General features: G+C 44.3%; 2 long non-coding RNA genes across 5 annotated transcripts in view; both read left to right on the top strand.

Moving 5' to 3' along the window:
• LOC134478889 (uncharacterized) overlaps positions 1-4,387 on the top strand; it is a 15,321-nt gene extending 10,934 nt beyond the window's left edge. The window contains exon 3 of the long non-coding RNA XR_015646166.1: positions 487-4,387. This is a non-coding gene — a long non-coding RNA (uncharacterized LOC134478889). The remainder of the gene's footprint in view (positions 1-486) is intronic.
• A 29,357-nt stretch (positions 4,388-33,744) lies between these two features.
• Positions 33,745-64,832, top strand: LOC148007071 (uncharacterized). 4 transcript variants are annotated; one of them, XR_015646164.1, is made up of 8 exons: positions 33,745-33,833; positions 35,754-35,876; positions 46,195-47,566; positions 47,939-48,012; positions 48,473-48,593; positions 59,493-59,700; positions 60,596-60,737; positions 63,487-64,832. It is a non-coding gene; the product is annotated as an uncharacterized LOC148007071 (long non-coding RNA). The 4 variants fall into 4 exon arrangements; XR_015646165.1 differs by having other exon boundaries at positions 46,195-47,188; positions 47,934-48,012; positions 63,487-64,532; XR_015646163.1 differs by having other exon boundaries at positions 46,195-47,486; positions 63,487-64,532.
• The last annotated feature ends 462 nt before the right edge of the window (positions 64,833-65,294 follow it).

Below are 65,294 nucleotides of genomic sequence, written 5' to 3'. Positions count from 1 at the left end.
GTACACTTAAGAGTTTTAAACTTTGTTTGAAAAAACTAAACAGTGTTCTAGGAAGAGTTTCTTTGGAGTAGACCGCCAAAGGCCAAATTTTATCTGATTGTTGGTGAGCACCTGTGGGTTTTTGTGTTCCTAATGTAGTATCCCTTAGGTTTGGGTCAGACAATGTATGCCTTATTATTTCCACTGTTTTTAACATCTCAAATGATGTCCAACGTCCTAGGTGCCAATCCACAAATGCCCACTCCTACATCTTCTCCCTCCTCCCTCCATTTTGCCACTATGATGCTGCTCCTAAACTCACCCAACTTTTCGAAACCCACCACTCCAGCCTCCTCCTATGTTCGAGCATCACATCTCCACAGGACCAAGGGCCTTCCATCCCATTGGTTTCAAATAATGCCATCCTCTGATATATATTGGTTGGTGGTCTATTTTCTGGAAGCTCTGGGTCATCAGCCAGCATATATTGTTCTTCCTCTATTGCAGGACCTCCTCTGTCACAGGACATCCACTGTTTAAGCACCACACTACCTCAGGAAGTCCACTGTCTGTGTGTCAACTCCACTGTAACAGGACCACAAGTGTCTCAGCACTTCAACTATCACAGCACTTCTACTGTTCAGGAGCTCAAGAGTCTCAGCATCTCAAGTGTCACAGGACCTCCTTTGTCCAAGAACTGGACTGTCCAAGCAACACTACTATTGCGGGACCTCCACTGTCACAGGACTTCCACTGTAGGAGCACTACAACTGTCTCAGGACACCCACTGTCCTATAAGCTCCACTATCTCAGGAATTCCACTGTCGTAGCACCACCCGTAGCAACTAAAGTGTTTCAGGACATCAACTGAAGCAAGATCTGCCATGATTCTGCAACTTCACTGCCACAGGATCTCTACAGTGACAGGAATACCCCTGTATCATCAATTCCAATTTTGCAGGACCTCCACTGTAGCAGAACCTTCAATTGTGCAGCAGCTCCCCTGTAGGGAGATTGACCTCCATGATCTCAGTGCATCGATTTTCAAAGGACCTTCACTGTCACAGAACCGGCGCTATTTCAGTGCCTCCACTGTCGCAGGACCTACCTATTCACAGGATCTGCACTGTTGCAACAACTGAAATTTCAATTTTTCAAAGTCATTGCTGTTTATATTTGAGGCTGAATGAAATGTGATGCTACTTTTGAAAGCATAAAAATTTGTTCTATAGCTCTTGTGATAAATGCCGTGTGTGCTTGGACCAGTAAACTATGGAAGACTTCATGAGCTCATACCACTCTCCACCTCACTTTGTGGAAGCTGGTGTTTTTAGAGTGTGATAAACTTCAGGTGAATGGATGCATTCAGCTGCACCACGCTCTAGAGTGGGCTACACAGCAGTCATATTGAGTCCTTGCTGGGAAGAGAAGAAATCCAGAGGAGGGAGAAGGCTTGGGTTGGGGGAAGTATCATAAAATACTTAGAAGATATAAGAAGGTAAGAATTATGGGGAACTGGAAAACAGAGCCAGAGGAAGAATGAGCACAGAGCAAACTGGGAAGGACAAAGTACAAAGGCACTTGGGTTTTGCCATCTGCGTGTTCTCTGGACAATCTCCCTTGGCCTCATTTCTGGGAGAAAACTCTTCCTCCACCCCCTTGTAATGTTTCATTCTTGAAGGAAAGCAGCAACACAACTTCATCAGTGAATTTCGCCATTGGAATTGGTTCATCCTTTAATGCCTCTGGGAAATCCCCAGCTGGGGAATGTCCTGCTCTCTGCTGAGAGACAGCAGGAAAGTAGGTTGTCCTCTGTTTTCTCGTTGCTACAGCTCTTCTAAGTGTGGCTGATTGTTGAGTGAAGACACAGGACACTTCTGGTGTGTATGTATGCTTTGTTCGCTGTGGGTGTTGTCGGTAGTGTCCTGAAAAGAAGAAGGGCATGCCCAATGGCTCTTTGCTTCCTCTTTGACTAGCCTTATGATCATAGGGAGACACTAGGCCATTGGAAGATGAGGAGAACAATGTGTCTATGTTGTGTTCACTTCTATTCCTATTTAGTCCTAGAGGGAAATCAGCAAGGGTAGAGAAGGGGACCATAACTGGACAAAGCTGCTGAGCCTGTGTTGTGCAGCAATTCCTGTGTATAACTTGATGTTACATTAAGCAATAGGATGCCATGTTCTGTTTATACCTTTTTGATGCAATGAATCTATAATATTTTACCTCAAACCTCAATATATTACGTTTCTTCCTCTTTTGGAGAATCTGGCATGAGAGGGATCACTTCTTCATAAGGATTTGTGAACCTCTTCCAGTTTTCATTGACCAGGGGTACATCATCACCTCTGTGACTGTCAGCCCATAGTTTGGATTTACTTTTATTTAGAGGCTAAGCTGCCTCTTCTGACACCCCACAGTGAGCAGGGTACACACCTGCTACAACCTGTCTTCAGAACTGTTGTATGACAACAGAGTCAAATACAACAGTGAAATATAAGCCTACTCCTAAGATCCATATGTTGGTATTTTTTTGCACCATCATAATGTTGTCCTAGGAAGAGATCTGGTGCACCAATAGGGTAAGCACCATGCTGCCAGTTCTGCCTTTGCCCAGGTTTGTCTTGAGTTGAAGGCCAAAGTCGATGCTTTTGACTTTTCCGTTCTTCTCTAACAAAATATAATCTGGTTTCAGGTCACTGTGAACTTATACAGTGCCCATAGCCATAGATAAAGCCTGCTAATATTTGCCTAAATATTTCCTTGGCTCCTTCCTCCTCTCGGTGGAAAGACTTTCAGATGTATTTGTAAAGCTTTAAAATTTCAACCAGTTTCACGATAAGTTATTAGAATTGTCTCAGACTCAATTGGAGAAGCAAGATGATGTTGGGGTGGATGAAAAACTTCATTATATTTGCAATGGTCATGTTTGGCTGGCACCATTGCTTCTTCTTTGCATGCACTTTGATAACCCCTGTAGCAGAACTTCCACTGTCCCAGCACCTGAACTATCCCAAGACCTCCACAGTCAAAGGACCAATATTGTGGTAGTCGACTGTGGTCAGGCAACTCCTCTGTCTCAGACCCTCCAAGTTGCAAGACCTTTACGGGCACTGGAAGTCACTGTCCCTAAACTTCCACTGTTGGAGTACCTCAACTATAACAAGGACCTCTACTATTGTACAATCCCCTTGTCATAGCACGTCTATTGTTACAAAGTATTCCACTGTCAAAGGACCTCCAGGGTCTCAGCCTCTCCACTGTTACAGGATCTCTACTGTCTTAGGACCACTGCTGTTGGAGGACCTCCTGTCTCTCAGCAACTTCAGTTTGTTGGAGCTCTCCTATCAGAGGACATTTACATTTGCTGTACTTCCAGTGTCACAGCTGTTATAAGAACCTCCGTTCTCACAGGACCTCCAGTGCGTCAGTACCTCCACTGTCCAAGGACTTTTATATTGTAGGACCTCTACTGTCCTACAGAATGTCCACTGTCGCTAGATTTCCACTGTCACAACACCGCAACCATTACAAGAACTGCAATTTTGGCATGACCTCCAGTGTTCCAGCCCCTCCAGTGTCATAGGACCTCCACTATCACAGGACGTCCACTGTCTCACCAAGGCCAATTTAAAGGACCTCTACTATAACAGGTTATCCACTCTAGCTGGACTTACACTGTTGCAGTACCTCAACTGTTGCAGGACCAACAAGGTTGCAGGACATAGACCCTCTCAGCAGCTAGAATTTGCAGGACCTCTACTGGCACACAAATTCCACAGTTGCTGGAGCTCCACTGTCACTGCAAATGCACTGTCTCATGATATTCACTGTTGCTGGACCAGTAGTGTGGCAGTACCTCCATTTTTGCCAAGCCCCTCCACTGACGCAAGACTTCCACTTTTGTAGCACCTTCACTGTCCAAGCAAACCAACTCCTGCAGGATCTCCATTGTCTCAGGGCATTCACTAATGCCAGCTCTCCAATGTTGTAGTACTTTTTAAAAATTCCTCTAAAAAAGGTTACTTTGTTATTTACAAAGTACAATTCAGGTGTTGAGAAAATAAATAAGGTCAGTTTCCCCCCTAGATACTAAGTAAATAAAATGTTTTTCTAGACACAATATATGTAAAAGCTTGTGAAAATGTTCATATAAAGCTATTTGTCGTGGCATGTGCATTTAATGCCAGCTCTAAGAATGCAGAAAGAGGCAGATTATGGTTAGTTTCCGGTCCCCTCGCCTGTGTAGTGAATTCCAGAACAGCCTCAAATGTATAGTGAGTCCCTGGGCTCCGTTTTGTTCTGATTGCTTGCTCGTGTTTGCATTTTTAGGCTAGTCAAAAATGTATATATAAGATCACCCTATTATACCAAGAGCAGTTATTAAATATAAGAATTATAGATGCATCCTTTGAAGCTCTTCATCTTAGAAGAATGAGGGAGAGAGAATGAATGAGTTGGCTTTGGTTTCAGTTTCAGATCGTTATGGCTCAGGTAAACCCAGAGCACAGAGTGAAGTTTTTATGAGCTTTATTTTTCTTGGATAATTTATGTATGCACATTTCAAACGTTATCCCCTTCCCATGCTCTCCCAACCCCCTGCCCCTGCTTCTATGTGGATGTCAGCCACCTGAGTCATGCAGAGTTTGACCACATGAGACTCACCCCAGGACCTAAATGCAGTGAGTTCAAGGACTCACATGCTATGCTGCGTGGGCTCCTCCTTATGCCACACCTTGAACCCATTGCACCCTGGGCCTCCATACCATAAGCCAGAGTGCAGATCCCTGGGCACAGTAGGACACACCTAGGCTAGTTTTCACTCCCATGGATGCTCTTGTGGCCTTATCAGAGCACTGTGACCACATCCCACATCTGAACAGCAAGCTAATCAACAGGATGCTCTGGGAGTCCATCAGTTTGCTTCCTCAGTGACCCCATAATAGAGGGGGAAGAAATCCAGGCTTTAGGGAGCTACCACAGCCATGATTGTTCTTTTGTCCCAGCCACTCCACCTTTGGCCAAGTTACAGCTCTGCCAGGCCCTGCCATGTTGTCTTCAAAATCTTTGTGTGTCAGTGATACTTGTATGAACTATGCTACACGTTGGCCTAGAGGCTGGGCTTTCCTCTTGCATTTCCAGCAAGACTACAGAGTTCCCGGGGGAGACTCTCATGGCTCTTCATGTTCTGACAGCACAGTCTGCAGATGTCTCTAAGGTATTGGACATCAGACCCCACTGAGGAGTGAGAGGCTTTCAGTGGCTTATAGACCCAGGGCCTGGGCATGATGGCCTTTATTGTGTGTTTGATAGCATGTATGCTCTGCTCCAAGTGTAGACAGACACTCCCCATGCCTGTAGTCTGTGCTTGGAGTGTGGGTACACACTCTCCATGCAAACAGCTGTCTACGCACACACAGATGCCATTTTCATGATTTACACCTGTTATCTTTGATGTTTCTTTTAAAAGACAATCATATAAAGTTACTGTGATTTTGTGCTGGCTTTCTTTACGCAGCCCACAGATGAATATTGGAAGGAGACTCTGGGATCTGCATGGGCTCCTCCTTATGACCACACCTTGACCCCATTGCACACTTTTTCTCAGAAGCATGGCAGAGCATGGCCTGTAATTGTCCTGTCCATTCCCTATGGATTGTGACCAGTCTGCAGTTCTGCACAGCCTGGCATCCAAAGTAACTTGGCATAGTTCCCCACAATGTCTCCACAGGCCCAGAGGAAGGACATAAATAGAATCTTTATGAGACCCAAGTGGCTTCTCAGGGTCAGCCAATGCTCTTGGCTCATTCTTATCTCTGAGGACACAGGGCACAGGTCCTGACCTCCATGCACCTGTATTTGTTGCACACACTAAGGATGACTTGTGCTGTCCTCTGCTGCTTCTGGGAGTCCTGAAAACCACAATCCTTGGGCCAAGGGGACTAGTGAGGGACAAGTGAGCACAAGGCCCCTGCCTGCTCCCTAAAGACCAGAAGCCCCAGCAGGGTTCTCACTGCTGTGTTCCCCAAGATAATGACAAGCACCTGTTACAACAGGCCATGCTCTGTTGGGAAAGGCAGACAGGCACATCCAAGGCTGTTCTGTGGCCATGCTGGGCCTCCCTGCTCTTCAGGGGCATACTCTGCCATGCCACTCAGCATATCCCAATCTGTGTCTGGAGTGCTTTGGTCTCACAGGAATGCTGTGGTGATGGAGACACTGACAAACTAAGTACCAAGACGCTGTCAAGTACCCATCCACACTTGACTCCTGCCAGGAATCAGCAGTATGGGCAACCACGTAAGCATGGAGACATGGATTACTTTCTTCCTTGGGACCACTTGTGAACCACAGGGTCAGGTGACAAGCTCTAGACCAGGAAAGGATCAGGAGGAGCAGAGTGACCACACCTGAACTTGAGGAATAGGGAACCCAGCAAGGAGAGTGACCACCCTTGGCTCACATAATTTAGGGACATATGTGGTGGGAAGAAACTAAGTTGAGGCAGCTGGGACACATCCCAAGATAGCAGGTGGTTGTGTGTCTGTGTGTGTCTGTGTGTGTGAGTGTGTGTGTGTGTGTGTGTGTGTGTGTGTGTGTGTGTACTTGACTGAAATGATGTGTGTGTGTGCCTGTGTATGTCTGTGGATGGGTCAATCCTGACACCAGACCTGACCGATGCCAGGCACCCACAGTTGGCACAGACCCCACTTTACAGTAGCGTTTTTGTTCCCAAAGGTTTTTTAATGGAAAGTAATATGTGCCTCGTACAGGGCTAGTTCACCAGATTTTGTACGAAAGATGAAATATGATCTTTATGGGTTCTTGCCTGAGCTAGCCTTGTAGACCCTCCTCTTCCCACTGTTCCCAGTCTGTTTCGTGTCACAATGTCCAGGGAATAGAACCCTGAGTTCTGCCAGCACCTCTGTGTGAGGCATTGCATCAGCTGACATCCTGAATGGTTGTCCCAATTCTACATGTTCTGGCCGAGGACAAGATGCACACAAGAAGGCCTAGATGAGGAGGTACTGCCCCTCCCAGACAGACAGACTTCATCTACTCTAACATGTTAGGAGGAGGTGCAGATATGACTCACAACAATACATCCACTATTGGGCTCAACTACCAAGAAGCTGTGAGGAGGACATTCAATTTGGAAATCTCAGGTAGGCAGTGTGTGTGGAGGAGTAAACAGGACTGGATGGAGACCTTACCCAGAATTTGATATCCAGCCCTGCATTCTGATTAGCATGAACTACACTCCTGTGAAGGTCTCTGGGTGGCTCTTGAAATTAGGTGGACGAAGAGGAGGAGGAGGAATGGGAGGAGGAGGAGGAAGAGGAAGAGGAATAGGAGGAAGAAGAGGAGGAGGAAGAAGAAGAGGAAGATGAAGAGGAGGAAAAAGGGGAAGAGGAGGAAAAAACAAGTAAGCAAGGACAAGACAGGCACATGGCCTGTACTCACTGCAGTGGCCCATCGTATCCTAGGTGTTTTCCTGCCCTAACTGTGAAGCAGGAACCAAACACCACTCCTCATGGGACTGTCTGAGATGAGGTCAGCTGTGGGTCTGAACTGTCAGCAAGGAGGACAGGAGCTGTCTGTGCCATACATCAAAGCATAGTGTCCCACATAAGTCCATATCACAAATGATGCCATCTCCTCCCCAGAGTGGCTCAACTAAGGGTTAGGAGTGCCTCATGAGTGCCAAGCTCTCCCCTACTCCTGCAGACCCATGAATGGTGCCTTCTCAGGGCCCATCTATCCTGAGCCCAGGGAGCAGCCAGAGGGCATATTCATGCGATTTCATACTCAGGTCAATCTGCTATCCTGTACCCCATGAGTCGGGACTGAACCTCAGTGCTCAAGACCACTTGTTTTTTTCTGGACAAGACTTCGAGAATGTAGTCACACACAGTGTTAGTGACACCTTGCATGCCCTTGACTGGCCTTCAGTGTAGCCCTGACTGACCGTTCCTGCCTGCACCCAGGGATTCAAATCAGCATTGGCCAGATCAGACTCTTTGCTACCTGGTCCTATAGCTCACCTCCACTGCAGTTCCATGTGTCCTGGCTGCTGCAGCTGCACCAGAAGCTACCAGATGCCTTCCCACAGAATCCTGTAGTCCCTGTGGGCTCATCCACAGACATCTCACACTCTCCCTGCTGGGAGTTAGGCTGGATGCCTGCTGTGTGGTAGCTGCCTTGGCTTGTGGAGCAGAGTCAGAAGCAGTGGAGGAGATGTTGTCTGCTGCTCTTATTGTCCTCAGTGCCCAGGGCTTCCCTGTGGTTTGGGTTCAGATCCAGCTCCAGTGAATCACTGATTAAATTCAGCCCATAGAAGCTGCGGACCCCATGAGGCACAGGGAGGACCATGACTGAGGGGGAACCAAGCAATCCAGGACCCTGTGGGGATCAGGGAAGCCAATAATCCCGGTCACCTCCCTGGCAGGCTGCAAGGCCAGGAGCTCTGTGCGCCCTGACAGAGGTAGATGGGACCCTGACTCCCACAAAACGCTCCTTCAGACCTATTACATCATCCTCTTTGAGAAGGTTGTCCTCATTAAGAGCATTCCACACAGCTTGCACTGCCATCAAACTCTATCTTCCAGGGGTGATCCCCCTCAGGAGTATTGACATGTGTTCTATGAATGGTTAATATTATTCTGATAATTCACTTCATAAACATTGCTCAGCATGGTATCTGTCTCCATAAGAAGTCATTCAGCAATTCTCCCACAACAGGGAGGCAAAATCATCATCATCACCATCATCATCATCATCATCATCATCATCACCATCCTCTTTCTCCTCCTCCTATTCTTCCTCCTCCTCTTCCAGATTTTTCTCCTCCTCCTCCTCCTCCTTCTCCTCCTCCTCCAGCTTTTTCTCCTCCTCCTCCTCCTCCTTCTGCTACTGCTAATGCTGTTGGTGCTATTGCTGTTACTCCTGTTGGTGCTGTAGCTTGTGCTGGTGTCTTTTCCTTGGCCATGTGTCTGAAATCACTTCCTTTTTATACTAAGGACATGACAATTTCAAGATGGCACTTTGAAAGAAAAAAATTATTCTAAGCAAAAATCTTATGAGGTAGAATACTTAGATTACCATTTGGAGCTTTGATTGCCTTATTATTTTATTACATCTTCTCTTCTACTTCTGTTAAGATTTTTGAAAGAAATCATTTAGAAATGTTACACACACACACACACACACACACACACACATATATATATATATATATATATATATATATATATATATATATATATCACTAGGTCTTAGGAACGAAAAAATCAGCATGCAAAAAACTATGCATGATTCTGACCATCAACAATAACCAGCAAACTAGGTTGTTGATACTTATTCAATGACAAACCTTGTTAATTAGTTTTGAGGCTTAAAGAAATGGGATGTTACATTTGAAAACATAAGACTCTGTTCTGAGGCACTTGTGATTGATGACCACATGTGAAAAGATCAGTAGCCCATGGAGGAGTCCATGAGCCCATAAATCTCTAGTCCTCACCCTGTGGGAGCTATTGGCTTAAGGGGGAGCTGAAGTCCATCTGAAGGGATGGGTCAACAAGAAAACTCTGTAGAGTGGGGAACTCATCAATCCTATTGTGTCCCTGCTGGGAAGAGGAGAAATCAAGAAGAGGGAGAAGGCTTGGTGTTGGGGAAACCTCATAAAGAACTTACAGAAGATACAAGGTAAGAATTGTGGGGAAAATGGAAACCAGAGACAGAGGAAGGACCAGCATAGAGCAAACTGAAAAGGACAAAGCACAAAGGTACCTGGGCTATGCCTGCTGCTTGTTCTCTGGACTCTCCCTGTGGCTCATTTCTGGGGGGAGATTCTGTTCTGCCCCAGGCGAGGTTTCTTTCTCCTTGGCAGCTTTATCAGAGCATTTGCTATATTCCTGGTCCACCCCTTAAAACCTCTGTGCCGGACCCTGCTGGGGATGGGCTTATCCTCTAATGGGGCTCTGTGGGAGAGTAGATTATCTTCTTTGATTCCCTTATTGCTACTCTTCTCACTGAAGATGCTTGTTGTTTGAATGCATGGGACACTCACGGCACATTTGTCATAGTGGTCCTGTGTAGGTGTCATCGGTAGTGGCCTGAGACAACCAGCCACAGTGGACCTTCTTCCTCCTTTTGTATGAACCTTCTGGCCATAGTGAGACACTTGACCATGGGAGGATGACACCCGCAAGGTGCCAAGGACTGGCAGGCATCCACTCCTCTTTTGTTCTAATCTAAAAGCAGCAGCAGGATCAAGGCTAGGGAATGGGGCTGCAATGGGACTCACCTGCTGTGCCTGGGCTTTTCAGCCATCACCCTGGAGAGCCTGCTGTTGTAGAAAGCAATAAGTTGCCATTTCCTCATTATATTTTCTTTTCATTAGAGAGTATTTTATTACAGAGGCTTGAAATCCCTCGCATTTCATTGCGGCCAAAATTTCAGGGTCTGGCCTGAGGGGAAGCAGTTCTTCATAACGACCTGTGAACCCCTTCCCGTGTTCTTTGAACCAGGCATGTTTCATCACCTCGCTGGCTGTTGGTCTATACATTGGATTTACTGTTAGAAATTGACTAAGTAGGTTCTACAGTTCTTCTGAAACCCCACAGGGGGCAGGATATACCCCTGCAACAAGTTGTTTTTGTAATTCTTGGATGATCATTGAATCAAACGGGAGCTTTCCCACTACCATATAGTACAAGACCACTCCTATTTTCCACATGTCATTCTTCATCCCGTCATACAGAAGTCCAAGGAAGAGTTCCGGGGAACCAAAAGAGTATGCACCGCACTGCTGTTTTAGCATTTGTCCAGGTTGTGTTTCAGTGCTAAGACCAAAGTCGATGACTTTGACCTTTTTGTTTTTATCAATCATTATATTGTCCAGTTTCAGGTCACGGTGAACAATCCCCTTTCCATGGCAGTAGCTCACTGCTGACAATATCTGTTCAAATATTTGCCGGGCCTCATCCTCCTCTATGTGCCCTGACTCTCTGATGTACTGGTAGAGTTCTTGGCCTTCTACCAGCTCCATTATGAGGTATATTCTCGTTTTATTTTCAATGACTTGTAAGAGAGAAACAATGTTGGGGTGGTTGATCTTTCTCATTATGTTTGCTTCTGTCATGGCTGGCCAGAACCACTGCTTGTCCTTTCGGAGAACTTTGACCGCCACTCGGGTTCCTGTGAGCCGGCGGTGGGCCAGGAGGACCTTCGCATGGCTTCCTTTTCCAATAGTCTTCAATACTTTATATTGGGAATGAAAGGTTCACTCCTCAGAGATACTGGGATCGGGGCTAGGAGGTGGTAACTCCTCCTCAGTCTCTGTAGGCATTTTATCAGTACTAATGCTACCTAAAAATAACAAACAAATGGAATCAAATAATGAAAAAGATGGAGCAATTCAGGAACTAAAATTACACATGCGGTCCCTAAAAGAAACAAAGGAAACAAAAAGAAAAAAATAAAAACAAGAAAAGACTAGACTAGAAAAATAGAGTAAAATTATGAAAAGGGGGAAAATATGAAGAATCATAAGTAAAAGCCACCCAAATAACCAACCCCAAAAGAGAAAGCCAAGAGCACACACATACTAAATGCAATGATGAAAATAAAAATCGTCATATTACAATAGGATTGGGCGGCCAAAGATGGTCAATACTGTGAATGGATGTTGTTTGAAGAAAAAGGTATGATGAAAGAAATGAGAGGAGAAAGAATTAGTGTAAGAGAAAACAAACAAATATAAAAAGCCAACACTTAAGGGGAAACTCCATTGAATTTCAGGACCTAGTGATCCACAAAAATCCATTAACTCTCCAGAGCAAAATATTGAAAATCAAAATTAACCAACCACAAGGAATAAGGCAGTTAAATACCAGTGAATAGTAAACCTAAAACCGAGGCCGAAAAGTCAAAGTGTCACAAAGGGCAAATTTGTATCAAGTCTAAGCCAATGATTGCTTGTACTCAATAAATAGAGAAACAGAAATAATGTAAAAGGATGAAACCGCAGGACATTGAAAATGGAGATAGAGTGAATCATCTGACTGCAGAAATGTATATAATCAAAGCAATAATATACCATGTGAGAACATAAAACCCACCACCAAACAGAATCCAGAAATCCATAATAAATAAATAAATAAATAAATAAATAAATAAATAAATAAATAAAGCATAACTAAAAATCAAAACCACAATAAGGAAATAGCCAGTGGTCTTGCGAATATATGGCCTAATTCTATCTCTTAAACAAATAGAAAAAAGAATCAATCCATAAATAAGCAGCCAGCCGTCTACATAGGCCTTTAATCTGATATTATGGGGTTGGCATGTCAAAATCCTGGGAGCCACTGCTCGGCCAACACAGGTACTTGGGCAGCTGTAGGCCAGTGAGAGAGCTTGTCTTGAAAATGAGGTTGATGACCTACCTCAGGAACAGGAGCCCGGGCTGACTTCTGGCCTCTACACTCTCTTGCATTGAGTTGCAGGTAAAACGGGATGGGGACGTGTGCACACACAACACACACACACACACACACACACACACAGGCACACAGGCACACAGGAACACACACAGGCACACACAGAAGCACACACAGGCACACACAGAAATACACAAAAGTGTACTTACACTCACACAGACAAACTCTTACAAACACCCAGATTCACACAAAACACAATCACATAGGAACAGGCACACACATACTTACACACAAGCAAACCTGGAAAAACGCACATCACAGACACACACACACACACACACACACAGGGACACACACACACACACACGAAGAGGTACACACATACAAACACATACACACAAACCTGTAAACTCACACTCCTTCATATACTGAAAAACACACAGGCGAAAGTGTACACACACTCACACACAAGCAAATCTGTCAACACACATCATCCTACACACACTGATACATACACATATGCACAGTACAGTAAAATCCGATACAACCACACACAGCTCACTAGATACAATCAAGTCGCAGAGGGCTCCACTCCACACCTCCTCTCAAAGCACTCAAAGAGGTCCAGGCCTGGCAACAGCTTAACGTCTGTTGGCTGGACCTCCTCACAGTCGCTCCTCATGAGGTCACAATAGGACCTGTCATGACATGGTTGGGAAGGGCTTCAAGGCTCTGGCTTCTGTGGGCTATGGAGAGATTTTAGGCTTTTAGAAATCAAAGCCTGTAAGATGTTTACTCTCCTTAGTTCTCTGTTTTGAATGTTTGCTGTGTCTCCTGCTTTAAAGTCCTCATGTCTATGCTCGCTGTGTCACTTTTTCTTTGAATTCTGAATGATTAGCCTCAAACTGATGGTACAGTGTTATAAAAATAAAAAACGACAAAGCTGTGTTTCTAAACAGACCCATCAAGAGGACACTGTTCCCATAAGCCCTCAGAAAGGCTCTAGGTTATCATCAAACACCTGAGACAAAGCTGCAGGGATAGGCAGAGCACTTGCCTCCCACGGGTGAGGACTTGAGTTTGAATCCCCAAAACCCCCATCAATGTTGGATGCATCCGCAAAGCCCACAAGCTCTGCATCCATGGAGTGGGGAGGGGTTGGGGCTTGAAGAAAGGTGGTCTGACATGCAGGCATGAGGACCTGTCCAGAGGATGGCCTCTGACAGGACATGGGGTAGTGGTATCCATGGACACCTAGGCACATAAGGGGGTATGGATATACATGCAGACACTTCCTCTCACACAGCGGTTGGCATGATGTATAGAAAACCAAGTCCATCCTGAGTGTAGGGCTCACTTCAAATATTAAGGTCCAATGATGGAACAGGCATGTATGAGGACAAGGAGCTCTGTGCAACCTGAGACCAGAAGGAACAGAGTGGCTGTGCTGACAGAGTTGAAATAAATTCTCAATCACAGTCTGTGACAGCCAGGTCACAGGACCCAGGCAGCTGTGTTATTTGTGAGCAGCCAGTGCAGCCAGAAGCTAACTATTGAGCACTGACTGGCCCAAGCCCAGAAAGGGTCTCTGTTTTTCAGAGTGCTGGGGGGCAGTGCAGTGTGTAGCCCTTTTCTTCTGAAGACTCTTCTGGGGTTTTGAATCCCCTGGAGAGGACCCTCATGACTGCAGACACTAAGCCTGGGAGGAAAGATCCTCGTCTGTAGTGTTCATTGAAAGGCCTGATTGCAGAAAAGGAAAGAAACAGCAAAATGTGCCACCTCTGCTCACTCTGGTTCAGCTTCTGCCTTTGCAGCTGAGCTCAGGTGCTCTGGAGTCCTCTCTAGCCTGAGTCAGTGATCTCAAGTTCAAGTCCCTACTTCCTGGTTTGTAGTATCAAACACAGCACAGTTTCAGGCAAGAAAAGCTGTGAACACCATCTAGACATTGTTGTCTACATTTGAGGGGGACTGTTGAGCACCAAAGGGAGCAAGGGTTACAAGGTCAGGTATTACAGGAATGGGCTAGGGTTGGAATCCAAGTTCCAATCTCCCTTTGCTCTGGGCAGAGGGTAGACCTGGCTATTGGTTCCTGCTGTGTACATGGTGAGAATCAAAGTGTCTTATGGGATCGCTGGCACAGACCTGCCCAAGCATGGCTTAGGGAGCCTCACACCAACTCAATATTTGATGTCTTCCCAGCTTTGTCTACCACCCTCAGCTGTGTGCCATTTTCCCTGCCTCGTGCAAGGGACTCTAAATATCTTCCTATAAAAGGCGATCAAGGAGGAGTTGCACAAGGACAGGTGGGGCTCTGTGGGAAGGTTCACATGGGCTAACACATTAGAGGACCACAGTCCCAGGACTGATACTGGGTGGACACTCTCCTCTGACATCCAACAGAGAGATCTTTGACAGAGATCAATACAAGGCTTCTCTGAATAGCTGTGCAGAGCACCTCAGATCACAGACTCAGGACTGACACACATAGAATGCTGTAGAGGAGCCGATTGTATTCAAGGGCTCATCTGCCTGGGTCCATGTGCCTCTAGATATGAGCCCAGGACTGGGCTGTAGCTGGTTATGGGCTCAGATAGGAGGGTGGGAGGGACTGGTCCTTGGCTACTGGGAGTAGAGCAATTTTTCTTTCCCTGCTCCTGCTTTTTTTTTTTTTTTTTTTTTTTTTTTTGCTTTTCTTTCCCTTGGCATAAGGAGGGACTGGAAGAAGTCTGTCTATGGGGAGTGAGGCTGGCTGGGAAACTGCTTGCTGTTGTACATTGTCATGCTGCTGGGGGCTTGGGGTTGTTGGCAGGATAACCTCTGCACCATTCCAGTCTGCTTCTCTCCACTTTATCCATGCATCCCTGTCCCTGGGCTGGGAGACCTCGATACATAAGTCCCACCTGTAGCTTCCAGTCCAGGGATGGAGTCCCTCAGTGAATGGATTCCAGATGGTTCTGTGGAAAGCAGCATCGAACAGGGTAGTTACTGAACATGTAGGTACATGCAGGAGGATACTGCACTGCACCCACCCACATTTCATTTAAAACCAATCCTCATGCTCAGGTACTAATTGGTTCTATTTACACCTTTCACCATTTTTGCTATTCACTGTACTGTGAAGGGTGAATTTTTATTGTTTCACTTCTGCAAAGAGACAGAGTTTAGCATTGGAGACTCCCTACGGCATGGCTGGAAGGGAGGCCTTAACACCCATGTGTCCTTCTAGGAAAAAGGTCTTTCATAGGATGCCTCCCTGAGTCCCAGGATGTATGGAGGGCTCTGTGCCCTATCCAGGGTTGACCTCAATATATTAACTGGAGCTGAGGCCTCTCTCATAGAACAGTACCACCCTCCTACAAGATGTCTACGATGGTTTGTATATGCTTAGCTCAGGGAGTGGCAATATTAGGAGGCGTGGTCTTGTTAAAGTAGGTGTGTCACATTGGTCATGGGCTTTAAGACCCTTTTCCTATCCACATGCAAGCCAATCTTCCCCAAGCAGCCTTCACATGAACATGTAGACATCTCACTTAGTCTGGCACCATGACTGCCTGGATGCTGCCATGCTCCCAGCTTGATGATACTGGACTGAGTCTCTGAACCTGAAATCCTGTGTTCATTAATGTTGTCCTCATAAGAACTGCATTGGTCATGGTGTGTCTCTTCTCAACAGTAAACCCCTAACTGAGACAATGTCGATGTTCCCTGCTTCAGCTTCCTGGCTATAGAAGCTTCACACATGAGTGGCATTCTCTTGGGATATGGGCCTAATAGGCTCTAGGCTGTCTGCTTGATCTGAGAGTGCTAGGATATCCTGCTCCTAAGGGCATTGTTACTGTTCCCATGCAATAGTGTGAATAGCATCAGCAGGCTCCTGCTTTGTTACCCCCCTGAACACAATGCTGCCTTCTCCAGGAGTGGATCCAACAGCTCTCAGAACCTCCTCAGGAACTATGTGTTTCCCAAGGATTACCTGCACTTGCTTACACACCCCTATCCTGTGTTCTGAAAACTTTTCAAAGCCCATTCATCTGAGACTGGTGAGTTCAGGACAGTAGTCCCAAGTGTCTTGTCCTACGCTGACAGTTCATTCTCATGAGGCATCACTTACCCTTGACAGAGGATTTTTCCAAGGGGCATTGGATGTGCAGGAGAATTGTGTGTGCTGACTCTTGTCAGATCTGCACTAGATGGCATCAAGGCCCCATTTGCTCTTGATTTTGGAACTCATGGTCCTGGCACTGTCTTGTTGGTATTTAGGTCCCTGTCAGTCCCTAATTGAATTTTAGCATGGGAACCCAGGGCAGTTGTCTACAAAGATATTCCTAGTATGGACCACATCTTCACCGTGCCAGACATAAAGCACAAAGAAACACCAGGCAGGCAGAGAACCCTCAGGGGCTGGAACTGGCATGTTCAAACACTCTGAATTGACCTTGGCCTTAGCACAGATTCAGAGAACAGCTTCTCTGTAGGAAGATCTCCTTCCTCCTCTCAGAGTTTAGGACATCTAGAGTTAGGCTAAGGTGCTGGCACAATGTGAGCAGGGGCAGCACTCTGGGCTTGTTCTGTGTCAAAGCCTCCCTGCCACCCCTGTGTCACAGTCACAGCAGCCCATCTCATGAGAATTCTAGGGGTGCTGATATCCTGGATGAATTATCCATGTTCTGCTGCTAGTTTCTTTGCTTCCACATGGACAACTGAGAGAAGGGATTGATTAAGTGTAGTTGAGGAAGCCCTGCAAATATCTACTTGGTGTTACCAAAGACAATGGGTTCTGACTGGCAAGATCTTTGAATTAGATTTTGAAAAATGCCACCTAGGAAAAGTTAGTAGGTACCCTCAGGAAGGTAACCGCAGGACATTGAAAATGGAGATAGAGGGTTGGGGATTTAGCTCAGCAGTAGAGCGCTTGCCTAGCGAGCGCAAGGCCCTGGGTTCGGTCCCCAGCTCCGAAAAAAAAAAAAAAGAAAATGGAGATAGAGTGAATAATCCGACTGTAGAAATGTATATAATCAAAGCAATAATATACCATGTGAAAACATAAAATCCACCAACAAAATGAATCCAGCAATGCATAATAAAGAAAGAAAGAAAAAAAGAAAGAAAGAAAGAAAAAAGGAAAGAAAGAAAGGAAGGAAGGAAGAAAGAAAGAAAGAAAGAGAGAAAGGAAGAAAGAAAGAAAGAAAGAAAGAAAGAAAGAAAGCATAAATAAAAATCAAAACCATAATAAGGAAACAGCCAGTGCCTTTGCCAATATGTGACCTAATTCTTTCTCTTGAAGTCATCCAAAAATCAATCAATCAAGAAATAGGCAGCCAGTCATCTACATAGGCCTTTAAACTGATATTATGGGGTTGGCATACCAAATGCCTGGGAGCAACTGTTCAGCCAGCCCAGATACTTGGGCAGCTGCAGGCCAGTGAGAGAGCCTGTCTTGAAAATAAGGTTGAGGACCTACCTCAGGAACAGCAGCCGGGGTGACTTCTGGCCTGCCTCTACATTCTCTTGCACTGAGGTGCAGGTAATATAGATACAAGGGGCAAAAGGAGATGGGCACGTGCACACACAGACACACACAGGCACACAGACACACACACACACAAACACACACACACACACACACACACACACACACACACACACACACACACACACACACACCACAGGCACACACAGAGGCACTCACCCAGAAATACGCAGAAGTGAACTTATACTCACACAAACTCTTACAAACACCCAGATTCACACAAAACACACATACTTACACACAAGCAAACGTGGAAAAACACACATCAGACACACACACACAGGGACACACACTCACGCACAAGAAGAAGTACACACATACGAACACATACACACATACAAACCTGTAAACTCACCCACTCCTACATATACTGACAAACACACAGGCAAAAGTGTACACACACTCACACACAGGCAAATCTGTCAACACACACTCTCTTACACACACTGATACATAAACATATACACAGTACAGTAAAATCCGATACAACCACACACAGCTCACTAGATACAACCAAGTCCCAGAGGGCTCCACTCCACACCTCCTCTCAAAGAACTCAAAGAATTCCAGGCCTGGCAACACCTTAATATCTGTTTGCTGGGCCGCCTCACAATCGCTCCTCATGACGTCACAGTAGGACCTGTCATGACATGTTGAGAAGGACTCTGAGACTGTGGCTTCTATGGGCTATGGAAAGAATTTAGGCTGTTAGAAATAAAACCCTGTAAGATGCTTAGCTGTCCATAGTTCTCTGTTTTGAATGTTTACTCTGCCTCCTGCTTTAATGTCGTCATGTCTACACTCAGGGTGTCACGTTTTCTTTGAATTCTGAAGGATCAGCCTCAAACTGATGGTATAGTTTTCTTATTTTAAAGACAAAGCTGTTTCTAAACTGACCCACCAAGAGGACACTGTTCTCATAAGTCCTCAGAAAGGCTCTAGGTTATCATCAAACACCTGAGACAAAGCTGCAGGACTAGGCAGAGACTTGAGTTTGAATCCCCAAAACGCCTATTGGATGCATCAGCAAAGCTCATAAGCTTTCTCTGTGGAGAAGTTAACATGGACCAACAGATTAGAGGGCCAGAGCCCCAACCCATGCTGGGTGGACACTCTCCTCTGACATCCAACACAGAGATTTTTGTACAGAGATCAAGAGAAGGCTTCTCTGAATAGCTGTGCAGAGCACCTCAGGCTCAGGGAATCTGGACTGACACCCATAGAATGCTGTAGAGGAGCTGTTTGTGATTCAAGGATTCATCTGCCTGGGTCCTGTGCCTCTAGAGATGATCCCAGGACTGGGCTGTGGCTGGTTATGGGCTCAGACAGGGAGGTGCCACGGGGTTTGTTCTTGGCTCCTGGGAGTAGAGCAGTTTTTCTTTCCCTGTCCCTGCTTTTTGAACTTTTCTTCCTTGGGAAAATGGAAGGACTGGAAGAAGTCTGTCTATGGAGAGTGAGGCTGGCTGGGAAACTGCTCGCTGTTCCCAATTGTCATCCTGCTGGGGGTTTGGAGTTGTTGGCAGGTTAACCTCTCCACCATTCCAATCTGCTTCTCTCCATTTAACCCATGCATCTCTGTCTCTGCGCTTCGTGACATGGTTGCACAAGTCCTACCTGTAGCTGCCACTCCAGGGCATAAATCCCTCAGTGAGTGAATTGCAGATGGTTCTGTCTAGAGAGAAATTGTACAGGGTAGTTGCTCAGTATGTAGGTACATGGAAGAGGATACTGCACTACATCCACACACATTTCATATAACATCAATCCACATACTCTGGTACTAATCGGTTCTATTTACACCTTTCGCGATTACTGCTATTCACTGTACTGTGAAGTGTGAATTTTTATTATGTTTTACTTCTGCAAAGGAAGAGACACTGGAGATTCCAAAGGCCTAGCTGAAAGGGAGGCCTTGACACACAGGTGTGCTCCTGGGGAAAAGCTCTTTCATAAAACGCCCCGTTGAATCCCATGATGTGTGAATTGCTCTATGCCCTATCTAGGGTTGACCTCAGCATATTAATGGGAGCTGAGACTTCTCTCTGATAAAACAGTTCCACCCTCCTTGAAGATGTCTGTGATGGTTTGTATAAGCTTAGCTCAGGGCTTGGCACTATTAGGAGGCATGTTCTTGTTAAGTAGGTGTGTCACATTGGTCATGGGCTTTAAGAACCTGTTCCTATCCACATGCAAGCCAATCTCCCCCAAGCAGCCTTCAGATAAAGATGTTGAACTCTCACTCTCTCTGGCACCATGCCTGCCTGATTGCTGCCATGCTCCCAGCTTGATGATACTGGACTGAGTCTGTGAACCTGCTATCCTGTGTTCATTAATGTTGTCCTCATAAGAGCTGCATTGGTTTTGTTATGTCTCTTTACAGCAGTAAACCCCTAACTGAGACAATGTCCATCTTCCCTTCCCCAGCTTCCAGACTTTAGAAGCTTCACACATATGCGGCATTCTCTTGGAACTATGAGGCTAAAAGGCTGTAGGCTGTCTGCTTGATCTGAGAGTGCTAGGATATCCTGCTCCTAAAGGAATTGTTACTGCTCCATTGCAATACTGTGAATAGCATCAGCAGGCTTCTGCTTTGTACTCCCTGAAACAATACTGTCTTCTCCAGGAGTGGATCCAACAGCTCTCAGAACATCCTCAGGAGCTATGTGTTTCCCAAGGATTACCTGCACTTGCTTACACACCCCTATTCTGAGTTCTGAAAACTTTTCAAAGCCCATTCATCTGAGACTGGTGAGTTCAGGACAGTAGTCCCAAGTGTCTTGTCCTACCCTGACAGTTCACTCTCATGAGGCATCACCTGCCCTTGACAGAGGATTTTCCCACGGGACGTTTGATGTACTGGGAATTGTGTGTACTGACTCCTGTCAGATCGGCACAAGATGGTATCAAGGGCCCATTTGCTCTTCTTTATGGAATTCACATTCCTGGCACTGTTGTTGGTATTTAGGTCCATGCCAGTCCATAGTTATATGTTAGCATGGAAACCCAGGGCAGCTACCTTCAAAGATATTCCTAGTATGGACCACATCTTCACCTTGCCAGACGTAAAGCACAGAAAAACACCAGGCAGGCAGAGAACCCTCAGGGGCTGGAACTGGCATGTTCAAACACTCTGGCTTGACCTTGGCCAGCACAGATTCAGAGGACAGCCTCTATGTAGGAAGATCTCCTTCCTCCTCTCAGAGTATAGGACATCTAGAGTCAGGCTAAGGTGCTGGCACCCATGTGAGCAGAGGCAGCAGCCTGGGCTTCTTCAATGTCAAAGCCTACCTGCCACCCCTGTATCACATGTCAGAGCAGTCCATCTCATGAGAATTCTAGGAGTGCTGATACCCTGGGCGACTATCCCATGTTCTGCTGCCAGTTTCTTTGCTTCCACATGGCCAACTGTGAGAAGGGATTGAGAAAGGGAAGGTGATGAAGCCCTGCTAATATCTACTTGGTGCCAGCAAAGAAAATGGGTTCTGACTGGCGAGATCTTTGAGTTAGATTTTCAAATAGGCCACCTCGGGACAGTTAGTTGGCACTTTCAGGAAGCTGCTCCAGGGTGGGAACAATGGGACTGGATCCCTGAGGCTGGTGTAGTTGGCCAGGGATTTTGGGACAGTAAAACTGAGTGGGAACTCTGGGCCAGGTGCAACAGTGCAGTGAACCTGTTGCAGGTTCAGTGGAGCAGGGACCCTGGGGGAGATGCAATGGGACAGGAGCCCTAGGGAGGGGAACTCATGGTAGTGGCCCTGTGGCATGTGCAACTGACAGGGACCCTGGGGCAGGTGCACTGTGATGTGCACCCAAGCTGGAATGTTCAGACAGGTGTATGTTTGCTTCATGCAGCTGCTGTCTGAAGTAGAGAACACTGGAAACTGCCCCAAAGGGGATTTTGGGAGCTCCTTCCAAGAATCCCTTAGCTCCTAACTGAGAGGCTGTACATTCCACAGAGGGGCCTTTATTGAGATGAGCAGATTCTAAGAGGGCTGCCTTGAATGAACAGCCAAAGAAAGCAGAAATGAACAACAAGGAATTGCACCAGCCACGTCCATGATGTTTTGCTCAGAAAAATAGGACTGGAAGAAACTGATTAAGTCAAATTACTTATCTATCTATCTATCTATCTATCTATCTATCTATCTATCTATCTATCTATCTATCTATCTATCTATCTATCCATCCATCCATCCACCCACCCACCCACACATCTATCTATCTATCTATCTATCTATCTATCTATCTATCTATCTATCTATCTATCTATCTATCTATCTATCTCTCTATTCACCCATCTATCCAACCATCCATCCATCCATCCATCCACCCACCCACCCACCCATCTATCCATCCATCCACCCACCCGTCCATCCATCTATCTATCTATCTATCTATCTATCTATCTATCTATCTATCTATCTATCTATCTATTCACCCATCTACCCATCCATCCATCCATCCATCCATCCATCCATCCATCCATCCATTTCCCTGAGACAAGTCTCTTTTATGTGTAAGAAGAAGGTCACAGCGGCGCTCCCTTGTGATGACAATGAGGATTGCAAGTAGTGAGATGGATTGTTTGTTTGTTTGTTTATTTCTTTGTTTGTTTATTGCATGAGCTGGGATAGAATGCCAGTTGTGGCCTGTCCCCATCAGCATCCACTGTGCTACAGACCCAGTCTCAGTGTGACACAGAAGATGACTAACTGGAAAGTTTGTCCTATCTCTAAGGGACACTGTATCGTACAATACTCTGTACTGCAGATCAGTCAATGCCTGTGTTTAGGAGACTTGCGGATAGAATGAATCTCTGTGAGTCTGGACTTAGACTCTGTGGAGGGCTCAGGTCACCGGACTGTCCTGAAGCTTCCCACTGTGATTTATTTCCCTCCTACAGAGCCAGACACCTGAGCAACTGCATTTCCTGGTTATCCCCTAATCCTCTTACACTGTGTAGAGTGTTCAAACTCAGGGAGGGCCTGGGAATCTGAGAGATACCACTGAGCCCCCTGGGCCTGGCTGACTCAACCTGAGGCTACTCTGTGTGTCTTCATTTTGCTCACCCTCCAGAGACCTCAAAAGGCAGCAGTGAGTTTGCTGAGAGGCAAGGAGCCTCCATATTGGCCCAAAAGCAACTGTCCTCTTTTACAGGTTCATCCACAGAGCATGTAATTTTGATTGATGCAACATCGGGAAGAATGAATGACATCATCTCCCAAGGGCAAGTGCTGTGCTAGTGGACACTGAGGAGCTGCAGGGATCAGACCCCTTTTCCAGCCACTCTTGTTCTTCCTTGTGATGGTTCCTGCAGATCTGAAAGATCCAGGCAGTACATGACATGGGTTTGAATATAATCTCATTGCACTTTATTCCCTGCTCTGAATCTAAGACCAGGTAATTCCTACGTTTGTTTGTTTGTTTGTTTGTTTGTTTATTTATTTATTTATTTATTTATTCATTTGATATATATGTGTGTGTGTGTGTGTGTGTGTGTGTGTGTGTGTGTGTGTGTCTGTATACATATATACAATGTCGCTGTCTTTAGAAATACCAGAGAGGGCATCAAATCTCATCAGAGATATTTGTGAGCCACAATGTGGTTGCTGGCATTTGAACTCAGGACTTCTGGAAGAGCAATCAGTTCTCTTAACACTGAGCAATCTTTCCAATTTCCAGTCTAACTTTCTTAATTCCAGTACTGTATTCTTTATTTAGGTTACATCCTGATCCCAGCCACTCTCCCTCCTCCTTTCCCAGTGCCACCTTACAAATCCTTCTCACCATAATGCTCTCCCTTCTCTTTGTAGAAGGGCAGACTCCCTAGGTACCACCCCGCCCTGGGGCATCTACTCCCAACAGTATGAGGCACCCCCTGTCCCACAGATTTACAATCAGGCTGCCCAGGTATGGGGAAGGGTTCCCATGGCAGGCAAGAGAGACTGAGACAGTCCTGGATCTACTTGTCAGATGACCCACATGGAGACCAACTGCAGATAGCTACACCTGGCCCTGGGGTTGGTTGCCCAGGCTCTAGCATACTCCATGTTCCAAGGTATCTGACTATAGGGGACTTCTTGTAGTGTTTTTAACCCCTGTAGTCTGCTCACCACTCTCCCCCACTCTTCCACAAGACTTCCCAAGCTCCATCTGAGGACTGGCTGTGGCTTTCAGCTGCTGAGTGAAGCCTCTCCAGAGACAGGTGTGCTACTTTTCTGTCTGCAATTAAATCAGAGTAACATAAGTACTGTAAGAGGTTGTCTCTGTCACATGAGATGGATCTCACTTTGGGGCAGTCATTGTTTGGTTGTTCCCTCAATATCTGCTATATCTTTATCCCTGCACACTTATTGGCAAAACAGATTTTGAGTTGAAGGTGTTGTGAGTGCATTGATGTCCTCTTCCTCTTCTAGAAGTTCTTTCTTGCTACAGGAGGTGGCCATTTCCATCTTCTGCTCCGGTAGGAATCTAAGCTAGAGTCACCCCCATAAACTCCCCCATCCTCTCACTTACCAGGCATCCAGCAAGTCACCAGAGATCCCTGGACACTCCTGCCCAGACAATTTGTAATCTCACTCCTAGCCTTCTTCCAAACCCCTCTCCCTAGACCTGATCAGCATTTCCATCTCCTTTCCTGCCTCTTCTCTTACCCTGTTCCATCATCCTTCTTAGACTATTTTGTTTCTCCTTATTATGAGATTCACACCTCCTCACTCAGGCCCTCCTTCTTCCTTCATGCCTATCAACCTGTTATCCTGCACTTTATGGTTAATGTCCACTTATAAATGACATACATTTTTCTGTGGTTCTGGGTTACCTCACTCAGGATAACATTCTCAAGTTCATCCATTTGCCTACAAAATTCATAATGTATTTATTCTTAATAGCTGACGAGTATTCCATTGTGTAGATATACAATATTTCCTGTATCCATTCTTCAGTAGGGGGACATACAGGTTGTTTTCAGTTCTTGGACATTACAGATAAAAACACTATTAACATAGATCATCAAGCGTCCTTGTGGGATGGTGGGTCACCATTTGATTATATGTCCCAGGGTTGTTTTGCTAAGTCCAGATGAAAACTGATCCCCAGTTTTCTGAGAAACTGCCAATATGATTTCGAAAATGGATGTACAAGTTTTCAATCCAAACAGCAATGGAGGAGTGTTCCCACTATTCCACATCCTCATCAGCATGTGCTGGATGTCACTTTAGATTTTTATTTTATCCATACTGATGCACATAAGTTGGAATCCCAGGGTGCTTTTGATTTGGATATACCTGGTGACCAAGGATGGTGACCAGTTCTTTAAGTGGCTCTTGGCCCTTCAAAGTTCTGCTGATGAATTTATCTCTGCACCACATTATTAGGTTAGGATATTTGGTCTCTTGTAGTTTCACTTGTTATTTATGTAATTTTAATATTAGCCTTTTGTGCACTATAGGGTTGGTGAAGATCCTCTTCCAACCTGTATGCAGACATTTCTATTAAGTGTTTTGTTTTACTTACAGAAGCTTTTCAGTTGCATCAAGTTTCATTTATTAATTGTTGATCTCAATATCTGAGCACCATTGGTGTTCTGCTCAGGAAGTTGTCTCCTGTACCAATGTGCTCAAGCCTATTTCTCACTTTTTCTTGTATCAGATTTGATGTGTCAGGTTTTATTTTGAGGTCTTTGATCCACTTGGACATGTGTTTTGCAGGTTTATAGATAAGGCTCATTGCATTCTTCCCTATGCCTATATCCAATTAGACCAGCACAACCTGTTCAAGATTCTTTCTTATTTTTTGTCATATGATTTTGCCCACTTTATTGACAATAAGCTTCCATACTTGTGTGGGTTTATTTCAGGGTCTTGGATTTCATTTTATTGATCAGCCTGCCTGTTCCTATACCAATACTGTAGTTTTATTGCTATAGCTCTGTAGGACAGCAGTAAATGAGAGATGGTGATTCCTCCCGAAATTCTGTTCTTGTTCAGGAATGTTTTAGCTATCCTGGGTTTATTAAATCTTTCACTTGAAGTTGAGAATTTCACGTTAAGGTCTGTAAAGACTTGTTTTGGTATTTTAATGGGTATTGCATTCACTTTCTGATATCTTTCAATTGCTATTTTCAGAGATTTAAAATTTTTGTCATACAGATCTTTCACTTTCTTAGAGTTACACTAAGACATTTATATTATTTGTTGCTATTGTAAAGAGCAATGTTTCCCTAATTTATTTGTCAGCCCCTTCATTGTTTGTTTAAAAGAATGCTACTGATTTTTTTTAGTTAATGTTGTATCCACCCACTTTACTGAAGGTATTTATCAAATGTAGGAGTTCTGTGATAGAATTTTTGGGGGCTCTTGTACATACTATGGTATCATCACAAATGCCAATACGATATCTTCTTCCCTTCCAATGCATATCTCGTTTTTCACATTTAGTTGTCTTATTGCTCTAGCCTGAACTTCAAGAACTATATTGAAATGTTAGGGGGAGGGTGGCCAGCCATGCCCTGCCCCAGAGTTTATGGGAATTATTTTAAGTTTCTCTCTATTTAGTTTGACGTTGGCTAGTGGACTGCTGTATATTACTTTGTGTTCATGTATTCTTCTGTATCCTTCTCTCTCTGTAAGGTTCACATGATGGACTGCACGTTTTTCCAAAGGCCTTTTCAGAATCTACTGAGATGATCATGAGATTTTTTTAAATTAATCAATTTATTCATTTAATTTCAAATGATATCCCCCTTCCTTGTTGCCCCTCCGCAATCACCCATTCCATCCTCCCCATGCCCCTCAGCTTGGCGTCTATGAGGGAGCTCCTCCACTCTCTCCCCTACTCCCACCTGACCACTCTAACATCCCCCTATGCTGGCACATCAAACCTCCACAGGACCAGGGGCCTCCTCTCCCATTGATGTCAGTGAAAGCCATGTATCTGGAGCCATGGTTCCCTCCATGTGTATTCTTTAGTTTTTGCTTTGTTCTTCGGAGCTCTGGGTGTCCAGTAAACTGATAATGTTTTTCTTATGGGGCTGAATTCCCTCAGGTCCTTCAGTCCTTCACCTAGCTCTTCCAGTGGGGTCCCCAGGCACAGTCTGATTGTTGGCTGTATCTGCAGCTGTATGGGTCAAGTGCTGGTACAACCTCTCAGGGAATAGCAATAGCAGGCTTCTGTCAGTAAGCACATCTTGACATCAGTAACAGTGTCTCAGTTTGGTATCTGCTCGTGGGATGGAATCCTAGGTGGAGTAGTTTCTGTATGGCCTTTCCTTTAGTGTCTGTTCCATTTTTTATTGCTGTCTTTACTTTGGACTTGAACATATCTAGGTAAACATTTTGAGATGATTCTGTGGCCCCATCACTGATTTGGGGCTGTGTCTATCTAGTGGAGGTGTCTATACAGGTTGTAGGTCCCCCTTGTTGCATACTTCAGATAAAGTCAACCGTTTCCATCCTGGGGACTCTCACTTCCCTAACATCTGGGACTTTGTAGTGGCTACACCCTGTTCATCATTCCCCACTGCTACATACTTTTAATCAATTTCCTGAAACTCTAATTCTCTCATGTCTTTTCTATCACCTGATCCTGTCCTCCCCACAACTCTGCATATTTATTTATCTTCCCCTTCTCTCTTGCTCCCAGGTCCCTGCCTTTCTCTACCTCCTGTGATTATTTTGTTCCCTGTACTATGTGGGAATGAACATCCACACTTTGGTCTTCCTTCTTCTTAAGCTCCATATGGTTTGTGAGCTTTATTGTGGCATATTGAGCTTTTGGGGGTAATAACAACTTATCAGTTTGTACACAGCTTGTGTGTTCTTTTGTGTCTGGGTTACCTCTCTCAAGTTGATAGATTCTAGATCTATTCATTTCCCTGAAATTTTGTGAAGTCATTGTTTATAATAACTTGGTATACTCTAATGTGCAAATGCATCTCAATTTCTATATCCATTCTTCCATTGAGGTACATGTGGCTTAGTTACAACGTGTGGATATTATAAATAAGATTTATATAAACATAAGGGAGCATGGGGCCTTGTTATATGTTGGAGCATCTTTGAGGATTTATGTCTAGTAGTGTTATAGCTAGTTGTTCATGTAGAACTATTTTTAATTTTCCGAGGAAGCACTGCATTGATTTCTAAAGTGATTTTACCAGCTTGCAGTTCTACCAGCAGTAGAGGAGTGTTGCTCTTTCTCCACATCTTTGCCAGCATCTCCTGTCGCCTGTGGTTTTGATCTTAGTCATTGCTGTGCTGTGGATTGTGAGGGTCATTTTGACTTACACATCCCTGATGAGGAAGGATGTTGAACACTTCTTTAAGTGCCTCTCATCCTTTCAAGGCTCCTTAGTTGAGAATTCTTTGTTTAGCTCTGTACACCATTTGAAAAATATTGTTTTTGGATTTTTGGAGACTAACTTCTGAATTTTTGTCTATTTTTTATATTAGCTCTCTATCAAATGTAGGATCAATAGAGACCTTTTTCCAATCTCGGGATTGCCATTTTCTCCTGATGACTAAGACCTTTGCCTTACAGATACTTTTCAATTTTATGAGGTCCCATTTGTCGAATGGTGATTTTAGAACATAAGCCATTGGCATTCTAATCAAGAAATTTCCCCTGTGCCAATGTGTTTGAGTCTCTTCCCCATGGTATATTCAGCGTATCTGGTTTTGTATGGAGGTTCTTCATCAACTTGGAATTGAACATTGTACAAGGAGTGGAGAATAGGTAAATTTGCACTCTTTTCATGCTCACCGACAGTTCAACCAACACCTTTGGTTGAAAATGCTGTTTTGTCATGCTGGATGGATTTGGCTTCTTTGTCACAGATTAATTGCCCATCTGTGTGTAGGGTTATTTTCTGGGTTGTACATTGTATTACCTTGATCTACCTTCCTGTCCCTGTATAAATAACTGCGTTTTTTAAAATTATTTCTCTGTAGTACAGGTTGAAGTCAGGCATGCTGATTCTCCCAGATTTCTTTTATGGTTGAGAATATTTTCCCTATCCTGTGATTTTGTCATTCTAGATGAATTTGAGAATTGCTCTAATTCTATGATGAATTGAGTTGGAATTTTGATGGGGATTGCATTGAATCTATAGACTGCCTTTGGTAAGATGGCCATTTTACTATGTTTATCCTGCTGATCCAAGAGCATGGGAGATCTTTCCATCTTCTGCGGTCTTCTCCAATTTCTTTCATCAGAGACTTGTCCCTGTTGTACAGATCTTTCACTTGCTTGGTTAGAGTCACGCTGACGTATTTTATAGTATATCTGTCTAATGTGAAGGGTGCTGTTTCCCTAATTTTTCTCAGCTCATTATTTCTTTGAGTAGGGGAATACTGCTGATTTGGTAGAGTGAATTTTCTATCCAGCTACTTTGCTTAAGTTGTTTATCAGCTGGAGGAGTTCTGGTACAGTTTTTTCTGGTCACATGTTTATACTATCATTTCATCCACAAATAGTGATATCTTAACTTCCTCCTTCCCAATTTCTATCCCTTTGCTCTCTTTTTGTTATCTAATTGCTCTGTCTATAAATTCTCATAATATATTGTATAGATAGGGGCAGAGTGGGCAGGCTTGCCTTGTTCCTGATTTTATTGGGATTGCTTCAAGTTTCTCTACATTTTGTTTGGTATTGTCTGTTGGTTGTATATGGTTACATATTTACGTAAGTATAAATGTGTATGAACAAATATATATAAACATATATATATATATATATATATATATATATATATTCAGTTTATATGTCCTCTGCCCTTGTAACACTGAATTACAGTAATCAGGGTTGTTCTGGTTCTCAATATTATATGGGGGAAAGTTTGTGGAAATGGTGTACTTTTAAACTACCCCCATAGTTAAGCTTGTTTACATGGCCAAAACATTTAAATTATGATGCTTAATGAAATTGAGCACCCTTGGTTTGTTATTTTCTTTCTTCCTTATAAGTGTGGGTATGTTGTACCACCATATACATCTGTGTATATAGGTGCGTGTGGAGGCTTGCCCTGATGTTGACAGAAATTATCCTCTAATTACTCTCCCTTGCTCAATGAAAGAGAGTCTCTCAATGGCTAAGCTGGCTCCCTGTTCTTCCTAGCATTTATGTAATCTTCAGTTGATCACTGCGCCATCAGTACTGCACATATTTATTTTTGAAAGTCACAGTCAAGAGTTTATTTTGCCCCTTTTCTGCATGAAATTCTTTATTGGTTTATTATTCTTTTGATATATTTTAAGTTGTACTCATACCTTTTTGGCCAGGTTGCTTATAGGGTTATGCCACAAATCCTGCCCTTTTCTTTGAACTGACATTTAGTTGATGAGCAAAGATTGGATTTTAAAGTTCTGCTCAGACCGTAGAGTAGGTATAGTTTGTTTCAGCCAGAATACATAAAATAAATGAAATAATGTGCAAAAATGAACAGCTCTCACTGAAACATTAAAATTTAGATGAAAATTTAGTTAGGCTAGTTAGTTGTATTTTTATGCATAATCTTTTGTGTTCTCCTCTTGTCCAGCCAAGATGCACACTTATCTGGCAGTTCTGGAGATCATGAAAACCTGATGTTTAAAGAGCGTCCACACAACTTCTCAAAAAGTCATGATATGTCTGACAAAGTGGAAGCTTCTCGTAAAGAAACAGAGCTTGAGAATGAATTGAACACTAAGTGAGAAGAGAGAGGTCACCTGTACTCAAGCAGGTCTGACCTTGGCAGTCGATTTGTGGGGTGGGCCTGAAGAGGAAGGAACAAATGTCCTTCTAAGTGATGTTTAATTTCTTTTTCTGAAATGGTTGCAATTGAGAGATGTTCCACATCCAAGAAATTTTGTCTTACTTTACCAAGAAAAATCCTGCCTAGTTCTTAGAGATCTGACAAAGGTGAAGTTACCCGTTCTTGTTAGCATTGGCACTCTTGGACCCAGAAGGCAGAATGAAGGGCTTTAAAGATGACAGGGTGTTTCCTCTACCCTACCTTTTCCATTGTCATTCCAAGGGCAGTAGGCCTAGACATTATCTTTCTGTTCTTTCTAAAACCTCCATTTTCCTACCAGACAGTGATCGCCGAAAATTTCAGAGCACTACTGTGTCTCTGGAATGCTGATTCTCCCAGGATTTCTTTTATTGTTGAGAATATTTTCCCTATCCTGTGTTTTTTGTCATTCTAGATGAATTTGAGAATTGCTCTTTTCTGCAGGAGACAGGCCTCTCAGCCTAGGGCATTCCTGTGTCATTGGGCACCCTGTATGCAGGAGACAGGTCTCTTAGGGCAGGTTTAATGTTGCGTGTATGTTCTTTAATTTGCATGATTTGGCTGCAAGGAGTTGTTAATGTAAGGCGCACAACACATCATTCGTCTAAAATGTGAGCCTCCTGATCCAATGTAAATGTTTGAGACTGAATATCTAATTCATAATTTAATTTCCAAAATTCTAGAGAAAGGCTTCAGATTTGATGCTAGGGATTTTATTTTTATCAATTCAAATCACCAGAACACTAATCATTGGTGGAAAGCAAAGGTGACAGTTCTGTTAGAGTTAACTAATACTTCAGTGGTTCCAAAGGCTGTAGAGCTCTCACAGCATTACACAGCATTCTTGCAAGCAGGAGCAAAGACGTCCGAGACGAATGGGAGCTCATGTGTGGCGGTCAAACACAGCTATCTCAGAAGTTGTAAATTTAGTAAAGAGATTTATAAACTCTGTCAGGAAAGGAAGAAGCGTGTTGCTGTGCCCCCTGTGACTTAAGTGCTATAAGAAAACTTGTGTCAGTTGAGTCTGCATCTCTTTCTCAGCGTAACAGATTTATTTAATTTTAATTCCTGAATTTTGCATCCTCACTCCTCAGTTGAGCTATGGGAGAAAGGCCTGTTTGCTTATTTTGTGTGAAAGGTGACTTTATGATTTCAACACATTTTCTTTTTCAGAATCTCTAATATGGTTTCAGAAGAACTTTCTGTTCCATAGAAATCTGTGCATCAGGGAAATAATCACAATTTTAAATAAAACGGAAGCATTTGAAACCCAAAAATTATTTTTAATAAGAGCTGAACGATCAATTGTTGAAATACAACCATTAGTATTTTTTACGTTTATCAAGTTTCCTATTTGAAAGTGTGTCTTTTTTTTTCCTCTGTAAGAGAATAGAATGTCCCAGAGAGCTGATTAAGGATTTGCACACTTGTCTTGCCCAGGAAGTGCATTCTCCTTGTGTCTGCAGCACATAGGGAGCCTTTGATAGCATAAAAAGAAGCCTTTGATACCTCCCAAAGAAGAGCAGGTACCTGCTGTCCCTAGTGCATGGGAAGACAGATGCACTCAAGAACCTGCAAGCATCTGAAAACACTGCATGTGTGTTTGTGAGACCTGGAGTGAAGTAGACTTGGCCATCCCTGGACAGTGAGGTCAGATGTGAATAAGTGTTGCAAGAGCACATTGAATAGCGTACACTACTGTTGGGAAATGTTTTCCTAAGGCCTGGACTCCCCAAACTACTCACTGATAAGCCCATTGCCTTAAAGGTCTTCTGGTCATTCACGTTTCAAATGTAAGTGGCCACTCAGTACTGATGGAAGGAAGGTATGTTTCATTATCATGGCACAGGATACACTGATCCGTTCCAGCAGGCTGAAGGGTCAGTGGGATGTTGTGTCCTTTCACCCTCATGACTACTGTGCTTTAGCACGGGGAGCAGGACAGTGTCCAAATCTCAGGGTTTGGGTGAAATGTAATGATGGAGTTGGGAAGTTGCTGGTCAAAGGATGTAAAGTTCAGATGAACAGGGAATGACTTTGAGTACCGTTACCTGTAGCCTATGACACTCAGCAGTGTCCTATAAATAATGCAAAGGAACTTTAAGAAATGGGAAGCATGTTTGAGGGTTTAAAAAGCTTGTGGGGAACTTTTTTGGAAGAACAGAACTTATATGTTGGAATTAGTGTTTGTATTTCTATATTTTAATTTATTTTTTTAATTCTGTAGAGACATCCCTTAGAAACTAGATTTGGTGCTGACCCAGGACCATGTCTTCTTGTGCTCCCTGTCCTGTGTGGGATTTGTGGCTCAGGCCTACTGTGGCCCCTGGTCTCTGTACCACTTCATTTTCTGCCAAATCCTACATGAGTCTTCCTTTGCCCATTCCCAGGTAATAAAGTGATTTCAGAAACAGTTATACTCATGAATTTATTATACAATTAAGCAGAATAGGGTGGTTGATTGACTTGGCAGAAGAAATTTTCATCTCCTAAAGTGTCAAGTGATTTGTTTGTATAAGAATTTTTTTCAACCTGTTCACTCACAGCGCTGGGAGGTAAGTGCCAGTCTTGAGATTGCCTAAACGTTTTAAACAGTATGTAGATAGTACTGCCCCTACTCGCCCTGTGATCCCAGGCAGTCACATACAGAACAGGATGGGGGATCAGGAGACATCAGCAGACCACAGGTGTGGATAAATGTTAAAGTGTGAGAAATGAACACAGAACCTGCGGGGCCTGATGGAAGGACCCTATAAGACATGTCTGTGTGGTAGACTCTCCTGAGATGGTAGAGTGGAAGGGGAAGGGCCTCCTCCATTACAAGTCTCAGGGGGCAGGATCGCCAGTGGGCTGGGAAAGTGATGCCTCTAGGTGAGATTGGTATTCAATGCCACAGTAAATTGATTTGTATTTTACAAGCACTGTAAATGCGAAGGATATTGAAAGGTAGCCTGGAAAACTTCAGTGTATGGGCATAGACTCATGCGCGCGCATGAGTGGCCAATGAACGATACCCGGCCCTCCTCTCTCGGACTTAGCCACGCCCTTCATTAGTTCCTGAGGGGATTTTTCAGAACAGAGGTTATGGCAGTTTCACCATCCAATTCCAGTGAGTATGAGGGGAGCCCATGGAGTTTGAAACCACTCCTTTCTGCTCTCAGGGATGTGGGGAAAATAAGAGAATTTGGGTTGGCTTAGTAGCACTATTTTGTGAGTCTTAGCTTGAGTTCCCTCGGGATGGAGACCAACTGCTTCTTTTCCGAATCTTAGGGAAGTTGACATGTTTTCTCCCAACTGTCCTTATGGCTCCTTCCTCCATCTCCCGCTTGGGGCTTCTCTGGACTCTCATTTGCTGCATCAACAAATGAAGGTTCCCTGACTTGGCACCTCCTTATGCTGAACATCAGCAGACTCCATACTGAGCAGGACTTGGGAGTACAGCTGTTAATACCAATAATTATGTAACCGTACTCGTTGCCCTCTTAGAGAACACCGCAGAAAAATAGATTGATAAAAGTGAACAAAAATATAAACATCATATGTGGTAATGGCTCCCAAGCAGAGAATCTGAACCTTACAGCAGCCCCACCTAAGATTTATGAACAGGAAACCGGGAAGGGGAATGACATTTGAAGTGTAAGTAAAGAAATGTATCTAATAAAAAATTAAAAAAAAACTAAAACAGACAAATAAACAAAGAAGTCTATGCTGTGAACATAATCAGAAAGATGATCTGATCTGCCTCTTTTGTTTGTGTGTGTGTGTGTGTTTTACCTTGACTTCCGTAGTCAATGGAGTTCAGATAACTGTAGGAATGCATTTTATGGTTTAGAGGCACTGATAGGATCATTCCTTTACTTATGCTCCCCCTACTAGTTTTCTTACACATATCTCATCAAGATTTAAGCTGTTATGCATCCATAAATCTTAATGCTTACTAAATCATTTTAACTTTCCTATTCTTTTCATCTTCTTAATATTCCTGGTACCTAAATAATACAATCCTGTAAAAGGTGTTTCAAATTTAGCTGGTAGACTGATAAGCCTCTTAAAACACATGACTTAGGAAACAAGCTAACCTACATTATGGGTGATTGGTGCATGGAAAAACAGATTAATTCTAAATTAAATATATTAGACTATTTAAAATAGTTCTGCTTTAATATTTGTAATCATATCAAACTTTAAATATAGGATTATAAAGCCTGTGATTTGACTGTACTATACTGCATTCTCCATATAGATTTCTACATAAATTACTGAAAATTTCTTGGCAAAAACTTATTATGTGAGCACCTTTAAAACTAATACCACTGGGGCTTTTCCATTTAATGGGGATATGAACCGTATGTTTAAATACAGGTAAAAGTATGCTGGTTTAAATACAGGTAAAAGTAGATTTACACTTAGCAGCCAACTAAGTAACCTGGATGTAGTCACTTATATTCAATTGAGTAGTTGCTTGTAGAAGGGAGCGCAAACTGCAGATCAGGTATTTCAAGGAGCTCTCTTGGTATAAACTTAGCCCTAGCTAATTTGGCCATAGGGAATTCATGGTCCTTCTGATACTTGATCAGTCCAAGCCAAACTTCCTACACAAAAGGTCAGGATGCAGTTCCTCCTGTCTCTATGTCTTTTTTTATTAACTTGAGTATTTCTTATTTACCTTTCGATTGTTATTCCCTTTCCAGGTTTCCAAGCCAACATCCCCCCAAGCCCTCCCACTCCCCTTATCTATGGGTGTTCCCCTCCCCATCCTCCACCTTTACCACCCTCCCCACAACAATCACATTCACTGGGGGGTTTAGTCTTGGCAGGACCAAGGGCTTCCCTTTCCACTGGTGCTCTTACTAGGCTATTCATTTCTACCTATGAGGTTGGAGCCCAGGGTCAGTCCATTTATAGTCTTTGGGAAGTGGCTTAGTCCCTGGAAGCTCTGGTTCCTTGGCATTGTTGTTCATATGGGGTCTCGAGCCCTTTCGAGCTCTTTTAGTCCTTTCTCTGATCTTATCTGCCTCTTAAAATTCAGTTTTTATCAGGTGTGCTTCCTGGCCAAAGAAGTCAGATGAGTGCATGAGCAGCCCCTTTGAGGACAAGGCTTGGATTCCCAGGAGCAGACAAGGAACTCTGTGGGCATACTCCAAGGAAATTGGTGAGAACCACCGCCAGCATTTTGGATCTTTGCAAATTTGCCTAAGTGTACATTGAAAGAGGAAACCTCTATTCTGGCAACTAGTGCTACATTCCTTAAGGAGAGCACAGCTCTGCCTGCTTCAAGCTCAAGCTTAGCTATCGGGAAGCTTCCCCCTGGGACTGGACCTTGGCACCTAACTCAGGACCACTTTACCTCACCTTGAGAGATAGACTTCCATCCACCCCAAGATAGACGAGACTTCCATCCACCCCACGACAGAGCTGGGGTTAGAGCAGCCACTTCCAGGCTCTGGAGCACACCGAGAATGCACACTCTAGTGTTTGTGGACTGCAGGCAGAACTGAGCAGAGGTTTCTGTTGGCTTCCGTTTGGAGGACTGGGGTCCAAGAGTTGGCTCCAGTTCTCCTCCGTTTGTAGGTAGCTGGTTCCTCTTGGTGCCCTGTGGTCTCTCTCTGCACCCTTCAAGTGTCTGTGACTTTAGGGTCCCTTTCATAAAGACAGCAATGTCATTACAAGAGAGCCCACCTTTCAGGTTTCCTTGAATGGATCACGTGGAAGGCATTGTCTTTAAGTGTCACCTACTAAGTGCCAGGGACTTCATCCTTCACCATATTAATTGCTTTACAACTTGTCCAAGTGAAGGTAGTGAAGAGAGACTCATAGGGTCAGAGCATACCTGACAGAACTATCTCACCATGCCCCATTCTAATTGGACCAGACTTTGTAAATGTGTCCCAGGTCTTTCTGGCACTGCTGTCCATCATTGTTCTCACAGTATAGCTCTGTCATTTACGGGGGAAAACTGAACAAAAGGCATCTCATCAGAAAGGAAGAACAAGGCAGTAGACTTGTAGATGGAATCCTGTTATAAATGGCAGAGACCCTAAGGAATCTGCTAAAGTTTAGCACTGAACAGTGAGTTATACAAGACCAATGAATATAAGCTCTGTCAGCAGAAATAAAGCATTTCTATATCCTAGCAGTAAACAAAACAAAATAGGGGAAAATTTTTATGTCGTACACCAACTTTTATAAAAACCAAAAATATTTTGTAAATAATTTGGCCAAACACACACTAAACTTTTAACTATAGCTTCTATTTTTGTTTGAAATCTAGGAAGTAAGTAAATTTCATCAAAAAATTGCAGAATAATTCATAATCAACTGAATACATTTAGAAATCAACAGTATATAACTTGTAGGTTTTCATTACTCAGTATATAACTCAGAGGTTTTCAAACTCATATCGTAGGTTCTCTTTACCAATCAGAGTTTAGAAGTGCAGATAATGCTGTCTCCATGTAGTCACACATACTCTGTGAGAAGATTTAGAGAGTTAATTCTCTAACAGGAGGGTCCGCATCCCAATCTGGAGACAGAATTCCCTTCAAGAGGGTCTAAATCACCTGCAGGTATGAGTAGCCCCCTCAGAGGAAGGACTGAATCTCCTGCAGGCGAGAATGACAAAAATGAGAGGATCCATAGGAGGAGGGACTTAATTTCTTCTCTGATGGGACTGGAGCATCAGCAGGAATTTGACTCTGTAGTCTGTGAGATTATTTTCAGTATGATGTTCTGAGTTCCCTGAATCCACAGCTGGAGCACTGAGCCACCACCAGGAACACTGCACCTGGACCAGTTGTCAAAGGGAATTAAATACGAATTTCACTTCTTTGGCTTATAAAATCCCACCATGCTCTAGCTTCCTTCCAACATCCACCCTTCACTGACCACCATCTCAGCTTCTCAATAAATCCTTCCTCTCCTTGATTTTCAAAGACTACCTACGTCTTATGAGCACCTACACACACACACACACACACACACACACACACACACACACACACACACACGGCTTTGAAGGGATCAGATTTTTATTTTTAAGGCTGAAATGTTTCTATGACTTTCTCTGTAAACCCTCCTTCCCAGGTACTTTCCACGGCACCTTACTGACTGAAAGATAAAAGAGTCTCGAGTGTCAAGCTTGCATCCCTGGTAGTCCTCAGGTCTGGTGCTGATGGGCTCAGAGCCATGGGGTGTGTGTGGGTAGCCGGCCATGCCTTGCTGAGGCTGACTTGTCTTGGCTCTGCAGTATGTGAAGGAGTCTTCACAACCTGACTGTTGACTTTCTCCTTGCTGAGACTATTTCTACCATTTCTTGTTCTCTGTTCATTAATGGTGTTTCAGTGTGGGCAGGTAAATGCTGTTTTGAGGCAATTTTTTGGATCCTGGCTGCAGGTTAAAGAAAAAAAGGTAGTTGAATTGGAAACAGAAAATGCTGTTCTGTCCCTGAGATTGGCATAGGTAATCTCTGTCCTGTAGACTGATTGACTGATGAGACACATGTGAGTGTTTGCTTTGCATAGGCTACTGCAGTTGCAAAAGATTAAAAGAAAGGTAGCTTTCCTTTGATGGTTGGTCCCCATCAGTGTGGTGCACACTTAGTGAGTCATCCACTAGTGGAACAGAGATTAATCCTAAATTTTTCATCCTCGTGATCAGAAGTATTTAAGGAATAATCCATTAATGATACATCCAACAGTTGGGTCTGGACAACTTTGTTGTACTGTTTATGCATGATGAACTCATCCATATTAATTTTAATTAATCTATAGATATAGTAGTCACCTCCAACACCCAAAGACTTGGTCTAAATATGTGCAAACTCAGGTGATGAGATATGGTTTCTCAGACATCCCCACAGCACGCCACACTGCAGGGTGGATGCTGCACACTTCAGGTGCAGACGTTTCCAGTTTGGCTGGGTGTTCAGTATACCCTTCATCTTCTCACAGGCTCTTCTGACACTCTTCTTACACAACCTCCACTGACACTCCAGTTATTTATTTTCCTTGTATTTTTGTTTGAAGTGTAGTGCTCTTTTTACAGGGTCCCAATTCTTGAAGGCATTGGATCCCCTGCAGATAAACAGTCTGCCTTGTCTTAAATTGTTACGTGTGTGTGTGTGTGTGTGTGTGTGTGTGTGTGTGTGTACAGCCACATATTTCGTGATCCTACCCATAGCTGACCCACTCAGAACACATGCGGGAGGTGGGAACAAGAAATAAAAATAAAGGAGTAAAATGCTGGGTGCAAGGCAGTTGGGAGCAGAGCATCAGGAGGAAGAGTCCAGAGTAAAGGGAGGCAGGGTGTGAAAGTACAGCAGCAGCTTAAAGGGGCTGCCAGTTCTTAGGGTGTGGGGACCAGGTGTGTTAGGAGCACAGGGAGAAGTTGAATGTGATGAGCTTTCAAGTTTAACTACTGTCTGATCTCTGCAGTGCCATCCCTGGAAAAGTGATATAAGTAGTCCCTCATGCCCTAGTCAAATCACAGACACTTTCACTGTCAGATCCCAGTGTGTTGGGGACCCCTACCCTGGGAAGTCCTCAGGGGTGTAAGGAGCATGCACTGATTTCCTTTGTGGTGTACTCACCATGAGTGAGGAAATATTTGTCTGCACCTCTTCTGGAAGCAGAGATAGTAAACATGGGTGACACTCCTGATAGCCTGTCTGTATAAAGTTTTGGCTTCAGTGGTGTTAGCTCTCTGGCTAAAAGATCTAATCTAACAAGTCCTAAGATTTCACAGATGAGGGAATTATGAAAGCAGTTAACTGAAATACATACTCTGCTATTCTGAATTTGAAACAGGCTTCAACCTGACACTCTTCCTCCTTATCCTCCCCAGACTTCTTACTTTTGTCTACATACATTCCTAGTGGCGTCTCTGAGGACCCAATTCTGACTTGTGACTGGGCCTGGGTCATGCTCATGGGTTGGGGAAGTAACAGATGACTACACTGGGGCCCTTTTATCCATTTAGCAAATGAAGTTCCACAGGTCATGATTATAACTCAGGATACATAACCTATTGCAAGAGATCCTCAGCTGAAATCACAGAACTCAGGAGGGACTAAAGACCACTGACTTGCAACATGATGTTCATCTTTCTAAACCCCTCAACATTTCACCAAATAACCGGTAATCTAGAGTACCCCAGCACACACTGAGAAGTGTAGAGAGAAAGACTTTCATGTCTATGTTCCTCTGCACATGAGAAAGAAGTTTCAGGACAGTAAATAGGTTTTGAGGGTAAGTTTCTCTTTTATAAACACCATTCTCTCTCTCTCTCTCTCTCTCTCTCTCTCTCTCTCTCTCTCTCTCTCTCTCTCTCTCTCTCCCTCTCTCTCTCTCCAGTTAAAATTATTTATTTTTATTTCACATGCATTTGTGTTTTACCTGCATGTGCATCTGTGTGTGGCTGTCAGATATCTTAGGAGTTTTGCGTGTGGGGGCAATTCCAGTTAAAACCGTCAGAACAAAGAGGAAATGCAGCAGCAACAGTAGCAATCAGGTCCCTCTCCTTAGTACCCTGTGGATGTACCTGCCCTTGTGGCTACAGTCTTCTTTGTGAATGCATGCCATGCATGCACTGCACTACAGCTGTGATGCTGGTGTCCTATGGCTACCAGAGTACCTGCATCTTGCCTTGTCTACAGAATACTGGCATCCAGCCCTGTCTCCAGGCAAGCATGCTGAGGACGAAACATTAGCCACATGTAAACAACATGGGATTTGTAAGTACACAAAGATTATGATTTCCTATGAAATCTGCATTATAAAAGGAGGGTAGCATGAAGGAGAGAGATGCTATAGACTAGGACTCCAGTTACACAGTGGTTTCCATATGGATTTGTCAGACATGACTAGGAAGGGTGCTGGGAACCTGTGCAGACTTGGACAAACACAAATGCTTTTCTGTAATGGGATCCAAGAGGAAAACAGTATCAGATGAAAGTTCCTTACCCAAGGATGACCTCTCTTCAGTGAGAAGGCCAGAGTTATGTGTGGCTTCCATCTCAAGACCTCGGGTCGAATGTGTGAGTCAGGTGTCCTTGTGCCTGCTGTTCTCCAGTGCTTTTAACAAGAAGGCTCCCTCCTTCAAATTGGCAAGCTTGAGGGTGGCGAGGTCTGTCCCTGCTGTGGTTGGATTATGGTCATCCAACAAGGGTGTACATGAGTATATGTGCACTGTGTGTATTATGCAGTGACAACAAAACACGAAGAGGGTAAGATATTCTAGATCTTGAGTTGCACATGACTGTGAGCTGACTTGGAAGTGTTGAAAAACAAGTGAAGGTCCTCTGCAAAGGCAGCCAGTGCTCTGAAATCCTGAGCTTTCTCTCTAGTTCCTGCTCTGTAGGTTTCTCGTGTCCTGTTGATTACTGTCTTCTCTACTAGCCTGTTCCACAGGAATCAGTCTTATGATTGTGTAGCATCACAACACCAAACATACTTAAACCTCTGACTGGATGCCCTGACTGATTTTTCCACAGGATAAAAGTCGGCTACATTTGTGTTTGATTATTAACAGTGCCTCTGGAAATAAACTCAGATCATCAGCTATTCCTTTCACCTCTGAACCATCTCAAAAGCTCACACTATATATTCTGTTCTGTCCTCAGTGTACCATGTATTGCTATAATCACCAGCATTGTTAAAGCAAGCCAAAGGAGATTTATAAAATCTTCAGATTTTGAAATTTACATTCACACATAGCTTGTGCTACACATCATTAATCCCCCTTTCAGGAGAAAGAAGGTCTCTTTACTGTCCAAATCACACTTGTGTACAGGGTGAGTTTTAGGACAGCTTCAGTTTGTGGTAACACTCTGTCTCAAATTAAGCACACAACAGCAACAACCCAACCACACTCTCACAGAAACACATTCATGGAACACACACACACACACACACACTCACACACACACACACACACACACACACACACACACACACACACACACACACACACGAGCACTTTCCAGTTTCTACCCTTCCCATTCCTCAAGTGAGCATTCAGTGTAACTGTACTTTAATCTCACCTACCTCAGTCCTTCCAGTCTGTAGGCTTCTCTTAAACCCTCAGGAATTGGCAACTGACATCAGGCCGGTTTCTGCTTGCTGGTGGGGAAATTGGGTTGTGTTGCTTTGTTAATCTGTACTCCCTTAGCCAACTTCCCCAGGCCCTGAGAAGATTCCATTAACCTCCTTCAGAGTACTTCAGTGTTTTTAAGTCATACTCAACAAAGTAAGGAACCATTTGGTTTGATTGTAGCATTTAGGATTGTGTGTTGAGTAGGTACCAGAAGAATGTACACTGTTTTAGAAGTAGGTCTGCGAGTAAGGGCTAGGTGTAATTTTATCTGCTGAGTGAATGAGTGTTTGCTCCATATCGTTACCCATTTTGGCTTCTGTGGTATTTTTATTCCTATAGACTAAACGGTTTGAGTTTGTGTTGGCTTCTTCTGTGATTTCAGTATCCAGCACCTCTGGACTTATCCTATAAGTATTACCAGATTAACAGGGCTGTTGATTTTCCATGGAGATGCTTGTTTACATTTTTACTTAATCCAAATCTTATGTTCAAGTGGAGGGAGAGCAGCTTGCTGGCTTTGCAGCAACACACATTGACCCACGGTGAAGGGTCTCTCTGTTACTTATTCAAATTCCTGAATCACCATGACATTTTGCATGAGCTATCCTCCACTGTCTCGGGCTCCTTTCCCAGTTGCTGACTCTGTTTGGGAAAACTCAGGAGGTGTGCCCTTGCTGGAGAAAGAATGCCAGTGGGGCTGGGCTTTGAGGTTTTAGTGCTCTGCACCACTCCCTGTGCACTGTCTGCTTTGTACTTGTGATTCCAGATGTGAGTCCTCTGCTTCCTGCTCCTTCCACTGTGCCCTGTAGTCATGGAACTTAACCTATGGTAACAGGTGGTCTGTGAAATAGGATCACTAATCGCCTACATGTTTTATAGTTTGCTGTGCTCATGGCATTTCTGTCACAGAAATAAAAGGTAACTAATGCAGAATGGGATGTAATAGAGCAGACTCTTGCTGTGTGAAACCTGACCATGCCAGTTTGTGCTTGTTACTTTTTTTGGAAAATATGCAAGAATTCAGAACTTTGAACTAGAAGTGGCCCAGTGCTCTAAGAAGAGTTTAATGGGGTATACTGGCAGGAGCTTGGGAGTCAGGAGTGCCAAGACATATCCAGAATGTGGAAGCCCAGGACAAGGGGATTCAGAAGGCAACAATATTTGTAACTGGTCTGGGATAGTTTGTATGATGCTTTTACAAAAATGTGGCTTCCTTCAGCCCACATCCTAAAAACCTACCTGAGGCTAAATTAAAAAGTAATAAACAAATTTCTTCGATGAAAATTTGAAGAGAGCCCAGTATGGCCTCTGTTATACTGAGGTATAGGACTTCAATGAAAAAGAGCAAATGGGGCAAATAGAAATGCAAAATGTATAGTTTACAGAGAAAAGGACACTGGGAAGATTAATATTATAGCCAATGCCTAGGCCAGAAGAGAGCCTGCAATTACTTAGGACATTAGAACTTTAATAAGAGGCCATGTCTCCTCAGGTGAAGACATCACTCAATTAACCTCGTAATCTGTGGTAGAAAGTGACTTACTTAGTGTTTTCCTGCTATTAACAGACACCATGACCAATGCAATCTTGTAAGAAGAACACTGCTTTGGGTTTGGCTTACAAGTTCAGCAGTTTGGTTCATTATCATCAAGGTGGGAGCATGGCAGCATCTAGGCAGACATGGTACAGGAGGAGCTGGGTGTTCTACATCATCATCTGAAGGCTGCTACTAGAAAACTGATTTTCATGCAGCTAGGACAAGAAAGATAAGGGGCACATCTACAGTGATACACTTCCTCAATCAAGGCTACACCTATCCAATGAGGGCTCATCTGCAAATAGTCCCACTCCCTGGGCTGAGCATATTCAAATCAACACAGGAACATTAGGCATTTTCAGTTCCTGAAATCACCTGTGATCAGAAGCTGCTGCTACTGTAGGTCATGGGGCCCAGGGCTTTCCAGAAATCAGGCATTTCTCATGTACTCTCATCAGTCACTGGGAGTAAGGAAGCTCAGCAAAGGACTGCTGTGTGGGCTGAGACAGCTGAGAAAGTCTGCTTGGGGAGGTGTGTCAATCTTCATCTCCACATGGAGATGGCATGGGGGTTACCTGACCTTACCTGACCAGTTTCCATGTTTGGTACCCCTGGATCATATTCATTGTCAGGTAGGAAAGTGTTATTTGGCACCCAATGTCATGTTGTGCTTATCATGTACCCAAAGTTGATAGATGACTTAAGAATGTAGGCTTGAAAGGTATCCAGTTTCTAATCTGGGAAAGAGAACAGCAGGCCTGAGAGGAACAGGCCTCATGTGCAGAGGGATGTACCATCTGTACATGGTTGGGGGAAGCTCAGAGAAGGTTAGTCAAACCTGTCTATCCAGTAGAGGTTAGTTAACTGTGGAAACTATCACTAACAATAAAGGTAACTTTGAACTCTGAGGAAGAGAAGGTTTGTTGCCATTGTTTGTGGACCATGCTTCAGAGGTGATGAGACACAGAGAAGCTGTGTCTTGGGTTCATGCCAGGAAGCATGCTAGCTGAGCACTTCACATCTTAAGTTGTGTATGTCGTCAGGGCCCTTACACAAAGGTGATCTAGTGACAGTGTCTTGCTTTGTTTGTAGCAATCACATGAATTTAAATTTCCTACTTGTTCTTGTTCTTAAAAACTCACTGATTAGTTTTAGCTGAGACTCCTGGGAGACTTTTCTCTCACATGCTGTAAGTTTTAAAGATTTGGTGATTAACATAAATAACTATTCATAGGTCAACACAGGGCCCACACTGACCTCACCTTGCTATCTGGAACTGTTACTCCTGAGCCAAGGGTCTCAAGGGTCTCTGCCTCAGAAAGAAATGTGGAAAACTGATCTCATAATCTATTCACATTCCTTGTGTCATCCAGAATATCTGCTAGAATGAGAGGATCCTTCCCTGCTCAGGACAATGTAGATACTGCTTCCCCAGGAGGAAAGAAAGGGCCATGTCCTACCTCCGTGGGACAGTCCCTGATGTTCACTGTAATGTCACCCAACAGTCCCACCTTGAATCTGCTGTTCCACTTGAGCACGGAGACTCCCTTTTATTCTGGGAGATAAACAGGAATCTCCAGCTAGGAACAGTGGTCTAAACATGAGGTTAAGTGAAGGCAGTGAGAATGATGTATACACACTAAGGGTTTCTGATTGAATGATTCTGAACTTAATGTACTTCCTACTAGATTCATCTGTAAGTGACATGTAAGCTTTGTATTAAAATGTACCTTTAGGTCCAAGATTTCATGGTAGGACAATGCCCTACTTGCTTTTAAAGATATCCTAAAAACTGGATAGAAAAGAGAAAATACAGAACAGAAAATGTTCCTAGGTGTACAAGACTGGTTTACATGTGCAAGTCTCTGTGCTCAACGCGAAGAGCACACAATATGCCTTAGAAAGTAGATGATAAGCACTTCCTTCTCTCTCTCTCTCTCTCTCTCTCTCTCTCTCTCTCTCTCTCACTCTGTTTCTACCTCTCCCCCTCTCATGTGTGGTTGTGTCCGTTGTCTGTGTGTGTGTGTGTGTGTGTGTGTGTGCATGTGTGTGTGTTTCTGTGTCTGTGTGTCTGTCTGTCTGTCTGTCTCTCTCTCTCTCTCTGTATGTGTGGTGTGTGTGTGTGTGTGTGTGTGTGTGTGTGTGTGTGTGTGTGTGTATGTGTGTGTGAGAAACTGAAGGTGAACTCAGGGTCTGCATGACCCAGTTGGAACAAGGATCCCATGTTGATTGACTCCCACCTTGACAAGTATCATGTTGTTGGGATGACCAGCATGTGACTATTGGGACAAGATAGAAGTATTTACAAAGCCAACAGTTTTGACCAATTTATGTGAATTAGGGCAGATTTGAGAGTACACTTAAGAGTTTTAAACTTTGTTTGAAAAAACAAAAAACAGTGTTCTTGGAATAGTTTCTTTGGAGTAGAGCGCATAAGGCCAAATTTTATCTGATTGTTGGTGAGCATCTGTGGGTTTTTGTGTTCCTTATGTAGTATCCCTTAGGTTTGGGTCAGACAATGTAAACCTTATCATTTCCACTGTTTTTAACATCCCAAATGATGTCCCACGTCAGAGGTGCCAATCCACAAATGCCCACTCCTACATCTTCTCCCTCTTCCCTCCATTTTGCCACTATGATGCTGCTCCTCAACTCACCCAACTTTTCGAAACCCACCACTCCAGCCTCCTCCTACGTTCGAGCATCACATCTCCACAGGACCAAGGGCCTTCCATCCCATTGGTTTCAAATAATGCCATCCTCTGATATATATCGGTTGGTGGTCTATTTTCTGGAAGCTCTGGGTCATCAGCCAGCATATATTGTTCTTCCTCTATTGCAGGACCTCCTCTGTCACAGGACTTCCACTGTTTAAGCACCACCACTACCTCAGGAAGTCCACTGTCTGTGTGTCAACTCCACTGTTACAGGACCACAAGTGTCTCAGCACTTCAACTATCACAGCACTTCTACTGTTCAGGAGCTCAAGAGTCTCAGCATCTCAAGTGTCACAGGACCTCCTTTGTCCAAGAACTGGACTGTCCAAGCAACACTACTATTGCGGGACCTCCACTGTCACAGGACTTCCACTGTAGGAGCACTACAACTGTCTCAGGACACCCACTGTCCTATAACCTCCACTATCCCAGGAATTCCACTGTCGTAGCACCACCCGTAGCAACTAAAGTGTTTCAGGACATCAACTGAAGCAAGATCTCCCATGATTCTGCAACTTCACTGCCCCAGGATCTCTACAGTGACAGGAATACCCCTGTATCAGCAATTCCAATTTTGCAGGACCTCCACTGTAGCAGAACCTTCAATTGTGCAGCAGCTCCCCTGTAGGTAGATTGACCTCCACGATCTCAGTGCCTCCACTTTCAAAGGACCTTCACTGTCACAGAACTGGCGCTATTTCAGTGCCTCCACTGTCGCAGGACCAACTCTTCACAGGATCTGCACTGTTGCAGCAACTGTAATTTCAATTTTTCAAAGTCATTGCTGGTTTTTAGATTTCAGGCTGAATGAAATGAGATGTTACTTTTGAAAGCATAAGAATTTGTTCTATACCTCTTGTGATAAATGCCGTGTGTGCTAGGACCAGTAAAGTATGGAAGACTTCTTCAGCTCATACCACTCTCCACCTCACTTTGTGGAAGCTGGTGTTTTTAGAGTGTGATAAACTTCAGGTGAATGGATGCATTCAGCTGTACCACGCTCTAGAGTGGGCTACACAGCAGTCATATTGAGTCCTTGCTGGGAAGAGAAGAAATCCAGAAGAGGGAGAAGGCTTGGGTTGGGGGAAGAATCATAAAATACTTAGATGATATTAGAAGGTAAGAATTATGGGGAACTGGAAAACAGAGCCAGAGGAAGAATGAGCACAGAGCAAACTGGGAAGGACAAAGTACATAGGCACTTGGGTTTTGCCATCTGCGTGTTCTCTGGACAATCTGGGCCACATTTATGGGAGAAAACTTATCCCCCACCGCCTTGTAAGGTTACATTCTTGAAGGAAAGCAGCAACACAACTTCATCAGTGAATTGCCCCATTGGAATTGGTTCATCCTTTAATGCCTCTGGGAAATCCCCAGCTGGGGAATGTCCTGCTCTCTGCTGAGAGACAGCAGGAAAGTAGGTCGTCCTCTGTTTTCTCATTGCTACAGCTCTTCTAAGTATGGCTGATTGTTGAGTGAAGACACAGGATACTTCTGGTGTGTATGTATGCTTTGTTCACTGTGGGTGTTGTCGGGAGTGTTCTGAAAAGAAGGGCATGCCCAATGGCACTTCTGCTTCCTCTTTGACTAGCCTTATGATCATAGGGAGACACTAGGCCATTGGAAGATGAGGAGAGCAATGTGTCTAATTTGTGTTCTCTTCTATTCCTATTTAGTCCTAGAGGGAAATCAGCAAGGGTGTGAGGAATGCTGCTGTGCACTGACTGTGGTGTGAGGAATGCTGCTGTGCACTGATTGTGGTGTGAGGAATGCTGCTGTGCACTGACTGTGTGGTGTGAGGAATGCTGCTGTGCATTGACGATGCCTTTTTTCTTTTCTCCCTACACCTGCATCCTTCTGGTAGCTCAGGTTGGACAACTAGGTGCCCATGACCAACTCCTCATTGTGGATGGATTTAGTCTGGTTGGACTTTCTCAGGAAAGGTATGACTAATTGGTTACTTTAAAGCTGATTGGTTAGTCTTACTGTATTGAAGTGATATTTTGCTTTTTATTTTGAAATTTGAATTCAAAAAGAAGTGCTGTAAAAGCTCTTTGTGTTTACTCATCTTCCCCTATAATCCTAGTTGTTAGAGCACATGAATCTCATTTTTGTTCACTCATAAGAATGTATATTCTTTAGAGTATTTCCTTAAATAATTATATAAATATGTACACTTATACTTGGAGCTTGTAAAATGTTTAAATATCTTAATGTTAATGTTATAGAATAGAATATATTTACCTATTTTATATTTAATTATCATAAGTGATGTGGACAGGACATAATCTTCTGAAAGCCTAGTTTATTTCCCACATAGCAACCGGGTTGAGGAACCTAAGCACAAGTATTCTGAACATAGACTCTACTGTGACAGTGACCGCTGTTTCTTTTCTACCTAAGGCAGCTGAACTCATGACTAGTACCAGTTCCATGGTTACCCTGGAAGTTGCAAATCAAGACATCCTATCTCACTGCCTGTCCACCTTTCTTACCCAGCCATTGTCCTCCATGGTGCAGAGAGGTAAGAGCTAGTGACTCAAGCCAGGTTAGCCAACATATAGTAATCCTGTATTGAGATATGGCTCCTCCTAAAAGTTATCAAAATCTGGGGCTGGAAAGATGGTTCAGTATTTTACAATTGCTACCAGTGTTAGCTCACAATTGCCCCTAATTTCAGGGGATTTGAAACCTTCTTCTAAGTTCTTTGGGCCCCAGTCAAACATTCATGTGCACACATGCTGGGCAAACACTCATACACATAAATTATTTTTATAAAGAGAGGCCCTTAAAGTCCCATGTAGTAGCTCCTACCACAGCTCTTGCTCAGCTCTTCAAGGAAGAAGTTAGTTGAAACTGAGTGCATGATGCTGAGAAATACTTCTGGATCATGATTCAGATCAGATCTGATGGTACGGTTTCCTAGATATATTCACAGTCTGTTAAGTGCAGTATTGTGAACCCTCTTCTGACCCTAAATCAGCTTTGGAACCTGCACACCCTAGCCCTGACCTTTGTAGCTAGAGTATCAACAACAGTATCAGTATCTGACAGCCTAGAATCCTCTTTACTAAAGCGTAGAACAGGAAACAATCCTGGCTAGACCATGTGTTGGCATGTTAAAGCAGAACACCATTTACAAACTCAAAGAGGGAAGTGGGTAATGAATGAGTCCCAGGTGAGCAGACAGGAAGACTAAACTGTGAACAGGTGTGGATAACCACACCAGGGGACAGCACCATGTGATGCTGTCATTCTGATGGATAATAATATGTGTGTTATCAGGTGAGAGAAGAGTAGTTGGGTGCTTTTTAAAAAATTACTCTAAAAAAGGTTACTTTGTTATTTACAAATTACTATTCAGGTGTTGAGAAAAAAATAAGTTCAGTTTCCCCCATAGATAGTTACTAAGTAAATGAAATGTTTTTCTAGACACAATAGAAGCTTTTGAAAATGTTCATATAAAGCTATTTGTGGTGGCATGTACCTTTAATGCCAGCTCTAAGAATGCAGAAAGAGGCAGATTTCTGTGAGTTTCCGGTGCCCCTGTCTGTGTAGTGAATTCCAGGCCAGCCTCAAATATATAGTGAGACCATAGGCTATGGTTTCTTCTGATTGCTTGGTTGGTTTTGCATTTTTACGCTAGTCAAAGAATGTATAGAAAGATCACCCTATTGTACCAAGAGCAGTTATTAATTATAAGAATTTTAGATGCATACTTTGAAGCTCTTCAAGTCTTAGAACCAGTGAGAGGGAGAGAATGAATGAATTGGCTTTGGTTTCAGTTTCAGATCATTATGGCTCATTGGATCACTGTGCTCAGGTAAACCCAGAGCACAGAGTGAAGTTTTTATGAGTTTTATTTTTCTTGGATATTTTATGTATTCACATTTCAAACGTTATCCCCTTCCCATGCTTTCCCAAACCCCTGCCTCTGCTTCTATGTGGATGTTCCCGCTCCCACACACCCATTCCAATCTCAGTGCTCTGGAATAAGGATGCTTGCATGTAACCATTGCACTGAATAGGGGGACCCCAATGGAGGAGTTAGAGAAAGGACTGAAGGTGCTGGAGGGGTTTGCAACCCCACAGGAAGAACAACAATATCAACCAACCACAACCGACCAGAACTACCAGGTAGCAAACTATCAACTAATGAGTACACATGGAGGGATCCATGGCTCCAGCCACATGTGTAGCAGACGATGGCATTGTCCAGCATCGATAGGTGGAAGAGTAAAGGTTTTGAGCTCTATAATAATTCAGCTCAAAACGGCTCCCCAGAGAGTCCTCAAAAGCCTTGGACAGAGCACAGTGATCCAACGAAACTGCCTGGTAAAGACAGGCTGATGAAAAACAGAGCAAGATCACCTTTTCAGCCCCAATGTGACAAGAGGAGGCACTCTCTAAGTCACCTTGTAACCCAGAAGGCAGTGAGGCACATTGTACTTTGATCATTGTTGTTTTCATAGAGGTCTCAAATTAGTCCAAAATTAGGATTTTACTTGAAAAACCCTTGACCTTATAGATCAAAATGCACTGTAAATGTGTCTTCAAAAAAGTGTCAGGTTTCCAAGGTAGTGGAGATCATTTTTACACTTAAAAGGCTGGCTAACAAAGTAGTGAGGATGGAGTATCCTGAATAGGGACCCCAACCTCCAAAAGGCTTCAACCTCCAAAAGGCTTCACGTATTTACTCTCATGTCTCTAGCACAGATCTCATCTAGTCCTGGAGAAAGTCCTTCTCCTGGTCTGTGGTGTCAGGAGACTTGTAGGGGTGCGTGAAGCCAACTTCTGATACATCTTTGTCTCTGGCTCAGTGCTAAATATCCTGCCCTCAGTGTATGATGGGTATGACATGGCTCCTGCATTTAAAGGAATGTTGTTATGTTTATTTTACTTGTCATTTAATGTGACACTTGGGTTTTTAACACTATTTCTAATAGATCAGCCTCCTATTCCTGGAGAGAAGTGTGCATATACCACTAGAACAGCAGCTAACATCTGTCTCCACTGGAGACCTCTGCACTGAGGTCTGAGATGAGCTGGAACACTTTCTTACTTGTGAAATATCTTACTTCTTTGATACAGTTCTCAACAAATTACATTAACTATCATTCCTGAATTTTGTTCACAGCAGTTTTATTTTTATTACGCTACTCAAGTAAACTAATACTAAATTATTGAATCTGGGAAAATGCGAATTAGTGTAAATGAGTAAATAAGAAAATGTGAAATGTTTTTTATTGAAAGCATAGGGTCAACATTACATTTTTAGCACAGCATTTAAAATACATGCTTTTTAGAAAACCATTTATTTATTTCCTTTATAATCCAATATTAGCCCTTCCTGTCTTCCCAGTAACCCACCATACAAATCTTCCCTCCATCGCCCTTTCCTGAAATGGCAAAGCTCCTTTCGGGGTTTCAACCCCCTTCAATGCTTTTTAAAAGATTGTAAAACAGATCCCTGAGGAAAAAGTACGCCTTTTATGCAGGTTTAAGCATCTGATTGTTTATTTCTTTACATTTCACAAGAACAGACCCCTCAACCTAGACCTGGTTAGGAGCTAAATTGCAGGAGTGACAGTGCCACAAACAGCATGCATCAGTGTATAGAAAAATCTTTTTATTCCTTCATAGACACAGGAACAGCTGGCTACTTGGAGGGTGAGCCATAAAGCAGTGCCAGGTCTGGTTATTCACCCATTCCCCAGTTTTTGTTACCTCCTCTGTGAGGAAGAAACATGCATAAAATTTTGCTAACATCTCTGGGAGTCCCTGAATTAGTAGAGCTTCCTCTTTACTTTTCTCAGCCTCTTACCCCTTCCAAGGAAGAACTTCAGGAAGAGTTTTACCTACTTGAGCTCCATTGAGTAGAGGCTGGCAAGGGTCTCTAGTGTGACAGTAATATGTGGATCCAGAGCTCCTCATTGGAATCTATGACATCCAGACAGGAGCACCTGAACCCTTCCTCCAAGTCAGTTACCCCTGCTTCCACTCTGACTAAGAGTGGTCCTGGCCATTGGGAAACCCCAGCAGAGGTGCTGCCCACCACTGTCACTGTCTCCCAGCCCATATGAACAGACCTCCCTCCACCACCTCCTCTACCACAGGTCCACTACACCAGATTTTGGCGGCATTTTAGTGGATTTGCCCCTCCCACCACCTTCTGCAAACAAGGCAGGATCCCAGTCTGTTCAGGTGGCTGCTGGGTAGCAAAAAAGAGTGAGGAGCAGCAGCGGTGGCCTGAGATATAGAAGGCCTGCCTGGACAAGGAAGCAGAGAGGAAGCACAGGGAGCAGGAGAGGAATGGGTGAGAGATGCACTCTCGTTCCCTGAACCTGCTTCCTTCTCTTCTTTGACCACACCGACCAAACCAGGAAAACCTTCCACACTGCAGAGGCCCCAAGAAACAGTCATTCTGGTGTTGTAGTCCCCACAGCAGCACCCCACTATTGAGCACAGGGATCTGCAGTTCATAACTATCAGTAAAGAGGAGTTGTCCTCTGGGGAGTCTGTCTCCAGACCCATGGAAACAAGATACCAGGGAGAAGCTGGAGAAGCAACAGCAAATGCACCTTGTGGATATGCTAAGCAAGGAGATCCATGAGCTGCAAAACAAGGGGGATGGTAGTGCAGAGGAGAGTGACTGCCTGTGGAAGAATATGCTGGAGTGGCAGTTCCAGAAGAGACTTCAGGCCATATTTCTTGCGTTTCTCCCAGGTTCATTTCAGAATACTGTTCAAGAAGCTCAACATTTGACGTTTACATAGTAGAAATTTATAACAACAATGTTTTTGCCCTTCTGGCCTTAGACAGTTCTACAGTGGTGTCTATGGTTAAGTGCCAGGCAGTGAGAACCCAGGAGTGACATTCAGAGGTACACAGGATGACCAGCAGGTGAGGTGCTCCTGGGGCCCAGTGTCCTGAATCCAGGTCCTCAACCTTACAGCTGCCCACTCCAGCTGTGCCTGGGATGGAGCCAGTGCTACCAACCTAGGAGGCATCTCAGGGAGTGTGCTTAGTATGTGTCCCATTGCTTCAGTGCATGACAAGGTTAATCTGCAGGAGCAGCAAGGATTTTAGCCAGCTCGCGTTCTGTATCTGAGAAAGAACATGTCTTTAAGAACATCAAGATGCTCACCTCTAGCACATATCACCTTTATATGTCAAAGATATCATAATAAGGCTGTTTAAAACATAAAAAGTTATAGGGTAGCTCAAGTGTAGGATGTACTGACCCTGAGTATTATATCTAATTACACACACATACCCACAGAGAGAGAGAGAGAGAGAGAGAGAGAGAGAGAGAAAGAGAGAGAGATATATATATAGAGAGAGAGCGCTAAAAAAGTTGGAAAAATAAACAAATCTTAAAATATATAAATAACTGTGTAATTATTAAAAGTCTGTATGAGAGTCAATGTTTTTCGCCTCGCATTGAGGAAGGGGCTTAGAGAAATGAATTATCCCCCTCCAACCTCCAAAAACATACGCACACACACAATCAATGACATGTGTAATTGTACCAGGAAATGCCCGTATTTTATAGAATGCCATAATGGAAAGTAAGAACCATCTTTTTCGTTAAGGGTTGCCAATATATTCTTTTTTCAAAGTGTGTGCAGCCGTGCCAGTCTTGTTCACCATGGGATGGAAGAGGTCCCTGACCTGTGAGCCTAGAGGTGACCAGGTGCTCCATTCTGAGACTGAGAGAGGCAGGATGCCCACTCAAGGGTCCATAGCAGGGAAGGTTTTCAAGCTATGTACAGTGCTGGAAAAGCCTACACAGGGCATACAATTAGCAGTGATGTGTTTGCAGGGAGTCCAAGGAACCAGCTTTGTACTGATGCAGGTGGGCAAGCATTTATCATCCACCTGCCACTCTGACAGCAATAAGAGTATTGCTTAAGTTTTATTTCATAGATCTGATCCCTGACCAAAATACCAAAAACTGCACCCTTAACGATGTAGCAAATAGAATAGTGGATACTAGGCCAAGAACCTTTGACTCTTCTAATACCATTGTGTATTTCAGAGCAAGGAAGGAGAGGTATCAATGGACAGCAGTCTGCTTTCCCCACGAGTGCTCTACCACTGAGTTAGTAGCCTTAGCCCTCCTCACCTTTAGAAAAAGGGTGTGACTAAGTTGTCCATGATGACCTTGAACTCATGCTGTAGACCAGGCTAGCCTTGAACTTCTGATCCCCGTTCCTACTGTGTGTCTTGATTGTCTGGTATTACAGGCCCATTTCTCTACAGCTGACCAGCTTGCTTACTTCCTCCTTTCTTTTCTTCTCCTTTCTATCTCTCTCTTTCTTTCTTTCGTTCTTCCTTCCTTTCTCTCTCTCTCTCTCTCTCTCTCTCTCTCTCTCTCTCTCTCTCTCTCTTTCTCTCTCTCTCTCTGCCTTTCTTGATTTTTCGTTCTTTCTTTCATTCATTCTTTCATACTTTCCTTCCTTTCTTTCTTTCATGCTTTAACTTTCTTTTCTTCCTTCTTTCATTCCTGTGTTCCTTTCTTTTAAGATTCAATTATTTGAGTGGTCTATCTGCATGTACATCTGTGTGTCCAAAGAGGGCATCAGATCTGATTATAGTTAGTTAGTATCCATAATATGGTGACTGGAATCAAACTCAGGACCTTTGAAAGTGCAGCCAGGCTCTGAACCACTGAGCCTGCTCTCCAGCCCCAGCCCAATTTCTTAAAATTAGCACACTTGGTTCACATAAGAATTGTCTGTCCATGAGCAAGATAAGGTTAATCATAGCAAAGAGTCCTTATCCCTTGCCAGATCAACCTGGGGTCTCCTGTGACTTATGCTGTCCTTTTCCAGGCCTGTCATCAGTGCCTTGGCGTTTGTGGGACTCATCCACAGAGGCATGCAACTCAGAGAACGGTACCACAACTTGGTGCACAGGAACTCTTTCAGGTGTCACTTGATTGTCACAGGTTTCTGCTCGGTCAGCAAGGAAGGGAAGCCTAGCCCTGTGCCAGGTCAGTTCCCAGTACAGAACTTCATTCATGGCAAACCCAAGTGATCATTGCAGTGAGCGTTGGCGGTCTAGAGCCCACATCAAGGAGGCCTTCCACACTTTGGAAGTGGAGAGGGAGGGAAGAAAACAAAAGTATGGTACACTCACACTTTGGAAGGACACACATCCATCCTAAGTGAAACACAAGTTCTGTTTTCCAGTTGACAAGTATATAACATGGCTCTTAAGGCTACACCCACATTGTAAAAGCCAGTGATGTCAATCACAGCAGGTAAGATGTCAGCCACCTGAGTCATGCAGAGTTTGACCACATGAGACTCACCCTAGGACTTAAATGCAGTGAGTTCAAGGACTCACATGCTATGCTGCGTGGGCTCCTCCTTATGCCACTCCTTGACCCCATTGCACCCTGGGCCTCCACACCATAAGCCAGAGTGCAGTTCCCTGGGCACAGTAGGACACACCTAGGCTAGTTTCCACTCCCATGGATGTTCTTGTGGCCTTATCAGAGCACTGTGACCACATCCCACATCTGAACAGCAAGCTAATCAACAGGATGCTCTAGGAGTCCATCCGTTTGTCTTCTTCAGAGACCCCATAATAGAGGGGGCAGAAATCCAGGCTTTAGGGAGCTACCACAGCCTTGATTGTTCATTTGTCCCAGCCATTCTGCCTTTGGCCAAGTTACAGCTCTGCCAGGCCCAGCCATGTTGTCTTCAACATGTTTGTGTGTCAGTGATACTTGTATGAACTATGCTACACGTTGGCCTAGAGGCTGGGCTTTCCTCTTGCATTTCCAGCAAGACTACAGAGTTCCCGGGGGAGACGCTCATGGCTCTTCATGTTCTGACAGCACAGTCTGCAGATGTCTCTAAGGTATTGGACATCAGACCCCACTGAGGAGTGAGAGGCTTTCAGTGGCTTATAGACCCAGGGCCTGGGCATGATGGCCTTTATTGTGTGTTTGATAGCATGTATGCTCTGCTCCAAGTGTAGACAGACACTCCCCATGCCTGTAGTCTGTGCTTGGAGTGTGGGTACACACTCTCCATGCAAACAGCTGTCTACGCACACACAGATGCCATTTTCATGATTTACACCTGTTATCTTTGATGTTTCTTTTAAAAGACAATCATATAAAGTTACTGTGATTTTGTGCTGGCTTTCTTTACCCAGCCCACAGATGAATATTGGAAGGAGACTCAAATCTGCGAGGGCTCCTCCTTATGCCCATACCCTGACCCCATTGCACACTTTTAGGCAGAGGCATGGCAGAGCGTGGCCTGTAATTGTCCTGTCCATTCCCTGTGGATTGTGACCACAGTCTGCAGTTCTGCACAGCCTGGCATCCAAGGAAATTGGCATAGTTCCCTACAATGTCTCCACAGGCCCAGAAGAAGGACATAAATAGAATCTTTATGAGACCCAAGTGGCTTCTCAGGGTCAGCCAATGCTCTTGGCTCCTTCTTGTCTCTGAAGACACAGGGCACAGGTCCTGACCTGCATGCACCTGTAGCTGCTGCACACACTAAGGATGACTTGTGCTGGCCTCTGATGCTTCTGGGAGTCCTGAAAACCACAATCCCTGGGCCAGGGGACTAGTGAGGGACAAGTGAGCACAAGGCCCCTGCCTGCTCCCTGGAGACCAGAAGCCCCAGCAGGGTTCTCACTGCTGTGTTCCCCAAGATAATGACAAGCACCTGTTACAGCAGGTCGTGCTCTGGTGGGAAAGTCAGACAGGCACATCCAAGGTGTACTGTGGCCATGCTGGGCCTGCCTGCTCTTCAGGGGCATACTCTGCCATGCCACTCAGCATATCCCAAGCTGTCTGGAGTGCTTTGGTCTCACAGGAATGCTGTGTTCATGGAGACACTGACAAACTAAGGACCAAGACCCTGTCAAGTACCCATCCACACATGACTCCTGCCAGGAATCAGCAGTATGGGCAACCACGTAAACATGGAGACATGGATTATTTCTTCCTTGGGAGCACTTGTGAACCACAGGGTGAGGTGACAAGCTCTAGACCAGGAAAGGATCAGGAGGAGCAGAGTGACCTCACCTGAACTTGAGGAATAGGGAACCCAGGAAGGGAAGTGACCACCCCTGGTTCACACAATTTAGGGACATATGTGGTGGGAAGAAGCTAAGTTGAGGCAGCCTGGACACATCCCAAGATAGCAGGTGATTGGGGGGAGCGGTGTAGGCTTGCATGAAATGATGTGTTTCTCTCTCTCTGTGTGTGTGTGTGTGTGTGTGTGTGTGTGTGTGTGTGTGTGTGCCTGTTTGTGTCTGTGGATGGGCCTATCCTGACACCAGACCTGACCGATGCCAGGCACCCACAGTTGGCACAGACCCCACTTTACACTAGGGTTTTTGTTCCCAGAGGTTTTCTAATGGAAGGTAATATGCGTCTCGTACAGGGCTAGTTCACCAGATTTTGTACGAAAGATGAAATCTGATCTTTAGAGATTGGAGTCTGAGCTAGCCTTGTGGACCCTCCTCTTCCCACTGTTCCCAGTCTGTTTCGTGTCACAATGTCCAGGGAATAGAACCCTCAGTTCTGCCAGCACCTCTGTGTGAGGCATTGCATCAGCTGACATCCAGAATGGTTGTCCCAACTCCACATGTTCTGGCCGAGGTCAAGATGCACACAAGAAGGCCTAGGGGAGGAGGTACTGCCCCAACCAGCCAGACAGACTTCATCTACTCTAACAGATGTTAGGAGGAGGTGCAGATATGACTCACAAAAATGCATCCACTATTGGGCTCAACTACCAAGAACCTGTGAGCAGCAGTGACATTCAAGTCTCCTCTCATCCAAGTAAAGGGGCATCAAATACTTCTTTGGACCCTGGGCAGTAAAGAAATCTTGAGGGCTCCATGAGTAGATAACATACCATAAACCATATCAGAGCCCATGGACTGTACCTGCTTGATAACCCTGGACCTTCTTGACTAAGGTGAGGAGAGGAGACCCCAAACAGCCCTATACCAGTGACTCAGAAACACTGTCATAGGGGTTGGGGATTTATCTCAGCAGTAGAGCGCTTGCCTAGCGAGCGCAAGGCCCTGAGTTCGGTCCCCAGCTCCGGAAAAAAAAAAAGAAAAAAAAAAAAAAAGAAACACTGCCAGACAGGATGGATCAGCCTCCACAACCTGAGATGTGCAGTAAGGGTTCTTTTCCATTCCGTACAAAGATGTCTGGTTTGCAGAGTCTCAAATGGATCTGAGACATACTGCAAGGGAGGCTTTGTGTTGGGTGCAGTAGTTAAAACCAGGACATGAGAAGGGTAACTGCAGAGCTGTGATCTCGGAAATTCTGCAGTACCCAGTTTGGATTATTGGAGCCTAGGCAGGCTTTGCAGCCATAGACCTCCCTCTACTGCCCATGTCCCTTCATGACACCTTCTCTAGCAGATAAGACCAGAGTCCAGGCTGCTTCAGGGCTAACAAGACACTTGTTTCTCTCATACACTTATGCTCCTGAGAATCCTAGTAGCTTACAACCAGAAACAGGAAAAATAGAGCCCATCAAAAGCCCTATGATTAAGTCAGAGCTAGTCCCATCTCCTACAAGTGGGCAGGGAAAGGTGACTGATGTGGTGGGCAGAAGTGGTAAGGGCCAACAACTGACTTGCTTGGAAAAGGCTGGAGACTGGTCATGCTGGAATGATGTCAAGCAACCTTCAAGGCTGGCTGGCACAGAAAGGGCTGCTGTATATCTCTTGCCCAGACCACAATATCCTCCAGGGTTCTGTCTTCACCAGGCCAGTATAGGAAGAGGTAGCACCTGAACTTCATGCCATTGAGAGAGCTAACCTCTTGAGGAACCAGCTGGTCCACCAGTGTGCAGTCTCAGGTTTCGCTGGGTGAGAGAGTCGTGGGCTGTCTGTATGATTGAACAGACACTTGTTGTCCAGGCTGAGGACATACTGGGCACCTCTGCGGTTGTTCTCTGCCTCTTCAACCTACAGGGAGATACGAAAACATGGAGGTAGTCCGCACCCTGACTTTTGGCGCTTTCTATGCTCCTACAATCCCAGGACTGAAGCTCTACATAGACCATCTAATTCTGGCAGAGTCGATCTGTCATGGGCCAGATAAGCCATCCTGTTGGTTGCTCTGTCTTAGCTTTCATTACACACTGCCCTCTATTTTACCTCAGGCTGTCTCCTCCAAGCATCCCAGCATGCATCAGCTCCATATCCTGCCCAACATACCTTAGGGTCCCTGATAATTCCAGATACTTTAATGTTCTCCCAGGCTGCACTGTGGGCTCTTGTGTGCCTCACATTCATCCTAGAAGTTCTTGGGAGCCTCCATGCCATGGCATAGGATATCTTTGTGTCCACACTGAGCCGAGTGATTCCATCCAGTATAGGATTCTCTCCCTATTGTTGAATGTTGGCACTTATGTTTTTAGGGAATAACTCTGCATGTGGTCAACACACATTACCCTGGAAGACCCGAGAGTTCAAGGACGGCCAACTTTCACTTAAGCAAACTTGTCCACAGACTGCGTGGGTCCCATCAGCTGAGAGTAGCCTCCACATTACAGTGATGTGCAAACTTCTGCTTTTAAGTCATGATGGACTTTAGGATCTAACCTGAGGACCCTACACAAGGCACAGGTAGGTGATGTGTAAATGAGGCATTGTTACTGGGTCAGGTCTTCAGTGCAGTGTCTTAAGCTGACAGGCTTTTGGGAGGGCATATGCTTCTCTATTAAATGAGCTGGCTCCTCTGAAGGCCTCAACTCTGCTGTGTCTGCCGCTCATGCTCCCTCCTCCAAGAATCTAACTGTCCCTAGCTCTCTGTGACTGGCTGGTCAGTCAGCCTTCATGCCAGTCCACAGCCACTCTATAACACAGAGCCCACACTGTCCTCTGCAGAAATTTCACAGGGCTGCTGCTTTAGTCTCTCTGTTGCGCTATGGGGGTCCAAAGTCAAGTTTCTTAGGTCTCTAGGGGTCCCTGAAAAGGCTTTAGAACAAGGTATAGGTGAGGAAATCAGGAAATAAACTCCTGCAGTACTTCATGACTACCACTGGAGGGCTCTACACCTTTCTGGTCCTAGTGTGCCACTCAGCAAGCCCTCTCACTCACTCTAAGCTTCTGAGCCTGATGGAGAGGACTCCTGCTAAACCCAGTGCTCCCAAGAAACTGGCTGTATCGGCAGGGCTAACTGTAGCGGATTCTCCATGACCCTGAGAACACAATTTGGAAATCTCGGGTAGGCAGGGTGTGTGGGGGAGCAACCAGGGCTGGATGGAGACCTTACCCAGAATTTGATCTCCAGCCCTGCATTCTGATTAGCATGAACTACACTCCTGTGAAGGTCTCTGGGTGGTTCCTGAAATTAGGTGGAGGAAGAGGAGGAGAAGGAGGAGGAGGAGAAGGAGAAGGAGGAAGAAGAGGAGGAGGAGAAGGAGGGGGAGGAGGAAGAGGAGGAAGAGGAAAAAACAAGTAAGCAAGGACAAGACAGTCGCATGGCCTGTATTCACTGCAGTGGCCCATCGTATCCTAGGTGTTTTCCTGCCCTAACTGTGAAGCAGGAACCAAACACCACTCCTCATGGGACTGTCTGAGATGAGGCCAGCTGTGGGTCTGAACTGTCAACAAGGAGGACGGGAGCTGTCTGTGCCATACATCAAAGCATAGTGTCCCACGTAAGTCCATATCACAAATGATGCCATCTCCTCCCCAGACTGGCTCAAATAAGGGTTAGGAGTGCCTCATGAATGCCAAGCTCTCCCCTACTACTGCAGACCCATGAATGGTGCCTTCTCAGGGCCCATCTATCCTGAGCCCAGGGAGCAGCCAGAGGGCATATTCATGCGATTTCATACTCAGGTCAATCTGCTATCCTGTACCCCATGAGTCGGGACTGAAACTCAGTGCTCAAGACCACTTTTTTTTCTGGACAAGACTTTCAGAATGTGGTCACACACAGTGTTAGTGACACATTGCATGCCCATGACTGGTATTCATTGTAGCCCTGAGCACCCAGGGATTCAGATCTGCATTGGCCAGATCAGACTCTTCGCTACCTGGTCCTATAGCTCACCTCCACTGTAGTTCCATGTGTCCTGACTGCTGCAGCTGCACCAGAAGCTACCAGATGTCTTCCCACAGAATCGTACTGTAATGTGGGCTCATCCACAGACATCTCACACTCTCCCTGCTGGGAGTTAGGCTGGATGCCTCCTTGTGAGAGCTGCCTTGCCTTGTGGAGCAGAGAGGGAAGCAGTGGAGGAGATGTTGTCTGCTGCTCTTATTGTCCTCAGTGCCCAGGGCTTCCCTGCGGTCTGGGTTCAGATCCAGCTCCAGTGAATCACTGATTAAATTCAGCCCATAGAAGCTGCAAACACCATGGGGCACAGGGTAGACCAGGAATGAGGGGCAACCAAGCAATCCAGGACCCTGTGTGGACCAGGGAAGCCAATAATCCAGGTCACCTCTCAGGCAGGATGCAAGGCCAGGACCTCTGTGTGCCCAGACAGAGGTAGATGGGACCCTGACTCCCACAAAATGCTCCTTCAGAACTATTACATCATCAGCTTTGAGAAAGTCGTCCTCATTAAGGACTTTCCGCACAGCTTGCACTGCCATCTAACTCTGTCTTCCAGGGGTGATCCTCTTCAGGAATATTGACATGTCTTCTATGAATGGTTAATATTCTGATAATTTGTTTCATAAACATTGCTCAGCATAGTATCTGTCTCCAAAAGAAGTCATTCAGCAATTATCCCAGGAGAGGGAAGCAAAGTCCTCCTCCTCCTCCTCCTCCTCCTCCTCCTCTTCCTCCTCCTCCTCCCACTCCTCCTCCTTCTCCTCCTCCTTCTTCTCCTCCTATTCCACTTTTCCTATTACTTATTCCTCCAGATTTTTCTCCTCCTCCTCCTGCTCTGCCTCCTCCTCCTGCTCCGCCTCCTCCTCCTCCTCCTCCTCCTCCTCCTCCTCTTCCTCCTTCTGCTACTGCTAATGCTGCTGGTGCTATTGCTGTTACTCCTGTTGGTGCTGTAGCTTCTGCTGGTGTCTTTTCATTAGCAATGTGTCTGAAATCACCACCTGTTTATACACAGGATATGACAGAATTTCAAGATGGCACTGTGAAAGGAAAAAAGAATTTATTCTAAGCAAAAAAATATGAGGTAGAATACTTAGATTACCATTTGGAGCTTTGATTGCGTTATTATTTTATTACTTCTTCTCTTCTACTTCTCAGTTAACATTTTTGAAAGAAATCATTTAGAAATGTTACCAATCAGTAGGCCTTAGGAACAAAAAAAAATCAGTATGCAAAAAACTATGCATGCATCCAGGATTCTGACCATCAACAATAACCCACAAACTAGGTTGTTGATACTTATTCAATGACAAACCTTGTTATTAATTTTAAGGCTTAATGGAATGGGACGTCACATTTGAAAAGATAAGACTCTGTTCTGCAGCACTTGGGATTGATGACCACATGTGCTAGGACCAGTAGCCCATGGAGGAGTCCAAGATTCCATGAACCTCTAGTCCTCACCCTGTGAGAGCTATTGGCCTAAGGGGGGGGATGGATTCCATCTGAAGGGATGGGTCAGAAAGACAATTCTGTAGAGTGGGGAACTCAACAATCCTATTGGGTCCCTGCTGGGAATAGGAGAAATCAAGAAGAGACAGGAGGCTTGGTGTTGGGGAAACCTCAGAAAGAACTTAGAGAAGATACAAGGTAAGAATTGTGGGGAAAATGGAAACCAGAGACAGAGGAAGGAGGTGCATAGAGCAAACTGGAAAGGACAAAGCACCTGGAATATGCCTGCTGCTTGTTCTCTGGACTCTCCCTGTGGCTCATTTCTCGGGTGAGATGCTGTTCTGCCCCAGGCGAGGTTTCTTTCTCCTTGACAAGCAGCAACAAAGATTAATCAGGGCATTTGCTATATTCATGGTCCATACCTTAAAACCTCTGTGCCGGACCCTGCTGGGGATGGGCTTATCCTCTAATGGGGCTCTGTAGGAGAGTGGGTTGTCTTCTTTGATTTCCTTATTGCTACTCTTCTCACTGAAGATGCTTGTTTGAATGCATGGGACACTCATGGCACATTTGTGATAGTGGTCCTGTGTAGGTGTCATCGGTAGTGGCCTGAGACGACCAGCCACAGTGGTTCTTTTGCCTGCTTTTAGATGACCCTTCTGGCCAAAGTGAGATACTTGACCATGGGAGAATGACACCCGCAAGGTGCCAAGGACTGGCAGGCTTCCACTCCTCTTTCATTGTAATCTAAAAGCAGCAGCAGGATCAAGGCTAGGGAATGGGAATGTAACGGGACGCACTTGCTGTGCCTGGGCTGTGCAGCCATACCCTGGGAGAGCCTGCTGTTGTAGGAAGCAATAAGTTGCCATTTCCTCATTATATTTTCTTTTTATTAGGTAGTATTTTATTACAGAGGCTTGAAATCCCATGCATTTCATCGCACCCAAAATTTCAGGGTCTGGCCTGAGGGGAAGCAGTTCTTCACAACGACCTGTGAACCCCTTCCCGTGTACTTTGAACCAGGCGTGTTTCATCACCTCACTGTCTGTTGGTCTATACATTGGATTTACTGTTAGTAATTGACTAAGGAGGTTCTTCAGTTCTTCTGAAACCCCACAGGGGGCAGGATACACCCCTGAAACAACTTGTTTTTGTAATTTTTGGATGATCACTGAATCAAATGGGAGCTTTCCCACTACCATATAATACAAGACCACTCCTATTGTCCACATGTCATTATTCGTCCCGTCATACAGAAGTCCAAGGAAGAGTTCCGGGGAACCAAAAGAGTACGCACCTCAGTGCTGGTTTAGCATTTGTCCAGGTTGTGTTTTGGTGCTAAGCCCAAAGTCGATGACTTTGACCTTTTTGTTTTTATCGATCATTGTATTGTCCAGTTTCAGGTCTCGGTGAACAATCCCCTTTCCATGGCAGTAGCTCACTGCTGATAATATCTGTTCAAATATTTGCCGAGCCTCATCCTCCTCTATGTGCCCTGACTCTCTGATGTACTGGTGGAGTTGTTGGCCTTCCACCAGCTCCATTATGAGGTATATTCTAGTTTTGTTTTCAATGACTTGTAAGAGAGAAACAATGTTGGGGTGGTTGATCTTTCTCATTATGTTTGCTTCTGTCATGGCTGGCTGGAATCACTGCTTGTCCTTTCGGAGAACTTTGATCGCCACCGGGGAACCTGTGAGCCAGTGGTCGGCAAGGAGGACCTTGGCATGGCTTCCTTTTCCAATAGTCTTCAATACTTTATATTGGGAATGAAAGGTTCCCTCCTGAGTGATACTGGGATCGGGGCTAGGAGGTGGTAACTCCTCCTCAATCTCTGTAGGCATTTTATCAGTACTAATGATACCTAAAAATAACAAAAAATGGAATCAAATAATGAAAAAGATGGAGCAATTCAGGAACTAAAATTACACATGTGGATCCTAAAAGAAACAAACGAAACAAAAAGAAAAAAAATAAAAACAAAGAAAAGACTAGACTAGAAAAATAGAGTAAAATTATTAAAAGGGGGAAAATATGAAGCATCATAAGTAAAAGCCACCCAAATAACCAACCCCAAAAGAGAAAGCAAAGAGCACACACATACTAAATGCAATGATCTAAATAAAAATCGTCATACTACAATAGGATTGGGCGGCCAAATCTGATCAATACTGTGAATGGATGTAGTTTGAAGAAAAAGGTCAGATGAAAGAAACGAGAGGAGAAACAATTAGTATAAGACAAAACAAAGAAATATAAAAAAACCAACACTTAAGGGAAAACTCCATTGAATTTCAGGACCCAGTGATCCACAAAACTCCACAACTCTCCAGAGCAAAATACTGAAAATTAAAATTAACCAATCACAAGGAATAAGGCAGTTAAATATCAGTGAATAGTAAACCTTAAACAAAGGCCGAAGAGTCAAAGTGTCACAAAGCGCAAATTTGTATCAAGTCTAAGCCAATGATTGCTTGTACTCAATAAATAGAGAAACAGGAATAATGTAAAAGGAAGAAACCGCAGGACATTGAAAATGGAGATAGAGTGAATCATCTGACTGCAGAAACGTAAATAATCAAAACAATAATATAGCATGTGAGAACATAAAAACCACCACCAAACTGAATCCAGCAATCCATAATAAATAAATAAATAAATAAATAAATAAATCAATCAATAAAGCATAACTAAAAATCAAAAC

The sequence above is a fragment of the Rattus norvegicus genome, chromosome 1 (assembly GCF_021556685.1).
Source record: "Rattus norvegicus strain SHRSP/BbbUtx chromosome 1, alternate assembly SHRSP_T2T, whole genome shotgun sequence".
Classification (NCBI taxonomy): Eukaryota; Metazoa; Chordata; class Mammalia; order Rodentia; family Muridae; genus Rattus; species Rattus norvegicus.
The sequence above is the reverse complement of the archived record's forward strand: the minus strand, read 5'-3'. Positions and strand labels throughout refer to the sequence as shown.